Here is a 72,089-nt window from a genome sequence, read left to right on the forward strand (position 1 = left end):
CACCCAACATGTACATTTTAAAAGTTCCCCGTGTGTTTACACCTATGGTGCGGCATTTGGGAATACACGGCTGTGTGTTGTGTGCATTCACACTTTATACTGTTGTGCTGTACACCCGGTGATGTCATAGGGTGTGTCTGTGCGGCCATATCTGGGGATTATCTTCCGTGTTTTACCGTTGGCACTGCAACGCTGTTGCCTTTGGTGTTGCATTACTCTTGCCTGCAATGGAGTACCTTTCGACCTTCCCTTACTGTTTCTGCACGTTGCACCTACTATTTCTGGGCATGCATCCTGCAGAGCCCTGTCATGTGTAGTTTCTGGGACATGGCATATCATGCATTTTGTGTGCTGCCGCCGTTATGCTGCCTGTCTACTTGGCTCTGCTGTGTCAGGTCTTCACTCTTTGCAATCTGCTACCTCCCCTACATTCTTTGCATTCATATGCCTCCCCTATCCCGTTTTGCAGGTTTCTGCATGCAGAGTTGTCAGCTGCCGCCGATTGGCCTTCGTGGGTTGATTAGTGTTGATTGCTCATTACTACTCCAATTACACTGCTTCCGCATTTCCTCATATTCTCAACATCACCTTCCTGTTTCCGATGTTATTTGCGGGGCGAGCATCACATGACTGGGTTAAGGGAACGTAGTCATCCTTGTGCACATGCACCTCTGCGCGCATTGTGTGCTCTCAGCTCAACTATTTCCCCACACGCCGGTCCTGCAGCTGTGATGTGCAATGTACAGCCCAGGTTTGCTGAGCTCCAATATGCTTCCTCCTACAGTAGCACACCCCTCTGCAGGTGACATGTATTCCCTCTGAGCCACTCCTCGGTGTATTACCGCTGCACCATTTGGTACATCCTTACGCCGGCGGGTTTTTTGTGATTCAGTATTATCTGCCTCATTTGCATGGCATTGACTACTAATTCATAGTTACCACGCCGAACACTGCCGCGAGTCCTTGGCAACCCTTGCACCGTGGATGTGGCTTTCCATGCATACCATGGTGTACTGTGGCTGTGAAGCCACTGTGTATTACACTGCTGTTTTATGACATTGTCATATTATTTCATTGTTTAGCACCTTCCGCAGACATGTCCTGGGGTTCTGCTGTGAGTTTCTGTGGACATACCATTTATGTTACTATTTACATGTTGTGCATGTTTTCTTTTGACATTCTCTGTGTCTTTCGCCATTGGCATATGGCAACAGTGTGATACCTGACGTTGACAGCCTTCCGTTACTCCTATGTTATGTTTGGGTAAATATAAACCGTTTTTTTTTGGTTTACATTGCCGTGCCCTTATGCTACGCCTGCGCCACATCGTGGATCGCTATATGCCTTCATTTGCATGGTGCAACACTGCACATGGGGTGTTTAGCATACCTACACCGGAGGCGGCGCAGATCCAGCGCACGCCGGTAGTGCACGTGGGATTGGATCGTACCTGAATCGCTCGGCAACCATATTTGGCATTGTAACGCCTATGCTATGCGTCCGCCTGGCGCAACGTTCATGAATCCCGGGGAGAGTTTATAGTCATTTAGAAGAAAACTCAATTATGGTAATAGAACAAAAGTGCAATAAAAGAAAGTCATATGGAATAAAGGATCATTTCTTGTTAAATAATGTCATAGTGGAGAACTGTAAAAAAGTGGAAGAATCCAAGTATGACATGGATTGACTACAAAAAAGCATTTGATAGTAACCCACATTCATGAAAAAAAAAGAGTGCTTAAAATGTATAAGATACACCCTACACTGGTTGACTTCCGAACTTAGGAAGTCTTTTTATTCAGCATTGGATCATTGGCTGTTGTTTTCGTGTTTTTTGTGTTTTTGTGAATCTGTAAGGTTAGTCTGAAACTTGCCATTAATTTGAGGATTGTTTGCTGTTGGAACTGTTATGTGATTTCACTTTGCAGACATGTACTGGTTACATAAATTTCATGGTCTGACCAATTTGGTTTGGCTTTATAAACTGATAAAATAGATTTTTACAATGTGGGATTAAAACCTATGCATAAGATGTAAAACAATTTCTTCCGCAGCAGTGATTTAGCAGCTTTGCCACAGAGGATGTGCTTCTCAGACATTATCATGAAATATATATATATATATACACATATATATATATATATATATATATATATATATATATATATATATATATATATATATATATATATATATAAAATTACACATGACAGATTGAGAGGTTAACCATGTATGTGTGTGACCTGACAAGGTCCTGGTTTATACATTCATGTATGTATGAGTCTTATTGAAGTCTGAAGGTCATCCTAGGTGAGATAGCACAATTATAATTAGAGAAACATAGTAGTCTGTATACTCTCAGTCATACATATAATTCATATAGGCTGCACTGCTGTGCATACTTATTATTGTTATGTATACTTATGTTTAACTTTTTATGTGACATTTAATATAAGGTGAAATGGAAAAACAGTAAAAATATTTAGGATTTCCTTTATTAGAACCCAAGATGATATGCATTGCATGCCTACACTTACACCTGGAGCCACAGGACCAGTTCAATAACAGCTGATTATTTCTCTATTCATTATTAAATTCTGCATGTTAACTGCCACACAATGAGACTTACCATGTTTGCACAATGCCCAGCATACTTGATAGAATGTGTCAGTTTTGAAATTGTTGACTGTCTACTTCCTTATTGCAGGTGTTCTGGATCTGCAGGTGCTAGAGACCATTGTTAACCATCACACAACATCACTAAGTGGTTTGCAGGATGGAAAGGAAAAATGCAGCGATGTGTCCATTTGAAGCTGAGATTGTCTGCATCCTGTCTGCAGGTGTTCTGCCTGCTTCATGTTTAGGCCGTTACTCCAAATTTGCATGATGGTATGCATTGTGCAAACAAGGCAAGCAAAGTCAAACTTCTTTTAGTCTTGTGAGTAGTTTTTATTAGGTGTCATTCTTAAAAGACAAAGGTGGGACTTGAACCCTCATCTACAGTTCATATATGCTGTTTGGATCAATGTGTTTAGCAGATGTGCTACACACACAAGTGATTCACAGGTGTAGTTGAAGCATTGGTTATCAAAGAAATACATTGTATGACATTAATTGCATTTATCCATTTCTAGTGTCTGTGCTAAGCCTCACACCACCAAATATTGACATTAAAAATCTACAAAATTGGCAAAACTATAAAATATATGTTAGTGCACATGAAAGATTTTTACAAAAGTCTGAACTTGAACTCTTACACCAATGAACCTTCAATACATAGCAAGAGTGCATTATCTTTCTTTGCTACAGAAATAGGATTTCAGCAGGCAATGGAAATCATTGTGCATACAGGCAAGTGCATCATCATCATCATTCACGATATTAACCAGACATATGACACTTGTATACTTCTGATTTGTTTGTACATTTTTAGTAGATTCAGGCCTATGAGCACAGTGAAGATGCAGATGAGGCATGAACTTAACTCTGTGTATCAGATATAAACATAGTGCAAGCACTCCCACAGTGTCTTTTGCCTTGCTTGCTTGTATGCATAACGATTTTCATTGTCTGCTGCAAATATATTTATGTAGCAAACTTCCCTAAAGCTGACTTTAGGCTCCTAAAAACAGAGGTGGCTAACTTCTCGGCACCCATGCCAATGGAAAATAGCTGCATGACTGCTGAATCATACACCAATGCACTATATGAGCATGTACACAAATGCATGGACCTTGCCATACCAAATAGAACTAAGATGCTCTCCTACAAAAAAAAGGAAGCCAATCTGGTGGCCCACAGCCATTAATAAACTCTACAACAGAAGGAAGAAACTGTTGCAGAAAAAAAAAATAAAGACACAAGACTAGAAAACCTCCCTTATCAGTCTCAACAAAAGCTGAGATCCCTTATCAAATCCTCCAAAGCCAGCTATGAAGGCAGAATTGTGGCTGACAGCAAAAACAACCACAAAGCCTTCTATAGCTATATCCAAAACCTCAAAGGGAATACCCAGATTTGCTCTGAGTTATTGCACAATGGTGCCTACTATACTGAGCCAACAGATACAGCCAACATACTGGCCAACAGATTCAGTGCCAACTTTACCCCTCTGCCGCAATGGCCCTATCACAATACCCGACAAAGCCTGGTACCCACCATTTCTGTTTCACAGGTAAAAGCTGCATTGTCCAAAGCCAAGAATACAGCATCCATGGGACCTGATAACATCCCTGGCTGCATCCTACATGAGCTACAAAATGTATGTGTGTGCCTTGTTCAATCACAGCCTTACCTCAGGCTATGTCCCTAACAAATGGCACACTGCTACAGTCATCCTGCTTCATAAAGGAGAAGCAACTACAGACCCTGGGAACTATTGCCTCATTAGGTTGACAAGTCTGGTATGCAAAGCTATGGAGCGCATCATCATGGACCTGCTTAACAATGATATAGACAATCTCCAAACTCTTGACCCCGCACCGTTTGGTTTTGTTAAGGGGAGATCCTGCCTGCTGAACCTGGTTCACTTCTTTGAGGCAGTCACCAAGGCTGTGGCTAAGGGTAAGGCAATGCATACAGCCTACCTCGACCTGGCCAAGGCCTTTGATACCATTCCCCACTCAGGTATTATTGATAAACTCACCAAACTAGGCATCAATCCTTACCTCACTAGGTGGGTTGCAAAATGGCTCACAGACAGGACCCACAGAGTGAAAGTTGTAGATTCCAAGTCAGACTGTTGATCAGTCATGAATGAAGTCCCACAAGGCTCGGTCCTGGGCCCTCTCCTGATTAGCATAAACTTCAGAAAAGTCCAGGCCAATACAGAAGGACTTTGGCTGACCACGTTTGCTGATGACTGCAAGCTAGGAGTCATTTTCAATTCCTCAAGTTATGCAGGCATCCTACAAAATGGCCTCTCTGAGAGCAGTGATTGGTGTCAGAACCATGGCCTGAAGCTTAACACCAAAAAATGAGTTATCACCCCCTTTGGGAAAAACTCAATTCCCAAGAATTACCACCTTGATGGGAGCCCACTGAACACTGAAGGGGCCATAAGAGATCTGGGCACCCAGGTTGACAGCCACCTCACATTCGACCACCACATTGCCACTTTGGTCAGAAAATCCTTCTAGGTGGCACATTTTATAACCAAAAGTTTCGCATCCAGGAAGAAAGAGGTCATCATCCCTCTCTACTCATCCCTCATTAGACTAATTATAAAATATAATGCCCCGTTTATCATGTACCTGACCAGACACCTACAAAAGCTGGAGAGGCCACAAAAGTACCTCACAAAAAGGATCCTAGGCCTTAAACACGTGTCCTACATGGACAAACTCAAGAAACTTCAGCTGTTCTTCGTCTCTTATCATCTACTTAGAGATCTCTGCTTGACTTGCAAAGTCATATCTGACCCAACCCTACTTGAAATGCTACACCTAAAGAAATCCCAATCCCACATGCTCCAGAGATCACAACCTCATTACCACAATTAACAGAATATGCTGGAGGGACAGATTCATCTCCCAAAGACTGCCCATACTCTGGAATAAGCTTCCCATTCATGTCAAGCAGAGCACCTCACTGGCCTCTTCAAGAGAAATCTTGATGAGGGGATGGGTAACAGAAAGCTCACTCCAGGGATCATTCCAGTTGAACTATTGGATAGGGGCACTGTGAACTAACATTGGGTGACACGATACCTGGGAACTTTTTGGGGCTAGCCTTGTAAAGGCTCCAAGGCCATTAGACTAGTACACACCTATGAACCTATGTATTAATTTCAGATGTAGTACAATAAGTGATCACACAACCATTTATGACTATTGTTTGCAGAAATGTAGCTTTGTGTTATGTTTGTATGTTGTTCATTCTTCTGTTATCTGAGCAGTAATCTGAGACATGCAGTATGTAAGGCATTTTGTATCATTTTCCATAAAATGTGTGAGAATATTAAATGGCAATAAGATCCAGTTTTCAATAAATGCAGAGAAGGTTGGATGTTACTGAACAAAAACTGTGAAATGTGTCATGCTTACTTAAATTTAAAACATTGATACAATTACTTCTATACTTTGTAAGTCTAACATGTCTAACACATCCACTGGAGGAAAGGGGGTCTGAGATGTTGTTGTGTTTTCCTTCTCCCTATCATTAATCATTCACAGTTATAATCCATTAGCAACAAACACTGTGGGAGTGCCTGCACTATGTTTACATCTGATACACAGAGTTAAGAATTCAGGATTCAGCAATTCCAATGAATTTACACACCATTTGCATCTTCACCATGCTCACAGGCCTGAATTTACACCATAAAAAGGGAACCTGAATGTGAGAAGACTTTTTTATGTGGATAACACATAAGAAGATGGCTATTACTTTGAATTTATCTGCACATAAGACTACTGATCTTGATAAGGTATGATTGCATTTTTCAGTTATATACTGGATATGATCGCATGTCACTTAGAAAAATATTTTTATATATGCATTAGCAAATGCTTCTTTTATCTGTATGCACTTCTTAGATGTTTACAGATGGCATAAGCCTTTTTGGCAGGGCATTTTACTTTCTCAGATGCCCAGCCTTTTTAACTTTTATCACAAGTGTTAATGTTACAACTGTTTCTCTTTGTACTCTTCTATTGTTATTTCAGTGAAATGTAAATGTCCTATATTGTCAATGACACAGGGGTGATAGTATTCTAGGATGGTCCATAGACACCTCTAGGGGAATGCTGGCCACAGCTAGAAGTGACTGGCAATTGCATAAAAATGTTCTGTGGTAAAAGTGTATACATGTTTTTGGACAGTTTCTTTCATAGCACTTCTAACATTTCACCGATGTTTTATTCCTTTGCTTGCTATCAAAACATCATTTGTTTGTTCTTTTGTGGGTGGGGGAAGCCAAGTTCCATTTCATTGTTGGCACAAACAAAATTATTTATACAGAGGTTTGTTTTGCTATTGTTGCTCCCCTTGTTTTGGATCAGACCTTGCTCTGTGTGTGACTGTGATATGCTACAACCACATAAATCATTTTTATATTTGAATATCTTGAAAGTTTTATTTTTCATTTTGGTGGGTAATACTGAAAAACTACTTATGTGTTATATCTAAGAAGGACTTTTATTTATGTGATATTTATGTGTAATATCCTTTTTTGTGTTTTGTGTCACCCAGGACTTTGGCACCCAAGCATCCCAATCCCCACATACCCTACTTCAGTGACCCTGAGAATGATGTAATTATCCAAGCATTTAGGCAATATGGTGCCTTTCTGCTTGAGAGATGATGTGACAGTATATCTGGAAGAATGCAAATTTTGCAGCAGATGGTGAATGATGTAAACTCTGTTGGGCCACACAGCAGGATATATGATCAGCTGCATCATCATCTCATGAAGGGCAGCTGCAGTGAACCATGGACAGATGACTACTGCAGGGGGGTCTACAGAAACACCACTGACACCAAATGAAGAGTTACTGTCCACTGTCAGGTATCCAGAGAGCCCACTGGAAAGTGCACACCAGCATGTGATTGATGTTGGTGCCATTGTTTCAAGGAGCACAAGTATGCCCCAGGAGGAGCTTCCAGGTAGGCTAACCTATGTCAATTGTTAAATATTTCTTGTATAATAAAATATTGGCAGCAATACTTAAGTTTATAATTTTTTTTGGGGGGACTAGTTATAGATTGATACAGTTAACAACACATTCTGGTTCATTACACATGGGCTTGGGATGGATGCGTCATCCAAGTTTCTGTTAAATGTATTGTTTATGGACATAAAAAGGACCAAAATGTTTTCACTGTGTGTTACTGTAATTGTGATGATGGTGTTCTTTCATTTTGCTTATCTTCTTCCAAGAACATCCTCCCTAGAATGTGTGGAGTTATCTGTACATGGTAAGTCAAACATTTTTATTTCAGTACTGATAAGCAGTTCACAGAAATATTTATTTTATCTGTATGTGTGGTGTAGGTGTCAAGACCGTCTGTGTATTTGTCAGAAAAATATGTATTAATGTATGTGTTTAGTGCTTATTAGAAGCTAAAAGGGTTAACACATTTCATTCTATTTTATGTACAGCTTAGTTTTGTATAAAACTACAAGATGCTTTTCTAAAATGACAATATGATTTCTGAAACTGCAAGATGCTCTCTGACCTAGTATTTGCTAGCACAGCAAAATTCATGTTTATGCCTTTTGGAAATATACTGAGAAGCAGGTGATTATCTGCTAGGTCAGGAAAGTAATGAATAGAACAATACTGTTTTCTATAATGTTACTGAACTTGAATAATCAGCTCTGTTCATGTTATGAGAACATGCACAGCTGCAGAACAAAACAGATACAGTTAAACAAAGACTGCTTGAAGAAATTAACTATAATCTGTACTTGCTTTGAGCTCGAATTAGCCATAGTACCTTGAATGGTAACATTGCATAGTGAGAAGTTGTATCTGACAGGTGGTCATCAAGACCATGTTGTTTTTCTTAGGAAGCTTTTTCATAAACTTGATATGCCAGCAGAAAATCATGGGCAAACAGCTGCTATGAAATAATATTGAAAGAACTTGTGATTTGTTACGTCAGCTTGGTAGGCAATGTCTTGTAAGAAATGTATAGGAATGGCTTCACTTCCTGATTCTAGTTAGACAAACTCTGTATTAGCACGTTTTTGTCTCCTTGCTGCAAGATTAAAGTGCCTTAACCTGAACCTGCTGTGTATTGATCTTTTTGAAGTTGTTTTTTCCTTTGACAGATTGGTCCTTCGGACCGGAAACTCTCACTTCGTCTCAGGTCAGATGGGCCAGGTGGCATGATACCGTATGGGGAAGAAACCACATTGGTACTTCTGCGTTGAAAGACTTCCGACTGAATTGTCGTTCAAAAAAGGCCAGCCACTGTTCTGATCTGCGACTGGAGGATGAGTTATCACGCGAACCAGAGGCGGTCAATCACAGAGTCTCAGGTAAGGTGAGATTTACCTTTTTTTCTGTTTTAGATCAGGGACTTGATTTGTGTCATCTGTCAGATTTGTTTTGTACAAGTCAGGGATAGAAAGATTGCAGTCTTGTCACAGATCAGGGAAACAGAATAGGTAAGGCAGTCATTCTAGATAAACTGTGAAAAAGAGAAAAATCGTGGTACCACGTAAAATAAGAAGGGTTACTTAACAACTCAAAGGTTAAAATAAAATGGGAAATAAGTGCACAAAAAGATCCCAAGGTCCGCCATTAACTGAAGATGCAAAATATATGCAATTACAATGTGCCGACAATGTTAGGTACTATACAAAATGGGTTAATAAATATGAATTTGATGGCAAATTAGAAAAATCCTCACTTATTAAACTTGTCAAACAGCTTAAAACTGACACAAGAGGTCAGGTAAAAAAGCAACGTCAATTAGGCATTCCTCAGGCACACAGGTGGATTGAGGAAGCGAACCGTAGGGAACAAAATAGCAATAATTCAAAAGCAATGTTTCTAGATAAAGAGGATAATAACTTGGTAATAGCATCAGCCCCTCCGCTTCCTCCACTTCCCTTATCAGAATATGAAGCGGGTGGACAAGTTGGTCCACCTCCGCTATATCCGGCTTTCCCTGCGAAGTGAAAACCGTTTGTCAGAGATCCCATCGAGACTAGATCTCGAACACGTAACTTAAGAGGGGATATTGAATATCAAATAAATGAAAATTCATGAGCTATGAGTGAAGAAGAAATGTGCCCGCTCATAGAAGTACCAAATCCTCAGGCAGGACAGGAAGGGCAGGACCCAACTCTCCTAGTATATAGACCGTGGACACCGGAAGATATCCGGAAAGCCACAGAGGGAATTCCCCATCCAAAAGTTAATTTTAGAAAATTCCTAGAAGACATACAGGGCATGAGGTTAAGTAACCATTTAAATGGAGAAGAAGGAGAAAAAGTAGTCAGACAAATCGTAGGTCCAGATTGGCACATGATCAGTGGCAACTGGAATCCCCATGACGCAGAACACAAGCCACTCCCACATAGCAACGCAGAGCTGGATAACAGAGTGAAAGGTTTGACAGACCGAATCTCTGAGAAATGGAAGCCTAGGGCAGACTGGACTTGCATTAATCAATGCATCCAACAGGAAAGTGAAACTGTTGATAGATATTATGCTAGATTATTAGAATGTTTTAATAACCATTGTGGAATGCAGGTACCTGAAGACCAAACACATGATTCCCCATATGAGCAGCAGCTAAAGAATGCATTTTTGAAAGGCAGTATTGCACCCATTAGCAGCTTTATTACAAAGCACATGGTAGATCACAGTACAAGTAGATTACAGTCATTACTTGAATATGCAAGACACGCCAAAAAACATTTTAATAACAAAAAGAAAAAGAAAACCCAAGTATTTGCTGTAGAAGATGGAGCAGAAGTTTTTGTAGTACAGTCGGGAAAAAAGGGCAAGAAAAATGCCCAGGGAAACAAACAATCTGATAAACGTTCAGAAGAGTTTGAAGAAAGAAAGAAAGAAAAGGGTGAATGTTTTAAGTGCAGAAAAAAGGGACATTTAGCAAGGGATTGCAAGCAAAACAAGAAGGTAGCAATGGAAGATAAGGAGGGTGAGGACAGACTATATGATAGTCAAGAATCACTAGAAAGGAATGACCAAGAAAAGATAAATGCAAATGTGATAGAAGGAATAGAGCATGTGACAGAAGAAATAGAGGAAGTGCAGGAAATCACAGATAGTGAAGAAAGTGAAATTTTAGACTTAGCATTATTGAGCCTAGAGCTTTATTTAGCAGACATGAAACCGGAAGTTACACTTCTGGTAGAGGGAAGGGAAGTTAAATTTCTGTGTGACTTAGGGGCATCACGAACCCTGATACATCCTTCCAAACTACCAAAAAATTCAGAATCGTTTGATTACATATTAGTGAAAGTAGCTAATGGACAGCTGTATCGAGAGCCACTCTCCCATAACATAGCAAAAACTGACCCTGTTTCAGGGATGACCCAGAAAAGCAAAATTGTTGTTTCTGCAAAATGCCCAGTAACCCTTTTGGGCAGAGACCTTATGCAAATATTTGGCATAGCAGCAGTTCCGACTATGCAGGGTATGGAAGCACAGTGACAAATGGATACTTTTGTAGTGCGACTGGAGGGTGAAAGATTTTATTGGTACAGCCAGGACTTGGTCACGACTGGTCCAGGGGCAGTAACCGAAGAACTGATGAATGTAGCCATCAGTAAGTCCCCCTCCCTAGACACTGATAAACAGCATTTGTTGCACTGTACTCTATATTACTGTAGCACACCAGGACCTGATAAGGAATATGAGCAAGAACTGTTTAGAAACCATGCCAACAGATTAGTATTACGTAATCTGTACTGGGACACAGAAGGGAACAGTGTAGTTAGCTGTTCATTGCCCCAGGAAATCTTTGCACTTTATAAATCCAATCGATTACCTCATGTTAGTTTGACTAAAGACAAGAATGTGAAATGGGCAGACTTAGGAGAAAAAGTCACAAAGTGGGAAAAACAGAGTTAGAACTGTCAGAACAGGGAGTACAAAAGCAGAAGTTAAATTGGATAACACAGACACACCCAGCTGTACACTTGCAGTCAAGCGAGGACAGCTGAATAGCACTCTTACTAGAAGAGGAAGAAAAAGCCTTACGAGGCATACCAGAAACTCTCTGGTCAACAGGAAAATCAGATGTAGGACTTATTCGTACAGCAGGACCAGTTACTATCATGCCAAAATCAGCATTTAGACTGCAGAAGAGATAATATCCCTTAAGAAAAGATGCAGAAGAAGGAATCAAAACTATAATAGCAACTTTACTTAAGGAAGGAGTACTGATAGAATCTCCCAATTCACCATGTAACACACCCTTATTTCCTGGCAGGAAAGCAAATGGAGAATGGCGTATGGTCCAAGATTTACAAGCTGTAAATGACACAGTAATACCTAGAGCACCTATGGTGCCAGATCCACACACCCTGTTGAATGGTTTAAAGCCTCAACAGAAGTATTTTTCTGAGTAGATATTAGCAATGCATTCTTTTCAATACCGATACACCCTGACAGCCAACATTGGTTTGCATTTACATTTCAGGGGAAAAGGTGCACATATACGAGACTACCACAGGGATACTGTAAAAGCCCAACAATATTCGCACAAGAAATGGCAAGTAACTTGGTGGGATTTATCCCACCGAGAGACATCCAGATTTTACTTTATGTAGATGATATCCTGCTGGCAGCCCCCACCCAGCAAGAATGCAGAGAAGATACCATAGCATTACTACAATTTTTAGCCACTCAAGGACATAAAGTAAACAAAAACAAATTGCAGCTTTGGAAAAAGCAGGTTAAATACCTGGGATATGTGATATCCGAAGAAGGCAGAATATTAGATGAAGAGAGAAAAATAGCAATTTTACAAGCACCCATACCAACTACCAAGAAGGAAATGATGTCCTTCCTGGGTACAACTAATTTCTGTCGGAGTTGGATTCCGGACTATGCTTTGGAATCTGCTCCATTGACTGACTTGATATACAAGAAGCCTATAGCAGCACAAGATTTATTACAATGGACACCAGAAGCAGAGTCAGCTTTCTGTAGATTAAAGCAATTGATAGCGTCCTCATTACTTTTAGGATTACCAAACTATCATAAATGTTTTTTTCCAAACCGTAGATTGTAAGCAAGGTTATATGACATCAGTATTAACACAGCAACATGGGGACAAGCAATGTCCCATAGCTTACTATTCATCACAGCTGGACCCAGTGGTGCGATCCCTGCCCCACTGTGTACAAGCAGTAGTCGCAGCTGCAATAGCAGTGCAGGCTTCAGCCTCAGTAGTGTTGTTTCACCCTCTCACATTGAGAGTGCCTCATGCAGTCGCGATTATTTTACTGCAAGAAAAAGTAGCATATCTTTCTCCTGCTAGACATCTTTCCTGTATGACTATACTGTTGAGCCAACCTCATATGACAACTGAATGGTGTACAACTTTGAATCATTCTACCTTGCTCCCAACCCCTGCAGATGGCACACCATACAGCTGCCTGCAGGAGATTGAGCAAAAGACACTACCTAGAAAAGATCTTATGGATGTTTCCTTGGATGATGCGGAGGTGACATATTACGTGGACGGCTCATGCAAAAGGGGTCCCACAAGACAGAATCTAGTAGGATATGCAGTAGTTTCTGATACTGAGATTTTAGAAGCGAAATCTTTACCACACAATTTATCTGCACAAGCAGCAGAATTGATTGCCTTGACACGGGCATGTACCTTAGCAAAGGGTAAATGTGTAAATATTTTTACTGATAGCCAGTACGCTTTTTCTACTGTACAATTTTTTGCGCAACAGTGGAAGAATAGAGGAATAATAACATCTACTGGCAAACCGATTAATCATGCGCAGTTTATTTTGGATTTGTTAGAATCTATTCAGTTACCTCAGAAAGTAGCTATTTGTAAATGCGTAGCTCATACCAAGCAACAGGATAGGATTTCAAAAGGTAATGCGAGAGCTGATACAGCTGCAAAGCAGGCAGCTTCAACTTCAGAAGTATTTCTTTTGAGTGAGGAATTACAACTCTCTGAGATTTTAGATTTAGAAATGTTGAAAATATTGCAGACGCTTACTACGAATGTAGAAAAACAGAAATGGATAAAACGAGGAGCAATTCTTGAGAAAGGGCTGTACATCTCCAAATAAGGGAAACCAACATTGCCATCTAACTTGTTTAGATATGCAGCTTTGTTGAGCCATGGGCAGTGCCATGTCTCAACAGGGGGGATGGTACAGTTAGTGAATCGAGTGTTTACAACATATGGATTTATAAATTACACTAAAAAAATTTTGTGCGGCATGTCATGTTTGTAATAAACATCATGCACAAGAGGCGTTGAAGCCTAAGCAAGGGAGTTTCCCTACACCACCATATCTGTTCCATACTATTTGTATGGATTTCATAGAACTAAACAAATGCGAAAATAAGAAGTATTGTCTTGTCATTATAGATATGTTTTCCAAATGGGTGGAAGCTTTTCCAACTAAAAATCCAGATGCAGCTACTGTTGCGAAAATTCTTGTTAAAGAAATTATTCCTAGATTTGGCATACCAGAAAAGATCTATAGTGACAATGGCACACACTTTGTAAATCAAACTATACAACAGTTGAGGCGATATTTCGGAATTTCCTTGAAAAATCATTGCGCATACCACCCACAATCTGCAGGATTATTAGAGAGGCATAATGGAATTTTGAAAAATAAGCATAGGAAATTAATGAGTGAAATACAAAAGAACTGGGTGCACTGCCTGCCTCTGGCACTGTTGAGCATGAGAACCGTTCCAAATGCAAAAGGGTTAACTCCTTTTGAAATACTGTTTGGGAGGGCATATTCTATACCTCAGTGGAAACCTCTCATGCCTGCAGACCAGGAGGCTGACAGTTCACTTGCAGAATACATGAGATGACTTTTAAGTAATAAACAACTTTTGCAGTTAAATTCTGTTTCAGATAAAGAACAAACCAGACCATCGGAAGCAACAGTAGTCCCAGGCAAGTTGGTCTGGGTGAAAGTCATCAAGAGAAAAAATTGGACATCACCGAAGTGGGAAAGGCCGTACCAAGTGCTACTGTCAACACCCACTGCAGTCAAGATCGCAGAGCGAGTGTCCTGGATTCATTTGACACACTGCAAATTGGTGAAGAAATTTGAACTGGACAAAACCCTTGTTACTGTTACACAACAAGAACAAAATGACCAGATATAGAGAAAACAGGAATGCAGAACAACCCCAGAAGTATTGCATGATCATCCTGTTAACCATACTGATGACAACGATCTTTTTGCTGTGGCCTTTCCTTTTTCCAGCCACACAAGCTGAACCTAAGAAACGTGATGCATTGCTCAAAGACTGGCATCCGAACTTTAACACTTACCAAGCAATTAAATATGTGTATGCTGAAACTTTTAATGTTTCAAATTGCTGGATTTGCACAGCTATACCAACAGCAAACGGGGGATTATTAATGACTGCTGTCCCCCCAGGGGTCAATGAGACCTGGGAAAATTTGATTTTTGATACTACAACTGTAAAATCACAAGACAAAATAGCATTGTCCCTGCCTGTTACACAAAAGGGAATTGTGTCTTTTTACAAAAATGATACTGTTCAGGTAGGCTGGAGTAATTGTAATGTGACTGTTCTTTACAAATGTTATACCAAAGCTAATAATGCAGGTTATATTTGTGATACAAACTATGACTCATATCTTGAATCAATGCACAAAACAATTGATGAAATACAACGTAATCCTGTTCTTTTTAAACAACTATCTATTATTGATAATAAAATGTTTTGTGCAGGGCAAGTGTATATTAATACTAGAACTGTTATTTTGTTTGTGGGAAAAAAGCATACAAATGGTTATCTGAGAATTGGTCCGGCAGTTGTTTTTTGGGTTACCTGGTTACGGCCATACGACACACTGCAGTTTTGCCTCAGGAAAGAATTCGAAATATCAGAGAGGTCACCAAGAAAACTGGAAATCCAATCATGAGGCCTGAAAATCCAGTGGGATGAATCGAAGCAGGCTGGAGAAACCATAATTCCGTGAAAAACAAAGATAAACTGACACACATGGACATTGAGTGACACTATTATATCGTGGGCAGGTATAGCCCCTGCATATGGTGCAGGGAAATCGATTTGGGAGCTGAGAAAACTGTCCAAACTTCTCGAAGTAATGAGTAATGCAACTTTTTCTGCTCTTGAATTAGTAACTGATGAAGTGAACGCTATGAAAACTGTGGTGCTTCAAAACCGCATGGCTCTCGACTTCACCCTAGCAGCGAAAGGTGGTACGTGCGCTTTAATAAAAGAGGAGTGGTGTTCATATATTCCTGACAACCAGCATGAGATAAACGACCATCTTGAGGTGATTCAGCAAGTGTTGGTCATGACCATACCAGGCCCAAACCCACTGATGGACTTTTTCCAGAATTTGTTTGGGGGGGTGGGGTAGCATCCTAATGAACATCCTGATTGCCATTTGTGTGGGATTACTCCTATTAGGAGTGTGCATTTGTTGTGGTATTCCCTGCTTGAAAAGATTAATCAAAGATTTTATAGACATGTCAGTTTCTAAGACTTTGTATCAAAGTACTGAAATTGAAGAATTGTTGAAAAGTGAAACACTTTCATAAGTTTAAACAGAATGACTCTCTTAACTGCAAATCTTGAACAGAAGAGGTTAGGAGAAGAAGCAAACTGTTTATGCTTTTGAAAATAGAATAAAAAGTATTAACAGGGGGGAAATGTCAGAAAAATATGTATTAATGTATGTGTTTAGTGCTTATTAGAAGCTAAAAGGGTTAACACATTTCGTTCTATTTTATGTACAGCTTAGTTTTGTATGAAACTACAAGATGCTTTTCTAAAATGACAATATGCTTTCTGAAACTGCAAGATGCTCTCTAACCTAGTATTTGCTAGCACAACAAAATTCATGTTTATGCCTTTTGGAAATATACTGAGAAGCAGGTGATTATCTGCTAGGTCAGGAAATTAATGAATAGAACAATACTGTTTTCTATAATGTTACTGAACTTGAACAATCAGCTCTGTTCGTGTTATGAGAACACGCACAGCTGCAGAATAAAACAGATACAGTTAAACAAAGACTGCTTGAAGAAATTAACTATAATATGCACTTGCTTTGTGCTCGAATTAGCCATAGTACCTTGAATGGTAACATTGCATAGTGAGAAGCTGTATCTGACCGGTGGTCATCAAGGCCACATTGTTTTTCTTAGGAAGATTTTTCATAAACTTGATATGCCAGCAGAAAATCATGGACAAACAGCTGCTATGAAATAATATTGAAAGAACTTGTGATTTGTTATGTCAGCTTGGTAGGCAATGTCTTGTAAGAAATGTATAAGAATGGCTTCACTTCCTGATTCTAGTTAGACAAACTCTGTATTAGCACGTTTTTGTCTCCTTGCTGCAAGATTAAAGTGCCTTAACCTGAACCTACCGTGTATTGATCTTTTTGAAGTTGTTTTTTTTCCTTTGACAGTATTGCTCTGCCATTGGTGACAGTGGCAGCAGTGTTAGTTTGTTATCATATATTGAACTGTAGTAGTGTAGTTATTAATTTATTTCCAGTGTCTGTTGCTTATTACAACAGGTGATCCTGACAGTGGAAGTATAGGACTCTTATCACCTGATATCAAAGTATCAGCAGACTCTGATGATGATGATGATGATGATGAGCAGTTGGAGGGGAGGTTGACTCTACACTGAACTTGACATTCAGCCTTCCCCTATAATTCCATCAATCACACCAAGTAGGCCTACACAAACCCATTCCAGTGAGGCCTCAGATATTGGAGCGGTGGAGGGTGAGACACTTGATTAGGGTAGTGGGGATACTGTGGCTTTAGTGCCTTTTGACTCTGGCCATAGCCAAAGTGTGGGTGAGGTGAAACACACGAGGATTGTTAGGGGTGCTCAGAGGAGTTCTGCTCTCCATCCTCCACCTGAGCAGGTGTGTCTTTCTGTGCCACTTAGGGTAGGTTTGGGGCTGCATGGAGGTGCAGGTATATTCCAGTAGGGCCTCCAAGGGAAATGCTTAGAGTTGTAGATGTGGCACAGGCTGACATGTGTGATTGGCTCCACCATGGTGCTGATTCAATGGATCGGATGAATGATACAGTGGAATAGGTGGTGTCTGTGAAAGAATGTCCACTGGGAGGGGGACAACATCCATGTGGGGTAGGTCAGCTGCATCATCTGATATTAGCAAAAGTGGCCATGCCCGACCACTCTCCCATAATAGCACTACTTCCACTGCTCCATCACTGGTTGAGGTGTCCACACTCAGGCGTGCAGGGCATGGAGTTATAGTCTTGGGTACACTTGCAAGGAGAACTCATTAAGCAGACATCAGTCACATTCAGGTAGCAGCAGTGCATCTGACCATGGGTGTGGACATGCCAGTGCAACTCCTGGCAAAGTTAGTTTTCATGATCAGGTACAATGACAATGAGCTGCCACCTCTACCATGCAAGGCTCACACCTGTCTGACATATTAAGATGTAGAGCTATCACAGAACTTGGCTGTGTTCTTCCAGATACTCATACACCATTTTCACCTGGACTGTCCATACAGACACACACACAGACACACATAACAATTACATGGGTCAGTTGTGAGGCTTAAAGCTCATTCTGTCTCGGGGGCCATTTGATAATTTATCTGAATATCTGCCTGATTCTTTTTCTTACTCACATGCACTCACTTACCTTTTGTGTCAGCTTAGCCCCCCCCCACATACACACACACACACACACACACACACACACACACACACACACACACACACACACACACACACACACACACACACACCTCAAGCAAATGATGATAACTGTGCCATATCCCTCTTTTCCATCTTTTGGATTCACGCTATTTAGACGGCTCCCACCGTCTAAGTAATGCTCTAATAATGCAGCGAGTGAACCCGACTTGAACCTGGTAAAAATTTTAATATCAGAGCTTTCCACAAAGTTATAAAACCACAACGTTGAGCGCTTTCATCTGTAGATACAGACTTCTTCAGAACAAACTTTACATATAATACACTTCCTTTTAAAACCTTTTTGGCGCCAAAAATTCCATTACTTACATTTAAAGTGCCAATGCAACAATATTTCATTGTGTCATTACAAAATATAACATATAATATAAATACACAGTATCCATTCCAACATATCCTAAAATATAATTCCATTTTATAACAATCTATCTCATGTACATTATATTAAAACTATTAAATGTTACATAAAAATTGCATATTACTGATTAACATAAAAAAATCTAACAGCCTCTTTTCTTTAAACTGTTAAATAATTTATTTAGTTTACATCAACTGCAAAAAAGGTTTAATAGTAATATGGTCATTGATCCCGGGTTCCATTGTGGCATTTGTTAAACTCTGCCACATACTCTCTTTTACTTAAAAATACTTTATAATCACCACCCCGGGGATCTGTGTTTACTTGATCTAAAATAGCAAATTTAAATGCATGTGTTACTCCCCTATTACTAATATGCCTAAACAATGAGTTGTTCATATCTTTCACTCTAATTTTGTATAAATGATCATATATACGTTTCCTAAATTGTCTCTCAGTCTTACCTATGTAGAAGACAGTACATGACATACACTTAGCCAAATATATAATGTTTTTACTATTGCAGTTCCCAGCTCTAAATTTAACATATGTCTTATTTATATCACTCAGTCTACATCCTGTCTTTTCATTTATAGCAAAACACTGTTTGCAACATCCCCATTTCCTTGTAGTTTTAATAATATTCTGGATTTCATTAGTGTCCTTTCCTTTCTCCAAATGTCTCTTAATGTTCATACCCATTTTGTTTACAAACCTAGGTCTTTCACCTATTACATCCCTGACCTCTTCATCAACTAATAACATATTCCAGTGTCTACTAATAAAGTTTTTAATTTCATTTACATAGGGTGAATATGTTAGAACACACACTCTTGTCCGAGCTAATTTCTCAGATTTCTCCTTGTTGAGTGCAATGTCATTCATTTCAGTTCCCAGTATGGGTAGATATTTTTTACCCCATTGATTAATGACATATGTAGAGATATCACTTAATACTGACAATGGGTACCATCTGTTAAAAAACATAGTTCTAATAAAATTGATTTCTTTTTCCATTACTTCAAAATTAGAGGACATTCGGGTAGCTCTTATACACTGTCCTTTAAATATATTTTTTAACATTTGGCTGGGATGGTTACTTGTATATTCCAGATACCCATTGGAAAAGGTATCTTTCCTATATATATCAGACTGAAAACCCATATTAGTGTGTCTAATGTAAGTATCTAAATATGCTATCCCTTCAGTGCTAACATTATAGGTAAACTTCAAAAAATTACTAGTATGATTCAAGTATTCAATAAATTCATTAATGAGTTCAACCGGTCCATTCCATAAAATAAACATATTGTCCAGAATTCTGGTGTAATACAATATATATTTGTAATATTCACTGTTAAATAATTTAAGGTATAATTTAAGGTGTTGTTTTTGGTTTTACAAAATCTTGTGGATTCAGGGATACATAAATTTTGTGTCTGATGCTCAGGGTGCATAAATAACTTAGTGCTTAGTATATATGTGTTTGTGATGCTGTTTTGCTAATTGTGCTGCTTATAGGTTTTTCTAATGTGTACATGCTTCCCTTACTCTTACAGCAACAAAGCTGGACTAAGCCATGAATAAAAGTGGGACAAAGGCTAAACTATAGGAGGACATTTTATATATTTTGGTCTTAAAAAGTTAGACAGTTGATAGAATCAAACAGTATTTGCATCACTATTTTTAAGATTTTTCTGAGGGATATGAAGTCTGAAACTGAAATGTGTGTCATTAATTTCTCATTGGTGGGAGGTTGGCATAATGGTTAAGGTCAAAATAAAATACCACGAAGAGGCAACGTAACGAAAGTAAATAACTCAAAAAATAGCGTACATTAGTTTATTGTCCGCTTTCATCCGTAGACTTCATCAGAATAAAACATCCATCAATGGTCAAAGTATAAATAGCATCATCAATCAAGTGTTAATTAAACAATTAAAAAACTAAATAAAAGTTTAAAGGTACATGTCAGATAAAAAAGGAACTGATGTCAATGTGTTGATTAATAGACAATTCCCTGTACTTTAAAAAACATTTAACATTAATGGTATCATTTAAACCAGGGTGAACGTCAGAGTTTAATCTAATTTGCCAAAGGGTCTCACGCTGTTCAAGATGGTTCTTGAAATCCCCACCTCTAAAATCAAAATGAACAACTTCCAAGACAGAAAACAAAAACTTTTAAAATGTAGGACAAATAACTGAATGCTTAAATAAGGCATTAGTTTCATCTTTTTGCCTAATGGCATAAAGATGCTCTCTAATACTGTTTTTTAAATGTCTGCTGGTCATACTGACATAAAAGGCAGGACAGCTGGAACAAATACCAATGTAAACAACACCTTTGGTGTTGCAATTTACAAAACAGGGTACACCAATAGTTTTTTCATAGGTGTTAAGATTAATGTATGGACCCTCATAAATGTACCTACACATACTACACTGGTGACAACAATACATGCCTCTTTTGTCAGAAATGGTTGTAACAAGCTGGTTATCATTAAACTCTAATGCTTTCTTTAAGCTAAAACTATTCTTAGAAACAAAACATGGTTTGTTACACAAAACTTTAAACAAATCTAAATTACCCCTAATAATCCTCCAATTTTTGGTCAAAATTTGTTGAATACGTTGACTATCAACTGTCATGTCCAAAGCACAGACCAAATTATTGTCAACGTTATTGTTGGTATGAACCAAATCAGGACTTAAATTCTCATCAGTTGTATAGTTCAACAATGCTCTGTAATCAACTAAGCGTTTACTTATGATCTCTTTACTGGTTTTAATTAAATCAGACATTGGATACCCTCTGTCAGCAAACAAGTTAATAATAAACTCAAATTCACTGATTAAGTCGCATTCTTTGGAAGTCATTCGACTAGCTCTGATGAATTGTCCTCTAGGGATATTTTTGACAATATGCCTAGGATGATTGCTGGTATAGTGCAAGTAACTGTTAGTAAAAGTATTTTTACGATATATGCCACTATGAAATCTCATGTCATCAGTGTCCCACCAAAGAAGCACATCCAAAAAATTAACCTTTAATCCTACACAACTTAAAGTAAATTTCAAATAACTAGACAACATATTAATTTCAGAAAGAAAATAATCAACAGTGCTAGAATCACCTTCAATAATAAACAACAAATCATCAACAAAACGACAAAAGAAAGAAATGTTGAATTTATTACGTAACTGGGGCAAAAATTGATACTCCCACCAAGCTATAACCAAGTTGGCATAGGCAGGGGCTGCAGGAGAGCCCATAGCTACTCCTTTCTTTTGTTTATAAAAAATCTTATCAAAAAGAAAAAAATTATTATCTAAAACAATGTCCAAGAAACCACAGATGGTAGAAATAGCATTCTTGCTAAGCCCACAATTTTTCTTAGCTAAAAAGCACCGAACTGCTTCAACACCCTCACAGTGAGGGATGCAGGTATATAAAGATACCACATCGATGGTAAACATAACACACTTTTGAAAATCAAAAATTCCGTTCCGAGCGTATAACCTAAATTTGTCCAAAAAGTGCCAAGAATCTCTAACGTAAGAATCTTCTTTGACCAAACAAGGTCCCAAAATGGCATCAATGACAAGGGAAATACCCTCAGTAACTGAGTGAGGTGAAGAAACGATTGGCCTAAGTGGTGGATTGGTTAAACATTTGTGGGTCTTTGGTATTCCAAAGATAACACCTATTCTGGGTTGCTACACAGTACAAAAATCATAAACCTCATAACTAATGTAGCCAGACATAAGTGCATCATATAAATGTGAATAAATCAAACGTTGTTTGTACAAAATATGGTGAAGACTAATGATTTCATATTCTTCGGTGTTACCCAAAATGTCTAACATTTTACTTTTGTAAAGATCTTGTTCCATAATGACAATGTTGCCACCTTTATCGCTCTTTATAAATCTCAGGTCAACAGTCATTGACCTGAGTCTACGAAGAGCAATCCTTTCATCATTATTTAAATTAAAATAAACATTTGATTTACTATGTAGCATCTGTTTAATGTCCTCAATACATAATTCCTCGAACACCTTAATGGTGTGCTGTAACCAAGGAGAAAAACTAGAAGGCTTAATTAAACTCTTATTCATAGTAGGAATGTCATTCATTAAATAAAATACATTTAATTTCCATGTGTACTTTTTAATGTCAACTATGGTTTTACTAAAATCAGCTTTCACGCTAGGCACAAAATTTAAACCATATTTAAGAATTTTTAACTCAGTTTCAGAAAATTCATAATTGCTGAAGTTAATAATACAAAATTTATCATCTGCTTGATCTATGTTTCGTCCCCTGAAGAATTCGAAGCCAAAAAAGTTCGGCTTCTGGTGAGGACAGTTTGCTTGCTGTTCTGACCTCTTTTGTTGAAAAAAGCAGAAGTAGAAGATAAGGAACTGTTAGAAACAGTTTTAGAGTTAACATCAGCTTTCTTTTTGGTGTTAACAACTGTATCATTACCAGTGTCAACAGAAGAACAACTTTCACTTGCTCGTACATTGTTAATATTTACTGCAACATCAGAATCATGGGTAACAGTCAAACAGTCATTGCTGTCAGCAGCTGAAACAGAAGAAGTCTGTCGGTCAATAGCAATGTTGTTACCTAGGACAGAATGACCAACTGAACGAGGTTTAGAAACAACATTGCTGAAGGTCTTCCTGTTGTCAGTGTCCAAATTATACCTTTTGTTACCATTACCACGAAAATTATTGATGTTATAACCTTTGTGCAAAAAGTTGTCATAAGCGGTTTTGTTCTGATAAGCATTAATGTCCCGGCCCAGTTTTGATTGCTTTCGCCCTATAATCTCAGCAGAATGCTGCTCTAATTCTTCCCATACAGAATCTAAAACTTCGTTAGAAATATCATCCGAAGTCATATCTTTTAAGCTAGTTTCAACACTAATGATTTCTTCTCTCAAAAAACTCATTTTGGTGATGTTATTGTCAACAAGCAGTTTTAATAACCGCAAACCAGCGTCATTAAAAAAAGTAATCAAAACATTAAAAAATGGATCTTCTGCATAAACGCCATTAGGGCATTTAAAGAATCTGAGCCCCTTAGGGACTATACTTAATTCAATGCAATGCAGAAAATAACTGTTCTCTAAGTCTAGAGAACGGTATCGTTTTAAAAGTCTTACCAGTTGGTCTCGCTTTTTGTTCATGTCAACACTGCTCGCATTCCTACGATAACTCCCCAAACAACTAAAGGGGTTGTCCGAACTCTCAAAAAAGTGTTTTACTGAGTTAAAAAGTACACCGTTGCTGTTGGAATTGCACCGTCCGGTACGCGGTTTAGTTGGATGCTGTTGTTTAACGTCATCCACATTCTCCACGTTGGTGATGGTGTCCATCTCGTCGTAAATCTCTACTAGACTTGAGGCATTCACCACAGTACGTCCTTCATGTAGCAAAACATCTCGTTGGTAACCAGCTTCACGTTCAGTCACTTTGGTGACCAAAAACTTTAAAGAGTTTTGTATGTCAGTCAAAGTGTTCACCAGCAAATTACTGATATTGACGGTGCTAGTACTCTCTGTAGTTGGTGTGGAATGAATAGACAAACCGAGCAGAGGATCTTCAGGCACCTCAGCCATGGTATAATAGCAAATACAAACAAAAACAAAAAACAGATGCAAATAATAAATCAAAATAAAATACCACGAAGAGGCAACGTAACGAAAGTAAATAACTCAAAAAATAGCGTACATTAGTTTATTGTCCGCTTTCATCCGTAGACGTCATCAGAATAAAACATCCATCAATGGTCAAAGTATAAATAGCATCATCAATCAAGTGTTAATTAAACAATTAAAAAACTAAATAAAAGTTTAAAGGTACATGTCAGATAAAAAAGGAACTGATGTCAATGTGTTTATTAATAGACAATTCCCTGTACTTTAATAGACATTAATGCTCATCAGAACAAAACCGCTTATGACAACTTTTTGCACAAAGGTTATAACATCAATAATTTTCGTGGTAATAGTAACAAAGGGTATAATTTGGACACTGACAACAGGAAGACCTTCAGCAATGTTGTTTCTAAACCTTGTTCAGTTGGTCATTCTGCCCTAGGTAACAACATTGCTATTGACCGACAGACTTCTTCTGTTTCAGCTGCTGACAACAATGACTGTTACCCATGATTCTGATGATGCAGTAAATATTAACAATGTACGAGCAAGTGAAAGTTGTTCTTCTGTTGACACTGGTAATGATACAGTTGTTAACACCAAAAAGAAAGCTGATGTTAACTCTAAAACTGTTTCTAACAGTTCCTTATCTTCTACTTCTGCTTTTTTCAACAAAAGAGGTCAGAACAGCAAGCAAACTGTCCTCACCAGAAGCCGAACTTTTTTGGCTTCGAATTCTTCAAGGGACGAAACATAGATCAAGCAGATGATAAATTTTGTATTATTAACTTAAGCAATTATGAATTTTCTGAAACTGAGTTAAAAATTCTTAAATATGGTTTAAATTTTGTGCCTAGCGTGAAAGCTGAATTTAGTAAAACCCTAGTTGACATTAAAAAGTACACATGGAAATTAAACTTATTTTATTTAATGAATGACATTCCTTCTATGAATAAGAGTTTAATTAAGCCTTCTAGTTTTTCTCCTCAGTTACAGCACACCATTAAGGTGTTCGAGGAATTATGTATTGAGGACATTAAACAGATGCTACATAGTAAATCAAATGTTTATTTTAATTTAAATAATGATGAAAGGATTGTTTCAGAGACTCAGGTCAATGACTGTTGACCTGAGATTTATGAAGAGCGATAAAGGTGGTAACATTGTCATTATGGAACAAGATCTTTACAAAAGTAAAATGTTAGACATTTTGGGTAACACCGAAGAATATGAAATCATTAGTCTTCACCAGATTTTGTACAAACAACATTTGATTTATTCACATTTATATGATGCACTTATGTCTGGCTACATTAGTTATGAGGTTTATGATTTTTGTACTGTGCAGCAACCCAGAATAGGTGTTATCTTTGGAATACCAAAGACCCACAAATGTTTAACCAATCCACCACTTAGGCCAATCGTTTCTTCACCTCATTCAGTTACTGAGGGTATTTCCCTTGTCATTGATGCCATTTTGGGACCTTGTTTGGTCAAAGAAGATTCTTACGTTAGAGATTCTTGGCACTATTTGGACAAATTTAGGTTATACGCTCGGAATGGAATTTTTGATTTTCAAAAGTGTGTTATGTTTACCATCGATGTGGTATCTTTATATACCTGCATCCTTCACTGTGAGGGTGTTGAAGCAGTTCGGTGCTTTTTAGCTAAGAAAAATTGTGGGCTTAGCAAGAATGCTATTTCTACCATCTGTGGTTTCTTGGACATTGTTTTAGATAATAATTTTTTTCTTTTTGATAAGATTTTTTATAAACAAAAGAGAGGAGTAGCTATGAGCTCTCCTGCAGCCCCTGCCTATGCCAACTTGGTTATGGCTTGGTGGGAGTATCAATTTTGCCCCAGTTACGTAATAAATTCAACATTTCTTTCTTTTGTCGTTTTGTTGATGATTTGTTGTTTATTTTGAAGGTGATTCTAGCACTGTTGATTATTTTCTTTCTGAAATTAATATGTTGTCTAGTTATTTGAAATTTACTTTAAGTTGTGTAGCATTAAAGGTTAATTTTTTGGATGTGCTTCTTTGGTGGGACACTGATGACATGAGATTTCATAGTGGCATATATCGTAAAAATACTTTTACTAACAGTTACTTGCACTATACCAGCAATCATCCTAGGCATATTGTCAAAAATATCCCTAGAGGACAATTCATCAGAGCTAGTCAATGACTTCCAAAGAATGTGACTTAATCAGTGAATTTGAGTTTATTATTAACTTGTTTGCTGACAGAGGGTATCCAATGTCTGATTTAATTAAAACCAGAAAAGAGATCATAAGTAAACGCTTAGTTGATTACAGAGCGTTGTTGAACTATACAACTGATGAGAATTTAAGTCCTGATTTGGTTCATACCAACAATAACGTTGACAATAATTTGGTCTGTGCTTTGGACATGACAGTTGATAGTCAACGTATTCAACAAATTTTGACCATAAATTGGAGGATTATTAGGGGTAATTTAGATTTGTTTAAAGTTTTGTGTAACAAACCGTGTTTTGTTTCTAAGAATAGTTTTAGCTTAAAGAAAGCATTAGAGTTTAATGATAACCAGCTTGTTACAACCATTTCTGACAAAAGAGGCATGTATTGTTGTCACCAGTGTAGTATGTGTAGGTACATTTATGAGGGTCCATACATTAATCTTAACACCTATGAAAAACTATTGGTGTACCCTGTTTTGTAAATTGCAACACCAAAGGTGTTGTTTACATTGGTATTTGTTCCAGCTGTCCTGCCTTTTATGTCGGTATGACCAGCAGACATTTAAAAACCCTTATTAGAGAGCATCTTTATGCCATTAGGCAAAAAGATGAAACTAATGCCTTATTTAAGCATTCAGTTATTTGTCCTACATTTAAAAAGTTTTTGTTTTCTGTCTTGGAAGTTGTTCATTTTGATTTTAGAGGTGGGGATTTCAAGAACCATCTTGAACAGCGTGAGACCCTTTTGCAAATTAGATTAAACTCTGACGTTCACCCTGGTTTAAATGATACCATTAATGTTAAATGTTTTTTAAAGTACAGGGAATTGTCTATTAATAAACACATTGACATCAGTTCCTTTTTTATCTGACATGTACCTTTAAACTTTTATTTAGTTTTTTAATTGTTTAATTAACACTTGATTGATGATGCTATTTATACTTTGACCATTGATGGATGTTTTATTCTGATGAAGTCTACGGATGAAAGCGGACAATAAACTAATGTACACTATTTTTTGAGTTATTTACTTTCGTTACATTGCCTCTTCGTGGTATTTTATTTTGATTTATAATGGTTAAGGTGTTTACCTTAAAAACACGAGGTACATGGCTTGATTCTCACATGGGGTAATTGGCTAGGCGTAAAATGGCCTACGAGGGCAGTTAGCCTAGTACGAACCTATGAACTCTCTCTTTAATGATTTTCCAGTACAAAGGCCAAAATAAGGACACTGTGACAATCAGTACTTTTGAGAGTTATGAATCTAACAGCTGTCTTGAGTATTCTAGTAACCATCTGAGAAAACTAATGTGAAACATCTTTAAAGGGCAGTGTATAAGGGCAGCGAGAATGACATCCTTGTATTTGGACATGATAGATGAAATTGAATATATAATTTCCCTATTTAGAGAACGGGGATATCCGAGGCACATGTTGGATGATGTAAAGAAGTACATCATAAATGAATGGGGTAAAGAATACTCACCAATTTTAGGAAAAGAATTCGTTAAGAACATATCCATATGTTTTAATGATACTGACATAAACTATCAAAGAGCATGTATACTGGAATACACCCCCTATGTGAATCAAGTAAAGCAGATATTAACCAGTAACTGGAACATTCTTATGGCAGATAATAAAATTAGGAAAATAGTAGGTGAATCACCTTCATTTGTCTACAAAATAGGCTGTAATATTAAGAGACATTTGGAGCAGGGTAATATCAGTAGGGAACATGTGGACATATTACACACACAAGGAGATGTGATAACTGTAGACAATGTCATGCATTTTTAGAAGAAGTAGGTGTCACTTTAGAGAATGTTAATAGAACTAAAATTACATTTAGGCAAGGGAACTGTAACTCTAAGTTTGTAATATACATGGCAAAGTGCATGGAATGTCCCAGTTACTATATAGGGAAAACTGAGAGGGCTCTTAATCTATGACCATTTATATAATATAAGAAGGAAGGACAGTGACAATGCCTTATAGACATGTGGAAAAAAAGTGGGGATACACATTTTTTTTAAGTTTGCTATATTGGAACAAGTTAGGTCAGGTCCCCAAGGGAGTAATTTTAAGGCAATATTGGGACATAGGGAGGTCAAGTGGCAATTATTAACTGATGCTTCTAACTTACCTGGTCTAAATAACTACATCTCCATTAAACCCATTTTACAGGTGACAGAAACCTGGTTCAAGGCTCCTGAGAGCACCCCAGCACTATCAGGTTTTTACCTCATATCATGCCCGCCCCAAACTGGACAATACCAAGAAAGGAGGTGTATCCATATTCATCAAGGACTCTCTACACCTCAAGACTGGTTGCAACGCACGATGCATCGGAGACCATCCAGGTGCAATTAACTATAGGCAAGACTGCTCTGCAAATTGTAGCATGTTACAGGCCACCCTCACAAACTCAGGAACTCCCCACATGGCCTTCCTGAAACACTAGAGGGGATAAATGTATACCAAACACCATCATACCTAGGGTGACTTCAACTGGCCCTAATATAGACTGGGAACACCACTCAAGCCCAAACACCCTAGCCCAAAAAGTTCCTGGAATTCATAAACTCAAATGCCATGGAACAACTATTAGTTACCATCCCCAATAAGAGGAGATAACATACTTGACCTCATCATCACTCAACATGGGAGCACAATGTTCAACACCAGAAGTATACCCCCACTGGTGAGATCAGATCACAAACTAATCTCGCTTGGAGGTCCTCATCCCACCCCACCTGGAAATAAAAAGACCACCGGGTAAAGAACTTCTCGAAAAGTCGACTTCACACTTCTAAAGACTAGTGTGGTCTCCCTTTAAGGCCCCCCGAGCCAAAGGAACAGTACACACATGCCACTGAATCACTTACAAATGCCTTCTTTGGAATACCAAAGACCCACAAATGTTTAACCAATCCACCACTTAGGCCAATCGTTTCTTCACCTCATTCAGTTACTGAGGGTATTTCCCTTGTCATTGATGCCATTTTGGGACCTTGTTTGGTCAAAGAAGATTCTTATGTTAGAGATTCTTGGCACTATTTGGACAAATTTAGGTTATACGCTCGGAATGGAATTTTTGATTTTCAAAAGTGTGTTATGTTTACCATCGATGTGGTATCTTTATATACCTGCATCCTTCACTGTGAGGGTGTTGAAGCAGTTCGGTGCTTTTTAGCTAAGAAAAATTGTGGGCTTAGCAAGAATGCTATTTCTACCATCTGTGGTTTCTTGGACATTGTTTTAGATAATAATTTTTTTCTTTTTGATAAGATTTTTTATAAACAAAAGAGAGGAGTAGCTATGAGCTCTCCTGCAGCCCCTGCCTATGCCAACTTGGTTATGGCTTGGTGGGAGTATCAATTTTTGCCCCAGTTACGTAATAAATTCAACATTTCTTTCTTTTGTCGTTTTGTTGATGATTTGTTGTTTATTTTTGAAGGTGATTCTAGCACTGTTGATTATTTTCTTTCTGAAATTAATATGTTGTCTAGTTATTTGAAATTTACTTTAAGTTGTGTAGCATTAAAGGTTAATTTTTTGGATGTGCTTCTTTGGTGGGACACTGATGACATGAGATTTCATAGTGGCATATATCGTAAAAATACTTTTACTAACAGTTACTTGCACTATACCAGCAATCATCCTAGGCATATTGTCAAAAATATCCCTAGAGGACAATTCATCAGAGCTAGTCGAATGACTTCCAAAGAATGTGACTTAATCAGTGAATTTGAGTTTATTATTAACTTGTTTGCTGACAGAGGGTATCCAATGTCTGATTTAATTAAAACCAGAAAAGAGATCATAAGTAAACGCTTAGTTGATTACAGAGCGTTGTTGAACTATACAACTGATGAGAATTTAAGTCCTGATTTGGTTCATACCAACAATAACGTTGACAATAATTTGGTCTGTGCTTTGGACATGACAGTTGATAGTCAACGATTCAACAAATTTTGACCATAAATTGGAGGATTATTAGGGGTAATTTAGATTTGTTTAAAGTTTTGTGTAACAAACCGTGTTTTGTTTCTAAGAATAGTTTTAGCTTAAAGAAAGCATTAGAGTTTAATGATAACCAGCTTGTTACAACCATTTCTGACAAAAAGAGGCATGTATTGTTGTCACCAGTGTAGTATGTGTAGGTACATTTATGAGGGTCCATACATTAATCTTTTAACACCTATGAAAAACTATTGGTGTACCCTGTTTTGTAAATTGCAACACCAAAGGTGTTGTTTACATTGGTATTTGTTCCAGCTGTCCTGCCTTTTATGTCGGTATGACCAGCAGACATTTAAAAACCCTTATTAGAGAGCATCTTTATGCCATTAGGCAAAAAGATGAAACTAATGCCTTATTTAAGCATTCAGTTATTTGTCCTACATTTAAAAAGTTTTTGTTTTCTGTCTTGGAAGTTGTTCATTTTGATTTTAGAGGTGGGGATTTCAAGAACCATCTTGAACAGCGTGAGACCCTTTTGCAAATTAGATTAAACTCTGACGTTCACCCTGGTTTAAATGATACCATTAATGTTAAATGTTTTTTAAAGTACAGGGAATTGTCTATTAATAAACACATTGACATCAGTTCCTTTTTTATCTGACATGTACCTTTAAACTTTTATTTAGTTTTTTAATTGTTTAATTAACACTTGATTGATGATGCTATTTATACTTTGACCATTGATGGATGTTTTATTCTGATGAAGTCTACGGATGAAAGCGGACAATAAACTAATGTACACTATTTTTTGAGTTATTTACTTTCGTTACGTTGCCTCTTCGTGGTATTTTATTTTGATTTATAATGGTTAAGGTGTTTACCTTAAAAACACGAGGTACATGGCTTGATTCTCACATGGGGTAATTGGCTAGGCGTAAAATGGCCTACGAGGGCAGTTAGCCTAGTACGAACCTATGAACTCTCTCTTTAATGATTTTTCAGTACAAAGGCCAAAATAAGGACACTGTGACAATCAGTACTTTTGAGAGTTATGAATCTAACAGCTGTCTTGAGTATTCTAGTAACCATCTGAGAAAACTAATGTGAAACATCTTTAAAGGGCAGTGTATAAGGGCAGCGAGAATGACATCCTTGTATTTGGACATGATAGATGAAATTGAATATATAATTTCCCTATTTAGAGAACGGGGATATCCGAGGCACATGTTGGATGATGTAAAGAAGTACATCATAAATGAATGGGGTAAAGAATACTCACCAATTTTAGGAAAAGAATTCGTTAAGAACATATCCATATGTTTTAATGATACTGACATAAACTATCAAAGAGCATGTATACTGGAATACACCCCCTATGTGAATCAAGTAAAGCAGATATTAACCAGTAACTGGAACATTCTTATGGCAGATAATAAAATTAGGAAAATAGTAGGTGAATCACCTTCATTTGTCTACAAAATAGGCTGTAATATTAAGAGACATTTGGAGCAGGGTAATATCAGTAGGGGAACATGTGGACATATTACACACACAAGGAGATGTGATAACTGTAGACAATGTCATGCATTTTTAGAAGAAGTAGGTGTCACTTTAGAGAATGTTAATAGAACTAAAATTACATTTAGGCAAGGGAACTGTAACTCTAAGTTTGTAATATACATGGCAAAGTGCATGGAATGTCCCAGTTACTATATAGGGAAAACTGAGAGGGCTCTTAATCTATGACCATTTATATAATATAAGAAGGAAGGACAGTGACAATGCCTTATATAGACATGTGGAAAAAAAGTGGGGATACACATTTTTTTTAAGTTTGCTATATTGGAACAAGTTAGGTCAGGTCCCCAAGGGAGTAATTTTAAGGCAATATTGGGACATAGGGGAGGTCAAGTGGCAATTATTAACTGATGCTTCTAACTTACCTGGTCTAAATAACTACATCTCCATTAAACCCATTTTACAGGTTTAGCTATAGGCATTTATGCTGATTTTGTCAGTGTTTGCTCCAAAGAATATATTATGAGACAACCTTATATGTCATATTGTATTTTACTTATATGAACATGGCTTTTCTATTGCATCTCTTATGCATTTGGTTAGTATATTTAGTAGAACATTATCATTAACACATGTACATATGATTTGTATAGTCAGTGCCTAATTTCTACTTCATTTTATTTGTTTTTTATTCTATTACAGTACTGTTTATATGAAATATGGGTAGGTTCACTTTAAATGGAGTAAATATTTTATTAATAGTCTTCTTGGTGCCAAAGTGAAGGGTATTTAAATGATTAATTAAACATAGTATGTATTCTGATGAAGTCCACGTTCCAGTTAATGAAAGCGTTAAATCACTGTGAAATAAAAATGTGGATTTTAGTTTCGCCTTTGTGATTCTTCTTGGTGGATTTCATTTACTTTACGTGTTTATTTGCTGTATTTTCTTCAGTTATGAATCTGTGAATCTTTGATATCTGAGGCCTATTACTTGATAGAGGACACACGTATTCACATAAGTCACTGCTGCCACATGTTGAAGTCATTGCTGTAAAACTCAACCACCTTTCACTTATTTACATTATCAAGTAACAGTATGCAAGGATATGCCATTCATTTGTATTATTACACATTTTTTTTAATATTCCAGGTTCAATACTTACCTTTTAAATCTGGCAATTGCTACAGTTTTGTTCAGGGCTCACTTGCCTGATGCTAGAAGTACACAGCCATTACATGGGTAGATAAGGTTTGAGAGCATTACCTGCCATCAGTGTTACTGCATGTATGTTCATTGGATGAAGGTTTTAGCCCCCGAGATGGTGAATGACTGTGCTATGTATTGCCCCTTAGCCAATGCAAGGCATATTGATAATGCCTACTTCTGTCTACACCCACAGCTGCTGCTGGTTCCCCCTCTGACTCCTCACCTTCATCTGGCTCTTGACTTTTCCAGTAGTGGTGGGATGTTTGCTGCTTCCCTTTGCTAATCCTGCTAAAGCTGTTTTCTCAGAATTATGTTGTGAAGCATGGCACAGACAATGAAGATTTCAGTACATGTATGTGGCTTCCCCAGATGTATCTAGGCACCAGAAACATGACTTCAGCAACCCAAACACAAGCTCTATTATATTTCTTGTTTGCGTTTGTGCCTATTTATAGAGTCCTTCAGTTGATGTGTGCACATTTCTGATAGATGTCATCAGCCATTGTTCCAGTGCATAACATGCATCCTCAGTAAATGACCCTGTGGGATATCACCCCTAGTAAGCATCTCATACAGTTGGGAGTTGTGCCAGATATGTGAGTCGTGGTAACTGCCTGGGTTGCCAGGTCACAAATTCAAGATAATTCCTTTAGTGTGGCACATGACTTTGCAGTTAATGGTTTGGAAGCCCTTTCTTTTTATGTATACCCCTCCCTGTTCCCCAGATGGTGCTTTGATTTTTGTATGTGTATAGTCTATGGCACCCAGTACTTTAGGGTAGTGTGCTATAATCTAGAACTCCTGCATATTTGTGGCCCTGTCCTCTGTTGTAAGGGGAAAATGTATATAGTCACTGGCATGTTGGAGCATAGAATTCAGGAATTTATGGAAGATCCTAGATGCTGATGCCTGTGACATCCCCAACATGTCCTCTGTTGGTCTCTCAAAGGTTTCTGCACTTAAAATTCTAAGTGCTACACATAGCTTTGTCTCCACCAGTATTGGTTCTCCTTGGTTTGCCCTTGGTCTGAGTTGAGGACAACAGAGGTTGCAGAGTTCCTATAGTGTGTCTCTATCCACCCAGCAGTGTTCTACAATTTCCACTTCATGCAGATTGTGATAAGTTAAACAGGATCTAAAAACCCTTCTCCTTCTTGACCATGGTCTATTAGCAGCAGCAGCAGCAGCAGCAACATAAACTTCAGTCTGTTGCACATACACACAAATTAAAGCAACAACAGCTACTAACATTCTTTCTGTGTAGACTCCTTTCCGTGGCTGTATTCCAATAGATTTTAGAATTCACATGGAAAACTAGCACTGAGTCTACACAGTTGCTTTATAGCTTGTTTAATAGCTCCTCCATCTTGGATTGGTTGATTAGTCTACAGTTCAGCTGCTTATGTGGTAATTAGCATACCACTGTGTTTAATGTGTTTAAACAGTATGTAGAGCCATACAAAGCCACTTACTGAATCTAAAATGGTACACTATCATGTGTGTGTCATGGCATGATGCACACACAGTCTTAGCAGATTGTGAAGTCTTTATTGAATTAAGAACATATGTTTATTTATTTTTTATTAAGAAACTATTTCTTCAAATATTTAAACCATCAAAAACAGCATGGAATTGTTTATATTTTATCAAAAGAGTAATAAGAAAACATAAAAATAAACATAATGAATAATAGTAAGACCCATATCAGTTCTAGTGACATAAGGTATAAAAGCAGTAAAAAGGTAAGAACAGAAATATTCCTTCACTCCCCCCCCACCCCAATATTTTTACATATTCTCTTTTGTTATTTGATAGAGTGCAATCTTACACAGGTATTCTAATTTTTGCATGTTCCACTGGGGGTGGTTGGTACCAGACTACCCAAAGGAAGCTGAGTGCTTGTCCTATGGGCCTACAATTTCCTTAGGCTTGGGTACAGAGAGGTAAGCATTAAGAAATTGCATTCATTCCATCTTCTAACCTAATATAGTACTATAATGAAAAGAAAACACTTTTCCCCATCATTTTTATGTGTTTTCACCATGGAGATCATGTTAAATATACATAACCAACTTTTCAATAGTTTATAAATTCCTGCAACAAATCTGTGACTCTAGCATTGGAAATGGTTTTCCATCCTCTTTCTAGAATGGCTTTAGGAACATAAGCAAGGGTCAGCCTGAACTGATTATCCTCCTCAGCCCAACATTCAGTTTCTCCTCCTATTCCCAATCCCACAAGTTTCCATGTCCATAGAATCTTTTTATCAACATATCTTCCCAGAGCTTTTGAGACTGCCTCCATCTAACCTATGCTCTTTCACATTTCTAGATGTTTTCTCTTTAGGTAAGATTCCAGCTCAAGGAGGCTCCTTCTTGTTTAAAAAATCCAGCATTTTGTTGCTAATGTTTATACAATTTATATAATTTAGTTTGAGTGAGGTACCATTGATTCAGGACACACATATACTGATCCCAAATAATCAGCCTTTGTCCTAGTGTGTGTGTTTAGCCTCACATTTGTTGCCTTTGGGTATTCATTAAATAAAAGCAAACCTTTCAAGCACTCTGCTTTTGGCAGTGCTCCTATTTTAAGCTTGGTTATCATCTCTACTCCTCTGCACCAATCCATCCTTTCACTGCTCCAACTTCTGCTCTTTCATTGGTTTAGTTGTAGAGCCAAAGAGAGAAATTCTTGTCAAATTCAAAGCAGATTCATATGAGAAGCAGTAGAGAAACAGGAATCTCATGGTTTCTTGACCAACATTGATTTTTACAAGGAACCAAGAAGATATAATGCTTAACTGCACTTCCCTCAAAGTGATCTTGTTGCAATAGATGTGTTGCTCTTGGTTAGCTTGCTATATTGAGCCTGTAGCCTGCTGCCATTCCTTTTCTGAGGCTGCTTCCATATGTTCTGTGCCATCCTGGTGATGAAATAAAAGAGATGGAAGAGATCCATCTTCTTCAGAGATTTCTGAGTTTGTATCCAGGATTAGCAATTTTATGAGCATGCAATTGGTTGCCTCTGTCTACTGGTGGGGTGCACTGCTTGAAGTCTGAGTGAACTGTAGCATACATATTTGAAGTGCTGCCTGCTTTTCATTGGGTAAGATACCTGTGAACTAGCCAGATTTTCGTAATATGCCCAGGATTCTGTCTCATATTTTGGTCTGTTTCTCTTAATATTTGTGGGCTTCTGGTTGATTAGTAAAGACTGCAATCAATAAATAGTCGCAGACCTTTGAGTTTCAGACTTAATATTCTTCAGAAAATGGATACTAATGCAAAACCTGTTATTTTGGCAACTTTCAACATTTATTAGAGCAATATTTAAAATATGTTCCTTTTTCTCCCATTATTTTTAGCTTTGTCCAAAAATCGTATGCTATGAGGTTGAGAGGTATGATGCATGTTGCAAGTTACAGGAACACCCCCCCACACACTCTCTGTGTATGTATGTATGTATATATATATATATATATATATATATATATATATATATATATATATATATGGATCACCTTTAAAACCTCAAACCGCTTTGTTCAAACACTAATGACCGAAACGAAAAGACCGAAAACATAAAACGCCGACAACTCAAAACACCGAAAACCATTACACCAACACACTACACGTAAACAACACAGTACACTACATAACATATGCACTATCCCTAACCCAAACCCTAACCCTAAGGTCCGACACTACCGCACACTTACCCTACCTGCACCCTAACCCTAACTCACTTAACCCACCTAACCCACAGTCCTCACCATCGCACACACACCCTACCTGCACCCTAACCCTAACTCACTTAACCCACCCCTAACCCACAGTCCCTCACTATTGCACACTTACCTGTCTGCTCCCTAACACTAAATCCCTCACTCGATCGCACACTTACCGAGTCCCTAACCCACAGTTCCTCACCCTCACACACACCCTACCTGCACCCTAACCCTAACTCACTTAACCCACCCCTAACCCACAGTCCCTCACCATCGCACACACACCCTACCTGCACCCTAACCCTAACTCACTTAACCCACCCCTAACCCACAGTCCCTCACTATCGCACACTTACCTGTCCGCTCCCTAACACTAAATCCCTCACTCGATCGCACACTTACCGAGTCCGTCCTTTTCGGTCATCTGCGTTTTCGGTATTCTCGTCCCGTCGGATTCCGTTTCGGGCAAACGCGATTTCGAGATTTTAAAGGTGACATATATATATATATATATATATATATATATATATATATATATATATATATAAACCTTTGTATGTGGATGAAAGACGTGATAAACAAATTAGTGCTAACATTACAGGTGAGCATTGTTATATTACTCTACCTCATTTTTCTTTCTCTGTAAGATACATCTATAGGAATTGTTATATGTCCTTTCTTGTCCATGCATATTAATTTCCTTTAATCTGGTTTATACCATTTTTTGCACTCCTTACATAATCATTGTTGCTGCTCTCTGAATTTTCTTTACTCTTTTGTGTCTTTGGGTAGATAGAGTCTCTAGAACTGTATATGTATTCTGGACTGAACCTAATCAATATGATTTATAACTGCACTGTACTGTACTGTGCCATAAATGTTTGTTTCCTGCTGGAGTAGCTGAACTCTGCATCCTTGTTGCTCTTCTCCTGTCTTGTTGCACCATTCAGCACATGTTCTTAACTAAAATTGCATTTGTTTTGTTGTAATGAGTCCTGTCTCATCAGAAATGTTCCAGAATACTGACCCTGTGTAATTATTGCCTTGACCCGTTTTTATACTCATTATTGTCATCTCATAAACCTTGCTTTCTTTTAATGCCTCTGTGACACAGCAAGCCCATTTATCTGGAATTTTGTAAATAATAATATGTATATTTGTGAATATTAATATGATTTATATGCTTGTCTTACAAATGTAAGAGAACTATATGTTATGTGCATATTAAACTACTGGAATAGAAGTGTGTGTAAAGTACTGAGCTAAAATGTAACCACAGTGTACCTTACTGAAAAAGAACAGAAATTGATATAAACTATATCCCTGTGCAAATGTATGTTTTAATAATAGGAGCTGGAACATACAGAGTTAACTTGCAAAACTTCAAGAAAATAAGTGAATTGTTTTACGATTGTGTTATCTCAGTTTCAGTGCAGCAAGCAGACACATTGTCTACAGCTATAGGTTTTTCCAATTGTCTGGAAACAGAAATAATTACTAGGTTTCAAAGGTAAAAGTGTTTAATTGTTTTACGACTTCCAGTTCTAGGAAAACATCTGAGAGATATGCATTTTTCACAGAGAAATGTTACATTTTGTTAAATTTCTTTTAGCCTGAGAACTGAAGGCAGGTGACAAAGAGTCAAGTTTGATGCCATCCCAGCAGTAATATTCATTATTAATTTAAGAACTCTCTCAGAGAGAAAGTCTTGGAACTAGCAAGAACATCCACTCATCTGCATTTGCCTTGCTCTGTAAGTAAGTTATTTAGGGCATAGTATCTTTTAGATACAGATAGGAATATAGTAAAGATTAGTTAAGATATTTTCTGTATTTATTTGAGACTGCCCTGCAATGTTGATTTAAGATATTTCCTGTGATTCTGAACTCTGTAGTTACTGTGTTGTTTGAGTATTGTCTTGTTCTTTTATTATTTATTATTAAATACTGTATATTTAAACCTATCTTTGTTGATATTTGTGAGACATATTTAACTCTAAGGGTACTTGCATATGTATTTGGTGACACCATACAGGCCACTCCTAAATAGCCTTGAAAGCCTTGGTAACACTTACCATTTGGATAATAGTAACATTACACAGTAGGATTGGGCACCCTTTGTAATTGCCTTAGAGTAGCTGATAAGTAGTGGTTGGTGGTAGTGATAACTACCTTATAGTCTGGGCAGGAGGGGGCATAGCTAGTAAACCTGTGCCAGCCTTACCCAGTAGTGTCTATTTGTCTGTATATAAATCAAATCTAAAAGTGTGTGTGTGTGTGTGTGTGTGTGTGTGTGTGTGTGTGTGTGTGTGTGTGTGTGTGTGTGTGTGTGTGTGTGTGTGTGTGTGTGTGTGTGTGTGTGTGTGTGTGTGTGTGTGTGTGTGTGTATGTGTGTTAGCTACTTGGGCTGGGACACAAAGCACTGGTTGGACAGAGAAGGTGCTGGAGGTCTTGGTTTCACCACTCGGCTGAGATCTTAACCCTATAGCTGTTCCAGTGGGGAGTCTTATTGGGGATCTGGAGAAAGGGGGAGAAACCAGCCGCAGACTGACTGTGATCTCTGTGTGCTCTTAAGGGAAATTTTAATTTACTGTGTGTGTACTTGTCATCCTTTCAATGTGTACATCCCTCACTGGTGCTAGTGGTGAGTTTTGAGGCTTCTTGATTACTGGGCCAGTGCAGGGGTGTCACATCCTCTATCTCTTCTTTTTCTGCTGAGTTGCAGAGATTAACTAATACTCAAGTTGTTTTATTTCTTTACTTTGTTTCTCCATTTTTTTTTCAGAGAAGATGGTCAATGAAAAGGTGACATTGTTTCAATACATTCAGGCTTCAGTGAGAGCCAAATGTCTAGAACATTAGTGGTTGACACTTCAAAGCATGGCTACAAATGTGAGATTTATGATATTTCTGTAGCAAGATTAAAACTAGTTTATCAGAGAATTTTCCTTGCTCTGAGTTACAGAAACCTGAAAGCTACCATGTAAATTTAGCCAGGAGTGTTTGCTAAGTGTCAATCACTTGCTGATCCCACTTCTGTCATGGAGTCAGCAATACTGAAAGTGGTGCAGTTGCAATAGACTTTCTGCAGTAGGTGCATGTTAGTGAAAAATGATAAGGGATCAAAAAACTTTACTGTATAATTTGGGGGATGAAGTATGAGCACTCAATTACTATGGCTAAAAGCAACTTTGCAGTTCTTCCTTAAGGAATATATTTCTCAAATTGATATGTTGTTTAGTGAGACATCTTTGAATCTCTGTCTGTGCCCCCAGAAGCTTCTCTTACCTAATAATTCAATCAGTCTCTGTGTGGCAGTGATGAATTAAGCTGAGTGTGACATAGCCTGATAACTGTAGAAGTGTAGTACTGTTTACTATAAAACCATAATAACATGTCACATGTTCTTACTAGTGGTTATTGATAATAAAGGAACTTTTAATTACTTCGCACATTTTATACTGCATGACAATGTGCATGTATAACTTGCTGCATTGTAATAGAGACACATTTTTAGACACAGCTTTTGTATGCGTCTATCGGTTAACACCTGAAGATCCTAATTGTATAGGCTATATTTGCTGAAATGGCAGATTTACACATTCATGTTTCTACCCCTAAGGGATATGAATTTATGCATAGGCAAATTTTGAGTGCTATGATTTTTGACCCAATGGTGTAATTTTTGATGATGCCCTACTTTCATTTTGAGAGCTGAGAGGCTGAGCAATATGAATAAAGGGGTTTCTGGCTCCTAGGCATCGAGACATTTCACTGTGGTATATTTGGTTGGGAACACATAGGTGACATTCAGCTGCAGAGAAATATGTCTGTTGTGAATTCCCTGTGGGAAAAGAAAAGCACATACTGCCATGCCCACAGCTTTAATAACCAAGTGTGTGGGGGCAGAAAAAATAATGAATGCTTGCCTCAGTGTACAGTACATGCTTAAGTAACTACAACATGTAGAAGTGTGCTATACCATGGAGGAAATCTTGCATGTTACTGTAGTCACATTTATACTTTAGTATGTATTTTGAGTAATGTTTCCTAGACACTGTGAAGGGGGTAGTGGTCCACACACACCAATTGTAAAGGCACTGCCCATTGTACACTGTATTTGTACTGCCACTGACATGCTCACTGGCCAGCCTGCTGCTGATGCCTGCCATACTGCCTGCTGTTTAGTGTTGCCTTGAGGGCCATGGACATCATTTTCCCCCTGTGCATCTGGTTATTGAAGTTGTGGGCATGGCATCACATTTTCTCTTTGCCCACAGGGAATTTGCAACACCTATATTTCTCTGCAGCTCAATGTCACTTCAGCCATGTGTCCCCAACCAAATGTACCACAGGGAAATGTATTGCTGCTTAGGAACATTTACCCAAGTAAAGGGCTTCATCTCTTTCTCAAATATGTTGCAGTCTAAGTAAGGCAGACTTTCCCTCAACTCCATTGAGTCTGTATATATCAAACTATCTCTTCACCTTCTGATACTCCTCCATTTCTTAACAGTACAAATATTGCATTTCTATATTTGCTCTTAGTATAGCAATCAAAATTGATGATGCAACTTTCTAATGTGTCAGCTGTTGGTTGTCAAGTCTTTATTAAATTTCAGTTACTTGTTCTCTAAATCTAAGGGTTTTAAATTACAGTCTAGTATACCTTTGGTCTCCAGTTTGGGTCATCATAATTTGATTCCAACTATCAATGACTGTGTATTCCCAAATCTCTGTATCCTACTATAGGCTGGTTTTAACACTTTCAGGCAAATGCCAGGTATTAGATACCCCTCCATCACCCTCCTCCAGTCTAAATACTTCAGATTCTGCTAGCTCTGATCCATAGTCATCCAGCCATTCTGTCCAGATAGAAGAGTGAGATTTTCCTTCAGGGTGGATGCAGTGACACGTACCCTTCACTACCGCCTTGATTCTTTCATACTGTGTCAGATTGTAAGCCTGCACAAGAGTTGGCATATGTATTAATCCCTAGCCTCTTAGCTCTTTTGGAGCATATATTATGATCACTGGACTCTTGTTACCTTTGATTTGGTTTATATAAGATCTATAACTTGCTGGATTTTCCTTACTCCTGGGTGTTTCTATAACATAGGTATATCATCCATAGATGAAGAACTTGAGGGGTGATCATTATATTAGTTGTGATAATTCTCATTGTCAGTGTTTTGACTTTGTTGTACTCTTTTTTAAAAGTTGTGGTTATCCTTCTTTTAAGATTGTCTGTGTTCTGTACAATTCACCCTCTGTAAGTGCTGGACACTTCTAAATCCAGATATGTAGTTACTTCCACTTCATCAATTGCCCAGCAGTTTCCTTTGCTTGATCCTTCATTTCTGTAACTTGTGCTGCTTTCCTTAAATTGCATTTTAATCTTGACACCCTGGAAAATCCTGCAAAGATATCTAATAACTTGGGATAATATTAGCTGGGGACTTAAATTTACCAGAAACAGACTGAATAATTTTGATTCTACAATGTTAGTAAGGAAATTATTCACAGCATATATTCAGGAACAACAATTTGTTCAGATTGTAAAAAAAAAACTACCAGGGGACAGAACATACTAGACATTGTTTGTGTTCCCAAAGAAATTACTGTAAGTTCAAGTCAAGTTTTACCACGATTGATGTGCAGTGATCATGCAGTTATAAAAGTTTATTTGCTGCTAGATAATTCTGCCAAACTGAAATCTAAATCAATGCACAGAAGGTTAATTACAGACTATATGGAAACAAAACAGTCACTATGTAAAACTAATTGGAGTGAGGTGTTCAGTGGAAAAACTGCACATGGAATGCGGAAAGTTTTGAAAGAGAAATTGTTTGAATGCAAAAAATGAAAACAATAGCATCAGGATCTAGGCATGCAACATCAGGGGGGTATATTTCCATAAGAACAAGATATCTGATTAAGGTGAGAGACAAAAAATATAAGAAATGGAAGAGAGGTCGAACTACAACTTTGCAAACTGAAATGAACAAGCTGGACAAATAGATTAAGCAAAGTGTGAGACAAGATCAAGAAAAATATGAAGAAATTTTATATAAAGATATTGATCATAATAGGAAAGCTTTTTATAAATACACAAGATGTGGAAGGAATAAAGACACACAAATTCATAAACTGTGTGCAGATTCTAAAATTTATTGTCAGACACAACAGATTATTTGTAGATATATTTACAAAATCTTATCCAAAACAGTTTGGCTCCACAAATGGGGTGGTAAGGTGTCCTAGTGACATCCAGGTAACCCTAGATACTGGAGTCAAATTAGATTATATTGAAAAAGAACTGCACAAACTAGATCCAAACAAAGCACAGGGAGGAAACAGAATTAGTAACAATGACCTGAGAACGTCAGCAAGAACTTATAGTACCATTATATCTATTATTCACTAGGTCATATAAATATGTGGAGATTCCCCAAGATTGGAGACATTTGCTTATTAAACCTGTTTCTAAGGGAAAAGGGAGTAGGACAAACACAGAGTCATATAGACCCTTATGTCTACTTTCATATTGTGGAAAAATAATGGAGAAGGTAACATTGGATAAGTTATTGTCAGAACTGGAAAGGTTGGGACTTGAAACCATATATGAGCATGCATATGTTCAAAACAGATCTATTACTACCTGTAACGTGATGTTTTATAACAATATAGTAACAGCTATGAGTGAAAAATTGTGCTGTGATGTAATTTATATAGATTTAACTTTAGCATTTGACAGGGTCATATACAAAATACTGATCTGTAAACTAGAACAACTAGGTATTGATGTACTCTTGATAAGATGAATAGCTGTATGGCTTACAAATAGGACATGGCAAGTATCATACAGAAACTGGACAGGTGAAATCCTTTGTTACAGTCAGGGTGTCCCACAGGGCTCTGTTCTAGGCCCTTACTTGTTTAGATTGTATCTTTCAGACCTAACGTTTTCATCTGAGGTGTTCTACAGTCTATATGCAGATGACCTGAAATTGGGTAACCTGATTACATGTGTTACAGATAAGGTATGTCTGCAAAATAAATTGACTAAATTGACCATTTGGGCACAGGAGAATAATATGCTGATAAATATATCAAAAAACTAAGCATATGAGATTTGGTAGGCATAAACTGAAAAGTGAATATTTAATACAGCCCACAGTGATTGAAACTGTAGACTCATTTAAGGGCCTGGGTATATGGGTAGATTCAGCTATGAGTTTTTTCTAATCATATCAACAAATTGTTAAATGATAGTTACAGACCTAAAGGTTGTATAAAAAGATTTATAAAATCTAGGAAATCAAAAATAATGAAAGCATTGTTTGTTAGTTACATTAGACCCTAACTTAAGTATGGAATAACAATATGAAAACTCTATAAGAAAACAAGCATGAGTAAATTGAAAATAGCACAATGGAAATATACCAAGGGTATCCATGGAGGTGAAAATTTAAGTTATTATGAAAGACTAAAATATATGAGCTTGTACAGTGTCTCTTAAAGGTATCTAAGAGGAGATCTTATTCAGGTATACAGGGCATTTAGTGACAACTCCCTCTGGGAATGTTTAGGGTTGACAAAAAGTAATAGAGAATCATCAGACAACCTATGTAGGAGATTCTGCCAACGACTTATAAACTATACATGGAAATTGATGCCGACAGAGTTTATAGTCATTTAGAAGAAAACTCAATTATGGCAGTAGAACAAATGGGCAATAAAAGAAAGTTATATGGAACAAAGGATCATTTGTTGTTAAAGTTATAGTGGATAACTGTAAGAAGGGGGAAGAATCTAAGTTTGGCATGGATTGACTACAAAAAAGCATTTGATAGTATCCCACATTCATGGATAAAAGAGTGCTTAAAAATGTATAAAATACACCCTACACTGATCGACTACATTACAATAACCATCAAACAGTGGCAGACCACTTTGCAATTAAGCCATGATAAAGGACAGATTATTATCCCAGGGATAAGAATTCAAAGAGGGATATTCCAGGGTGACTCTCTGTCACCGCTGCTTTTCTGCCTTGCCATTAATCCAGTAAACTGTTTACTTAACAGCATAGGCCATGGCTACAATTTGGCTTCTAGAAAACAACAATGTCTAATGACTTCTCATCTTCTCTTTGTCAATGATTTAAAACTGTATAGCTCATCAGATTAGGAATTGTAAGCACAGCTGCAGGTTGTCAAAACTTTTTCAGATGACATTGGAGTGTCATTTGGTCTTGATAAATGTGCAAAAGCAACCTTTAAAAAAGGAAAACTGCAGCACCATGAAAACAACAGTTTGGGGCAAGAATGTGATATAAAAGAACTTGACAAGAGGGAGTGTATAAATACTTGGCAACTGATGAAGGATCAGCAATAAAACATGAACAAATGTCAATAAAGCTCAGTAAGGAGTATTTTAGTAGACTTAAATTAATCCTGAAAACCGCACTGACATCTAGGAACAAGATCCAAGCCATAAATCAATTTGCTCTTTCTGTCCTAACTTAAAGTTTTGGCATTATTGACTGGCCTCAAACAGTGTTAGATAGACTGGAAATTAAAACAAGAAGGTGCTTCATGCTCACCAAATGATTTATAAAAATCAGTGTATACCAAGATCACTCGCGATGGTGGTGCTGCGGTAGCATTATCGCCTCACAGTAAGACGCAGTCTGGTTCGATTCTCAGCTAGAGCGTCTTCTGCATGGAGATATGCGTGAATGGGCATACCTTCGTTGAAGGTTGTGCATCAGGGCTGGTAACTCGGCACGTAAAACTCAACTACCAATCATTAGCGGACCGGAGTTCCACTGTGGCGACCCCTAACCAGGAAAAGCTGAAAGACACACACACACACACACACACACACACACACACACACACACACACACACACACACACACACACAGTGTATACCAAGATTATATATTCCCTTTTCCAAAGGAGGGATGGGCCTCCTTGAAATTGATTACATGTATAGATCTGCAATCGTGGGACTCAACACATATCTGCTGACCTCACAGGATCCAAATGTAGTGAAAATTCTGAAACATGAGGATAATAAATCTAAGATGACATCTCTGCTTAATTTAGCAAAAGCATATAGACGTCAAGCGGGAATGGAAATTAAACCAGAAGTAGATAAAAACTAGGCAGCAACTAAATGTGCTAAAAAACAAAAGAAAGAATATAAGGTGAAGGACCAGATGAGAAGGCAAGAAAATAGTTGCAAATATAGAAAACTTCTGGAAGAGCCTCATGTTGATCAAGAACAAACACAGGAATGGTTAAGGAGAGGTGAATTCACATCAAGAAATGAAAGGTTAATATTGGCAACCCAAGATAGTGGGCTACATACACGCTGGTTTACAAAGTCCATTGACTATGTGGGAGAAAGAGACATATGTAGGTTTTTTAAACCGAATTGGAAACAGTCACACACCTTGTTGCTGGTTGCGATGCACTAATGGCAGAGGGACTGTATACTGAAAGGCATAATAATGTGGCGAGACTGTTACACTGGAGATTGTGCCAACATTATGGTTCTGAAGTGGCTGAAAAACACTGGAAACATGAGCCACAAAGAATCATAGAAAATGATGAAGGTTATATCACATGGGATCACCCAATACCAACAGTTCAAAAGATAGATACTAGAAAACCAGATATGGTGGTCCAAGAAAAGAAGACAAAAGTAGCATTGATCATTGAAATCGGCACACCTAATGACTACAGTGTCTTGCGTACAGAGAGACACAAAGTCATAAAATACCTTGATCTCAGGCAGAAATGAGAGCCATGTGGAAGAAAGATACCCAGACAGTTCCAATACTACTAGGAACAACTGGTCTTATAAAAATAATTTACAATCGTATTTAGATATGTTATCAATTTGTGTAACACCATATGAATTGCAGAAGGAGTCACTACTGGGCACATTGCGGGTGCTGCGAAGAGCACTTTTGGCTAACCTCAAAGAGGGAAACAATACTAATTTCATGAACTTTAATCATACTTTGACTTAAGAATGGGGTCCATTCCTGTCATGGTATTAGGATCCCAAAAGACTTGGAGAAATTAAAAACGAGAGATTCTATAGGAATGAGAAGTGTACTAACTGGTTCTCTGACAGAGTAGCTGATGCATGGAACAGACTACCAAATTACATTAAAGCAAGTACTAGTTTAGATATTTTTAAGAACAGTCTGGATACTTATTATGGGAACAAGTGTTTTGGCATATTCAACAAAAAATGAAAAGTCCTCCAGCAATTAACTACACCAGCAATAAATGAACTGAAACAGCAAAAGTAGCAAAATCTGGTGCAGAAACAAGGCAGGTTAAAATAACAACTCCAAATATTCAAACTGTTAGTTAACAATTTGACTATTTGGAGTTTTTATTTTAACCTGCCTTGTTTCTACACCAAATTTTGCTACTTTTGCTATTTCGGTTATTTTAGTATATTGTCAAGTTAGAAAGGCATCGATGCCCATGCTTGAAATATTTGCATGCATGTTTGTATGTATGTAAGTGCATTAATGTTTCCTGCTAGTAAAATGCAGGCAACTACCAACATATAAAATCAAGATCAACAGCCTTCCAATGTAAATTGCTGTCATAATTTATGCCTTACTTTGCTAATGTGAAGAGTCCATGGGGTAACAGGTATCCTTGTCTAGTTTCCCTCTTTATACTCCCTTGTTGTGACACAGCCCCAGTGACCAGTACATCAAATTTAAAATGGTTGTATAAAGCATTCATCCTCGGTCTACTTCCAGGGCCTAATCTTGTTTAAATACCACAAACAAAAAGGCTAGCTGACTGAGTCAAGAGTTTTAGCATATCAAGAAACAATATGCACACCTGAATTTTGACCTGATATGCTTTTTGTAAACTGGACACAGTGATGCAGTTATGGATAGACTATCACCTTGCGTGAAACCTCCCTGTGCTTGGTCAATGAAATGTGGTAATATCCTATATAGTCTGGAGACAATAATTTTAGTCCCATTCCCTCCAAGCTACATGCTCTAGGGACCTAAACCTTGTCACCACAATAAACAGGACATGCTGGAGGGATAGATTCTAGTCCCAGTGACTTCCTATACTCTGGAACAAGCTACCCATCTATGTCAAACAAAGTTCTTCATTAGCACTCTTCAAGAAAAATCTTGATGAGTGGATGGGAAGTAGGAAATACAACCCAGGGATCACTTCTGTGTCTCTGCTCGACAGTGGCACAGGAAAATAACTTTCTTGGGTGGTGTAAGCTATGGTACCTTGCTGGCTAGGCTTACATAGGCCCTTGGGCGATAGCCTAGTACCTACCTATGAACCTATGAACATTTTAACATCTGTGTTTAGATAGGACACCTGTCTATAATTAGTCATATGTAAAAGTGCCTGCTTTCTCCTCAGGAATTACTGTGATTATTGCAAACTGCATGTAAGAGGGATAGATTCTCGTACTTCTATGGTACTGTTATATGAGTTTATTACGTTTTTTATAGCCTTATATTATACCCCCACTTGTAAAACACATTAGCTAGTCTGTATGGACATAGTGTCTTAACGTTTTTTAGTGTTTTTATTATAGAATAAAATTTAAGGTGAGTGAAATCTTTCTGCCCGATTCAATAAACCTCATGTAGGGTTTACATAGACCATACACAGAGTGTGCGATGGCACTTCTAAGCTAGGTTTTGAGGCTTGCAATGGTATTGCTGGCCATGAAACTTTGTAAATCAACATGGATATGAATTCCATGTAAAGGAGAGCACACATGGTCTGTGGATTTCTAAGGAATGCCACAATGATCACCAGGGCTGTACGCATAACTTTCCCAACTCTTAGAGCAAGAAATATGGACAAAATATACCTCTCAACCTCTTAGAGTAAGAAATCTGAACAAACCTGACTGAATGGAGGGACAAAGGCTGAAAATTTTGGACAGATTTTAAATACTGCTCGTATAAACTTTAGAACGTTGGTAGAATAACAGGATTTGTCTTAGCATGCATTTTTCTGATGGGTATAAAGTCTCAAACATAAAGGTATATCTTTATTTGGTGACTTCAGTCCTCAGATCATCCCGGTAATTTGCCAGAAATTCATAAATTTTATGGAACAGATAGAAAATATGAGGCAAAAATCTGGACATTCTGCAAACATCTGGACAGTTGAGAGGTATGGCTGCACAACCAGCTGTCATTTTGTTAGTGCAACATATCTGCACAGAGGTCAACTTAATGAGAGTATGAATAAACAACAATGGGAACATATTTGACATAGATGTCACATAGGAATGTGTTTGAATGTAACACTGTCAATCTCTTAGAGCAAGAAATGTGGGCAGACCCATAAAATGGGGGGACAAAGGGCCAGAAATAGGGACATATTGTTAATATTCTATGTCCAGACTTATGAAATTGATAGAATATATAGATTATACATTAGCATGAACTTACTGAAGAGCATGAAGTTTGGAACTCAAGTGCCAGTCATCAGTTACTGACTGCACTTTGCAATGATTTGCCAGGAAAACAACATGCTATGAGTAAAAGATTGCAAATATGAGACAACAACTTGAAATTATGCACAGATTAGGACAGTTCAGAGGTATGCACCCAAACATCACAGCACTTTAAACATCATCCCAGTGATATGGCAGAAAGCCACATATTTGATAAGGAAAACATCTAGACATCCTGGGAATATCTGGACAGTTGAGACATGTGAATATGAAGTATATGGTCCAAACACAGTGCAGGGCAGTGTGCCTACAGTGCAGAATATTGTGATATCCCATTCCTGGCATTCTGTGCTGAAGCCGTGTTAATGATCTGTAACAGGACATGGAACTGCCATGTAAAATTATCACTCAGGGGAAGTGTATGCACTGAATGGGGACACAGAGATGAATTGTAGGAATGAACACAGGGAATGGGTACAGGTGAAATTCCCACATGTACAGCAAAGGAGGGCATATCAATGGAAGATGGTTGAAGCAGTAACACCAAGCACATATCTATATGGTACAGTATGGACTGTACAGTGAAATGTGTTGCTGTGACTGTTACACAAGATGACATAACAATGGGGAGGTTGTGAATGTGAGATAAGCATCCTTCTTTGAATAATAAAGAGGACATCTATCAGGGATCTGACATACAATTAAGATATTGGGAAGCTGTGCAAACTGATATACCTTAATATGAATGTGCTCTCAGCAGAGGTCTCCAGCAGGGTAGCCATGGGTAAAGGATCATGGCAAACATTACAAAAAACAGACAGGACATTTGTGATATGGAGTGATAAAAGATGAGCCTGCATGCAAACTGAAGAACTAGTATGATACATCCACACTCTGTGATGGTAATCATGCACATTGTCCTGGTACAGTAACATCTGCAGGTGTTAGAAGGGACACTGCTATACCTGTATGTGAGTGTATGGGCACTAAATGCTAGTTGTTTTGTGTGCATGGAATATATCTATGGCACAATTCGCACTGTCACAAATGATATCCATGCCATTAATGTTGTCAAACACCTATACATGCAGTGCGTGCATAAGTTGAACAGGTAGCACATATGCATCTTGTGTAACAACTTGATGGTATTCCACACCATCAGACAGTCATGTATATTTCCCAGAAAGAGTACCTAGATATGGGCAATACTCTGTGTGAGAGTGCACTGTGACAATTGTGGTACACTTCAATTACACATCACTGGAACATGTGTAGGGAGGTACATGGAGAAGGGTGCATTGTGGTCAGTTATTTGTGGGATGAAGGGTGGGAACCATGACGTTAGTATGCCCTTTGATGTGCATACCTTTTGCATACCCAGTACTTGTGTTACAGTCAAGGGAGTAGTCATCACTATCACCACATGCTGGTGGATGTACCACTTACCCTCTACACAGGTCACATACCTATTGGTCTGATTATAGGGTGTGATGTTCATATTATACTTGAGTGTTATGTCCATTTCCTGATGAAACACATCCCTCCATGTGTCTCATCAATGCAGGTGTTATCATGGCTGTGGCAGCTGTCTTTAGTATGTGATAATACTATGTGTATCATGCTAATATCACAGTTGTAGTCAATGATTGCTTACAAGCTGTAGTCCTTCAGGCAGCTGTTTGGACACAGCATGTGTATGTCATATGTGATGTCCATCACTTAATAAGGGGCAGGCAAGGGCCTAGCAGACAGCCCTAATGTACTGCCCTGATCATTGGACCTGAGATATATGTCATGTCACACATTTCAGTATAGTAAGATGGCATGTATGTCATATACTGGTCTAACCATTTGGTGATATAGCTGTTTATGGCCACATGTGACAGTGCTGACTGAATACCATAGTGTGACTTTTTATTAAATGCCTTCACCTGTTCAAGTTCCACAAGGTGATACTGTTGTCATCATGCATGCCCTCGATGACCTCTTTGAGGACATCTGTCAGGTGTAACAGACCTGATGTAGCATGCACAACTCACACAGGTATGTTGTATACACTTGGAATTTTGTTAGTATACATGTAGAAGAATTCCATGATGACATGCTTGTCTTCCTCACAGTCGAGGAGAGTCAGGATGTCATACTGCTGTCCCCCTAATGCAGGGGGATGCATGTTGATATATGCACTTGTACAGGAACCTAGGCAGTGTGGATAGTATGTTGAACTGTGTATTCCTCTGTATCAGGATGGCGTATGTGCTGGGTCATGCCATAGTTGATCTGTGATGTTGTCACAGCAATTGATTCCATGTGATAGGTCTGGAGTAAGGTAAGACAGTAAACACTGCCTGTTGTGATCTGGCCTAGAGTTTTGATGCATTCACACATGCAGGTATCATTGAGAAACCCCCAAAGCTGGGAATTAAACCTTACATCAGATGATGGGTAAACAACTGCCTCATGGACAGAACACATCATGTGACAGTTGGTGACTCAACCTGTAGCAGTAGAGCTGTCACCATTGACAAATGCCTGGGATCTGTGTTTGGCCTTTTACTGTTTGAATTGTACTTGCTATCAGTTCAGGCTAAAGTATATGGCCTTTGGCTTGCCAAGTTTGCTGATTCTTACATATTGTGTGCAATTATTGAGTCTACCATGGTGATAACATAGTACAGGAGGAGGTAATGCACACAACTGAATGGTGAAAAAACATGATCTACAAATAAATGCAGAGATGTGTGCTTGTAATGTTGTCCATCTGAAAAGTGCAGTTCCATGTTAATCACAGCATTACCAACAGTCCTGCTATGCAGAAACCCAGCGATGCAACCACTGAGAACACACTTAGATAGCAGTCTGAACTTTGACCAACAAGTGGCCACACTGCAATTGAAAGCCTATGTTGTACATATCATAACTCAAACCATTATATTGACATCTTAGGATTGTATGACAGCACTGTAGTCAACGTTCAATACAGCACTAATAGAGTATAATGATCTTTTTCACATGTACCTTACCAGACATATGTAGCAGCTGGAGAGACCACAGGGCTTTCTCAGCAAGATAATATGGGGCCTACACGCCATGCCATGATGTATGTCAATAGATTAAAAGGTATGTCACTGTAAACTTTATTGTATAGAATAAAGTGACTTCTTCCTGGCCACCAGGCCAGTCTCTGACCCTTCCCTGGTGGGAGTACTGCATATCTAAAAATGTAATATATCTGATAACATCTCTAGTGTCTGTTCAGGACAAGATGGCAGCGTCCCACATTCTGGTGTAAAATGGTCACTGTAATGTCGAACAACACCTCATACACACTCAGTTAACTGCAGTGAGAATAGAACCCCTACCTATCTAAGGTACACAGACTACAGAACACAGTACTTTACACAAGTACCACAGCTCAAGTCTGACTTAGAGTGTGTCAGACAACACTTTATAGCTGATGACATCAGCAGTATCTGGTGGGGAGAATATGGTAATAACAGTGTTCCACATACTGGTGTAAAAGGCTCTCTGTACTGTCAAGCATGAGCACCCCCCTCTTGGGTAATAACAATCTTCAACATGCTGGTGTACAATGCTGTCTGTAATGTCAAGCGCAAGCAAAAACACTGCCTCAGCATGAAATTGATGTGTATTCATGTGCAAGTATTAAAATACTGGAAATCCATGCAATTGGAGAAGTAAAACTTCTGCTCTTCTCTATAGACATACATATAGCCAACAGTATCTAAATACACAGGGTACAGAACACAGTACTTAACTCAAGCACCACAGCACAAGTCTGATTTACATAAGAATGCAGATGAACATGTAATAGATGACATCAGCAGGCCATGTGGAGGACAATAGGTTGTGAGGCCTGTATAGGCACATAGTTTCATAGGTTCAAATGAGGTTGCTAGCCTAATAGCACTAAGGTCAATAGAAGCCTGGCTACGTAAAAACACAAGTACACTTATTGAGCATAGCTGGATGGTTGTTTTTAGCAGAGTGTGTTTGTAAGCAGAACTAGCTGGCCCTGTCCATGAGGGACACAGATGCCAGCTCAGAGGTAACTATATAATCACAGTCAAGGTTGCAATTAAACAGGGTCATTGAGGAGCACTGTTTCACATGCAGAAGGAGCCTATTACAGCCTCTGGGGTGGCCCCTTTGTCACTCATAGACAGGTCCATTTGTTACTGCTCACAAAATCACTCTGCTAACAATGAACATCTAAATATGCTTAATAAGAGTACTTGTGTTTTTACACAACTTGGTTTCTATTGTCTCATGTAGAGTGATAATCATGTACTCCTAAATTTTACCAATACAATATGTGAAAGATGCAATTATACAATGAATCTAGAATAAATGTTCTTTCTCTTGGGTAACAATGAACCAGATATCAAACAGGTTGTCATCTCATGCACTTCACCTCCTCAACAAGCCAAATGTAAACACATAAACCCACATGCACAGAGGTACTCATTAGAAGCTTAGAAAAAGAGCAGAGACCTCACAAATGCAGACCTGCACACATGGCATTCCCCTACATAACCCACTACACATAGAAACAGACATATCTGTGTCTGACCCATTAATCCCTTAAGGCAAAACACCTCAAAACCAATGTCTTGGTCATAGTCTAATCCATAGTGAGACAAACAGATGTCCCCTCACCAGATTGTACAAGGGTCAGCTGCCTGTCAGGTGCCAAGATCCACATAGTCATGCATGTACTCAAGTCTCTCAACAACAACAACAGTTACACCTCTGTCATAGTCCATGTTGGAGTAAATGACTTGAGACATACCTCATTGGACTATATGAATATTGTTATGACTAACCTCTCATATTATGTGTCCCAGACAGCTGTAGCCCTAAGTAGCATTCTGCCTTCACCCAGGGTGATGCCTCAAAACAGGCAAAAGAGTTACTGACTTCAACAGTTGGCTTAGCTATTGGTGTCACTCCACAGGGATCCAGTAGTTGTCAGGCTGGGATGATATGGTCAACAAATCATGCTTCTTTGGCAGGGATGGTCTTCATCTGTCACCTCTTGCCTTTTGGTTACTGGCCAAGGTACTTACCTCCTCCATAGTGACTTTTTTAGGCAATGTCATCAGAACAAACTTCCTAATGTAAAATTATCCTCATAGATAGGTTCATAGATTAGTACTAGACTAACTGCCCTTACGAGCCATTTTAAGCCTAGCTAATTAGCCCTTGTGAGACTCAAATCCTGCACCTTGTGTTTGCAAGGCAAACACCTTAACCATTAGGCCACCCTCCCAAACCTCAAAATACAAACTCAAGGTTATGTTGCTTAATGCTAAGAATCTAAGTCAGAAACTACACTCAATTAAGTCACTTCTTACTTGGGAAGATGTTGATGTTTGTGCAGTCACAAAGACATGATTTAGGACTGCAAAGAGTACTCTGGCTTGAAAAGCTATAATGTCTTCCAAACATTCAGGCTACAAAATGAACATGAAGCAAAGGAGGAGGTTTTTCCATCTTCATGAAAGACAAGTACATCAAAAGACTTGTTAAGCAGTATGAATCCCAAGAGTTACTACAAGTCCAACAAACTGTAGGAGAACCCACCTACACATTGTTGTTAGCTACAGGTCCACCAGCATGAACCAGGAAAACCACATGCCTTCTTGGATCTACTTCATTCACTCATAATACAGCCAAATACCCTAGGCAAGGGTAACTTTAACTATCCTTCCATCAATTGGGATACATATACAAGGTCAAACACACTTGCCTTAAGGTTTCTGCACTTTGTAATCATGAATGCTCTGGAACAGTTAGTCTGCACCCCCTCAATGGACTTGAATGTCCTTGACCTAGTAATCACTGACATGGGAGATCACTGCACCACCTCATGTGTGAGATCTTCCCCTGGTAAGGTCTGACCATAAATCAGTCAAGTTCAATGTATCAATCATTCCTGACCCCCCCATCCAAAAGGTGAGAAAATCTCTGCAAAGCAAACTGCAGTCTCCTAAGTGATGGCATATATAGTTTCAAACCTATTGCCACTACTGACATTAAAGAATCATATATCAAGGTGTACACATATGCCCTGTATAAACAGCTTTACAAGTGTATAGACTTAGCTATACTAGAAGGGATCAAAACCTGCTCATGAAAAAAAAACTACCCCGGTGGACATCTGGTGTAAATATATAATACAGCATGAGAAAAAAACTGATGTCCAGGAATTAGAGGGAACAGCCTCAGCAGAAGAACACCCTCCATAGCTTGAACAATTTATTTATTTAACATGTGTTTACTGAGAAAGTCCAACTTGGAATGAGACAATTTTCAGCAGAGGCCTGGGGAGAAATGCTGCAGATACATGTCTTTGTGATGTGGGAGGAAACCACAGCACCCAAAGGAAACCCACACAAATGCATGGACAACATGCAGACTCCATGCAGAAGGCAGCCAAGTCAAGACTCAAACTGGAGAACTACTTGCTGTGAGGCAACAATGCAAACTGTTGCATCACTGCACCATCCTATCGCTGCACCACTGCACTGTCCTCACAAGCAAATGAGACATCTTGTAAAGTCCTCTAAAGCTAATTATGCAACTCTCTTAGCATCCATAGCTAAGGACGATCACAAGGCATTCTTTAGCTATGTCTGTAATGTAAAAGAGAAGGCCTGGCTTTGCAACAAACACAGAGGGGATGGTACCACTCATACTGAACCTGAGAAAATAGCCAACCTGGTAGCAGCCAAGTTTAGCAACAATTTAACACCATTGTTGCCACCAGTCATACCACCCAGCATACCCACCAGCACTTAGCTACCTATTATCTCCAAATAACTAGTCAGAACCAAACTCATCAATGCCAAAAATACAGCCTGTATGGGACCAGATAACATTCTAGGCTGCTTACTGAGCAGTCTAAAGCACGAGTTAGCAAACCACTAGGTACTCTCTTCAACCAGATTCTAAGTTCTGGCTTTGTCCTGGAAGAGGGGAAAACAGCAACTGTAACAGCCTTGCACAGAGGGGCTCCCTTAACTGACCCAGGGAAATATACACCCATAAGCCTGACCAGCACTGTCTGTAAAACAATGGAGAGAATCATCTCAGACCTTATCAACAAGGACATTAGTGACCTTCAAACTCTTCACCTGACCCACTTTGACTTCATCAAGGAAAAATCATGCCTGTTAAACCTAGTGGAATTCTTTAAGACTGCTGCCAAAGCCCCGGATGAAGGCAAATCAGTACATACTGCCTAGTTCGACTTGCCAAAGATCTTTGACACAATTCCCACTGAAGCATCATTGTGGAACTCACCCACCTGGTTATCCCATACATCATTAGATGAGTAGCAAACTGACTCATCAACAGAACACATATAGTCATAGGTGGGGATTCCACCTCTACCAGCAGACCTGTTATCAGTGGTGTCCCACAAGGGTTTGTGCTGGTCCACCTCCTGTTTGGAAAGTATTTCTTAGAAAATCAGATGAAAAAAGATGGCCTGTGGCTCAACACATTTGCTGAGGTCTGCAAACTGGGCACAATCATTGAATCCATAAATGTCAACATACTAAGAAAATGTGCTTACATATATAAATGATTGTTGCCAAAGTCACAGACTTAAAGTTAACCCAAAATAATGCACTATTATCCCTTTCAGCAAAGGAGAAGTGTCTGTAAATTGCACTATTAATAATACCCTCCTTATGTTCTAACCCAGTGGTGATAGATTTGGGAATGAAAGTTGATGGCAACCTCACCTTTGATCACCATGTCTCCACAGTGGTAATGAGGGCCCTTTATGTTGCACACCTCATAAGTGACGGCATCACATCCAAGACTAAGGATATTATAACTCCACTGTACTCAGCCCTCATCAGACCAATAATAGAGTACAATGCTTCATTTTGCACATACATCACTAGTCACCTGCAGCAGCTTGAGAGACCTCAGAGGTTTCTCACTAAGAAAATCCAGAGACTTCCCAGACATTACCTATGTGGACAGACTGAAGGCTCTGTCACTGTATTCTGTATCATATAGACTGCTGAGAGGCGACTTATGGCTGGCCTACAGAGCAGTCTCAAACCCTGGCTTAATATAAATGCTGCACCTCCACAAATCACATGGAACAAGACTCACTTACTCTAGGGGATCTTAACCTAGCCTACAATATCAACAATACATGCTGGAGAGACAGCTATGTCTCCCAGAGATTACAACTCCCATGGAACAAACTCACAATTCACATGAAACTGAGCTCATCAATGGCTATTTAATGTAACTGGGATAACATAGCTTGGAAAGAGTAATTTTCCTCTGGGGGTTTCATCTATGTCACTGTTAGCCAGGGTCAACCAGTGCTGATCATGGATTCACAAATATGGACTACATATCTTGGTCTATTAGTGTACAATGGTAGAACTTGACTATGCTTGACAAGACCATAGGACCATTAGCCTAGTAACCTCCTATAGACCTATGAACCTAGGGCCATTATGGTAGTATTCTCATATGAACCTATGAAGCTATAAACTTATGCAGGCCTGCCAACATCTTGTCACACACATGGGCTGCTGATGTCATGTACTATAAGTTCAACTACAGGCTTACAAAAGTGAGACTTGCACTGTGGCACTTGCATTATGAAATGTGTCCTGTAGTCTATGTACTTATATAGGTAGAGGTTCTATTCTCACTGCAGTCAACTGTGTGTGCTTTTGCTTGACATTACAGAGAGACTTTTAATGAAGCATGTAGAAGACCCTTATTACCATATTCTCAATGGACACTACTGATGTTATCAGCTATATCAGATGTCTGGATATGTGGTCATCCCACTAGGGCATGGTCAGACACTAGCCTGGAGGTCAAGCAGACATCACCTCATCCTATGCCAGGCAGATGACAGTGGCATGAATTTTAGTCTAGCCATATACATCATACCATGGATTATTTGCCATGTGTTATCTTCCTGAGAAAGACCTGTGGTCTCTCCATCTGCTGCATGTCTGTAGAGGTACATGCAAAAGAGAGCATTATACTGTATTACTGTTCTGATGAGGTTTGACTACAGTGCTGTCATACAATCTAAGACCTGAATTTGATGGCATGGCTTATGATGTGCCCTATACATTTGTCCTGGCAGATCATTAAAGAGAGAAGTTAGAAAGTAATGATATACATTGCAGTTTCTAACATCAACACCCTTACAAGTGCATTCACTATAATGTTGTGAAATACTGATGCTGTCAACCTTTTTAACTTTCAAAGGCCAATATAAGTCAAACGTACAATGACGAGTTTAACAACACAAATGCAGATATACTAAGCACTAAGATAGCTATGCATGCTAAGCATCAGACATAGCTTTTGTATCCCTGAATCCAAAAGATAGAAAACACGGGTAAGGTACAGTTATCATAATTTGCACAGGGTGTTGTTGGGGAGGTGTACAAGAAACCTAGGCTGACATAGAAAGTCAGTAAGTGTGTGTGAGTAGGAAGGAGAAGAAGGCAGACATTGGAATAAAGGAACAAATGCCCAGTGAGACAAACTGAGTAACTGTTGTTTGTATGTCTGTAGGGGTCCTCCTGTTGAGTTTGGAGTCTGTGTGCCTGCATAAACACAGCCAATATCTGTGCCAGCTCTGTGTCTTGGTCTGTTGTACAGGAGTGAGCCATGCACAGTAGAAGTGGCAGCTCATAGCTGTCATCCCTGACCGTGAGAACTGGCTCTGCCAGGAGTTGCACTAGCATGTCTATGCCCATGGTCAGATACAGTGCTGCTACCTGAACTTGACTAATGTTTGCGGAACAAAGTCCCTACACAGGAATGCCCAGGACCATGACCCTATGGCCTGCCAATTCTGGGTGTGGACAGCAGACTTACTGACAGAGCAGTGGAACTACTCCCACTATGGGAACATGATCGGTCAGTGCCATGTTGGCTAACAGCAGATAATGTGGCTGACCTATGCCCATGAGGATGCTGTTCCCCTCCCAGCAGATGTTTCATGACAGACATGGTTCATTCCATGATGGACACCCCTCAGTTCATCACAAACACTCCTTGTTCCAATGTGTCATGCATCCAATCCAGTGAATCGGCAACATGGTGGAGTCAGTCACGCATGTCAGACTGTGCCACATCCACAACCTTCAGCATTTGTTTGGAGCACCTATGGGAATATGCCTGTGCCTCCATGATGGCCCGAAACATAAGTTGAGTGGTTTGGGAGGTGACACCTGCACCAGGTGTAGGAGGGACAGCGAGGCCCCTCCAAGTATCCCTATCAATCCTCCTGTGTGGCACCTCACCTTCACTTTGGCTACAGACAGACTTAATAGGCACTGAAGTCACAGTAGCCACACTTCCCTGATCAATGTTCTTACTCTCCACCTGCCTAATTTCTGTGGGTTCAATTGACTGGGTAGGCATAGGCCTACTGGCTGTATCCGATGGGAATGTAGGGGATGGCTGTATGTCAACCTCTGTGTCAAAATCAAACTCTGCATAGCTTAGCACTACTTACATAAAAATATTTGGTGTACCATCTCCAAAGGACATACAACGCTGTACTCTAGACAGTCCAGGAAGAAGTTAAGCAAGAGGTAAGGGCAGCATCATCACAATCAACAGTAACACAGGGGATAATATAGTTACTCTGTATATGTGCATTAACAGTACTTTGAACAAGAACGTGGCTGATAATGAGCATAGAAGAAGTTATCAGGGACCTGGGGACCCAGGTTGATAGTAGTCTGTCATTCGACACCCATGTAGCTAAAGTAGTTAGGAAGACCTTCTACATCAGACCAATGATTGAGTACAATGCCCAATGTATCTGACCCGACACTTGCAGCAGCTGGAGAGCCACAAAAGCACAAAAGTTCCTCACCAAAAGGATAAAGGGTCTCAAACATCTGTCCTATGCTGCCAGATTTGATGAATATGCTTCACCTCAAAAATCTAGATCCACCTCGCTGGCCTTGTTCAGAAAATCTGACCACCAATGATGGAGATCGCAGATATACCCCAGGGATTACCTCAGTGTCACTGCTCAACAGAGGCACAGCAAAGAACCTATGAACCTATAATTCCAAACTAAGCTTATAACTGTAGCAATCTTCAATTCCCCCACCCCAAAACAAGACATGTTGATACAGAATTAACTTATTCATTTCAGTTCTTTTACTATACAACAGTATTCAATTGCTGAGATATCAAAGCTTATCTGGAGACTCCTTCTGGGATGTGATTGCTGTCTTGGAAAGTCTTCCATCCACATCCAGGACACGCTGTACTACACTTTCCTGGGAGCTGTCTCTATCTCTCAGATTGGCTAGGAACTCTTCATTAGGGGTTAGTGGTGGTTCCTTAGGAGGCTCTCCCCAGCTAACTATTTGGTCATGGAATACTTCAGCTGTTTGCCTTCTTGCAGATGCTATCATGTCAGTGGCCCTGTGGTGCCCCTCTTCATATGTTCCACCATGGCCACTGACATCATGAAAAATCTGCTTCTGTATTCACATCCTGTGGGATACATCTCCAGTCCCTCTTCCATGAGAAAAGCACCATGTTGCCAAAACCCATCAGCTATGACTTGATTTTCAGCATCATTGAAGGGGAGTGACATGTGGATTGTCATGCCTGAGTGACCTACTTGTAGATGTCCTAAAAGACAAGAGAAGCATAATACACAAAAGTATCACATAACTAAAAAATAACTCTTTCCAGATAAAGCAGAAAATGTAACCAGTCAGTATTACCCACTGGTGAAACATAAAACAGTCTAGAGATGTAAAATACTGACAACAGGCAGGATGCAAAACAAGGGAAGCAGTAAGAGCAACATATACTTGTTTGTGCCATAACAGTAAGTCACCTTTGCTCCCCCCAAAAGAACAGTCCATTTTTGTTTGTGCCATAACAGTAACTCATCCATGGCCCCCATCCACAAAAGAATAGAAAATAACCTATTCTGCTGCACACTGCACTGTTGGAGATGCTGGGTAAGCAAACTGGAGTAACAAGGGAAATGATTTTTTTTAGCTATGAAACAGAATCAGAATTGACTAGACATAGTAAGGCCTTGCTGAGTCTATTTATGATGGCTACCAAAAAGCAGTTTCTAGAAAATGAAAATCAAAATCTAAACCAACATTATGAGAAGTAATGAAGATAGTATTAAGAGATAAAACAACAGGAACTGGGATCTTTAGAAAAGGGTAGGAGCAAATTACATAGAAAGAAATGGAAAATGTGGGATAAATACATGCAGACGAAGAACGAGGTGGAAAAGAAGGCAAGATTTGAACGAGCTATGTAATGGCTGACTGACAATGACTGGATGTGTTAAAAGTGATATAAGAACCTCTTTGAAATGCTAAAAGTGCTATCAAAGGAGCTGACCTGACACATTTGTACATATTTATCACACAGCATTCCATTTTCATTTATTGTCAATCATGTGTACCTCTGAAATGGCTTGACAAACTGGCCCATTTCATCATTACACTTCTAACTAATGCATACAGATAAAAGTGCAAAAACCTTTGCTTCACACTATTCTTAAATACATTTTAGCATTTGCAGTATGTTGGTGACAAAACAGGAGCATACCTGCTGAAGTTCAATACTGCTCTGTACAGATATATGTTTTCTGAAGAAAAAAGCATTTTTGTAGTCTTCCAAACATATAAAACTCTCCTGACCATCAGTCTGGCTAGCTGCATATTTGTCTTTTTATAATAATGTAGCTTATTAATGGATTGTATCTGTCTTTGTCTGTGTTTCATAGATGCAAATTACAGCATAAGCAGCTGAACTGCATGTTAATTAACCAATCCAACACTGTGGAGCTATTCAACACGCTATAAAGCATCCATGTAGACTCCATGTTGGCATTTGCCTGCAGATATTAAAACTTTTGGAGTACAGGCATGGAAAGTCTACACAGACAGAATATTAGAGGTTGCTGCTGCTTTAATCCATTTGTATGTGGTAGAGGCTGAATCCAGTGCTACTGCTGCTGCCAATAGGCCTAGGCTGAGAAGAAAAAGAGTTTGCAGGCCACATTTATCTTATTACAACCTACATGATGTGGAAATTGTAGAGAGCTTTAGGGTGGCCAGGGACACACTACAGGAACTCTGTGACTCTGCCACACTCAACTCAGAGCCAGAGTCACCTGAGGGGAATCCATCTCAGTGGAAACTAAGGTAGATTTAATCTTGAGAATATTAACTACAAGTACCTTTCAGAGGCCAACAGGGGACATGCTGGGGCTGTCACAGGCATCAGAATCCTGGATCCTCCACCGATTCCTGAATGCTATACTCCAACATGCCAGTGAACACATATATTTTCCCCGTAGTTCTGAGGAAAGAACCAGAAACATGCAACTATTCTACCAGGTAATGCACTTCCCTTCAGTACTGGGTGCACAGATTACACTCATGTAGAAATGAAGGCATCACCTAGGAAACAAGGTAGGTCCTACATTAACAGAAAGGGCTACCACTCTATTAATTGCTAAATCATGTGTAATGCCAAAGAATCATTGTGAACTTGTGTGTTGGCAACCTTGGCAGTTATCACAACTTACATATCTGGCACCCTTGTAACAGCACCAGATATTTGCGGGAGGGGATATCCCACAGGGCCATCTACTGAAGGATGCAAGCTATATACTGGAACCGTGGCTGATGACACCCATCATTATGCACACACACCCATGAAAGAATGTCAAAATAAGATACCCGTTCAGACCAGAAATGCCATAGAGCATGTGTTTGGCCTGCTGAAGTCATGTTTTCTGTGCCTAGATGCATATGGGGAAGCCCTGCAGTACAATCCATGGACATGTACAGAAATCTTCAAATCTTCACAGTATGTGCTGTGCTACACAACATAATCCTGAGGAAACAGCTGCAGCAGGATCATCAAATAGAAGGGGCATACATCACACCACCACTGCCAAGGTTGCCACAGCCACAAACAGATGAGGAGTCAGAGGGGAAACCACCAGCTGCTCCTGTGGGTGTAGGCAGACATAGACTTGCTCAGTATGCCCTTGCATTGGCTAAGTGACAAATCATTACACACTCACCCACCACCTAGGAGCCTAAAACCTTCCTCCTACTCACATAGATATAGTAACATTGATGCCAGAAAACTCAAACAACCTTTACCTCCCCATGTATTGCCTGTGTACTGCTTGCATCAGACAGAGATAACCCTGGACTAACACTATGGCAACTGCTGCATTTACAAAGTAAGTCCTGAACCTGGAGTGTGCTGTTTAATAATATTATGGCATATCCCTGTATTGCATCACTTGTTACAGTAAGCAAGTAAAAGGTGGGAGATTTGTACAAACATTACCATAACATGTGACAGCAGAGACTTATTGGACTTATATGGGTCCATTAGTAGGTAGCAGGCCTCAGGCATCAAATATTCACACAGTCATAGCTCTCAAATGTACTGATGATCACTGCATGCCTTCAGTTTAGCACCATACATTTGTACAAGAAAATCATTGAAGAGAGAAATTAGAAAAGAATGATACACATTGCAGTTTCTGACTTCACAACCCTCACAAAATCAAACAACAGGCATTATGCAAAACAAGGACAGTAACAAGTTCAGCATATCCTTCTTTGTGCCATAACAGTAACTCACTTTTGCCCCCCCAACAGAACAGTTGTATCGTTGTATGTGCCATAACAGTAACTCACTTTTGCTTCCCCCCAAAAGCACAGGCTGTGCTTGTTTGTGTCATTTAACCTTCAATCACTTGTTGGCAAATGCATATCATGTTATTGCCAGTTAATATCCTCACATATATTAAGGCCAATGATATAGCATGCCTTACAGACCACATGTCTCAGAGTACTGGTCAGATAACTGATGAATGCCAGGAAACACAGAGCTGTATATTTGCAAACAATAATTATAACAGGTTGTGAGATCACTATGTCCATTTATAATAAAAAATAGGTTCATAGATTAGTACTAGGCTAACTGCCCTTTTAAGCCATTTTAAGCCTAGCCAGTTAATCCATGTGAGAATCAAACTCTGCACCTTGTGTCTGTAAGGCAGATATCTTGCCTATTATGCCAATCCTGCAAATTATACCAACTTCCCTCTGGTGGTTTATAGTTTGATATCAGTGTCCATTCTGACTAATACTGATATAAATTCAGTGTCCATTCTGTTGCAGTTGGTTGTGTGATGAATGACTTCAGTTCTTTGTTGCAAAGCTGTTTGTATGACAAAGAGGGATAAGGCACCCATCCTGTTTTCTGAAGGTGCATTAGAGTGAGAGTCGAAATCCAGACCCATGATGACATATCTCATGTGTACTAACATTTTCTACTGTGTATGTGATATATTGCTTTTCCTCATTTCACTATTTCTCCCTTTTTATTCTTTTCTTTTATACCAAATAATGCAAAAAAAAAAAAAAAAACTGACAAAGAAAACACTATTTGCAAACAAATGAAGAGGAAGTTATATATTAATGAAGCAAAACCTGTGAATTGTGCACTGCTGACTTGCATTTCCAACCTTGATAATTTTACATGTAACACTTTGTAAGTGTAACCTGATACACCCACCTGATGATGCAAGCAATCACAGTTGCCATCCATAAACACAAATACCGAGGGATTACCTACACAATGTGAACATCCCTACATGGATCCAACTTTTTGTGATTCAGCAATTCTAATAAGTTCAGACCTCATTTGCATCTTTACCATGCTGACAAGCCTGAATATGCATGGTTAGCAACTGTGTCGCTAGGGAAACTGAAAGGGAGCCAAATGTTGAACACAGAAAGGAGGGCATTACATTTACAAATGTTCCTATTTTGAGCTTTTGTCCCCATTTATTTTAAGCTTATCCAGATACCTTGATCTAGCATACCTCTCAAATGTACAGATTTTTGCAGAATGTCCAATTTATGCCTCATATTTCTGGTCTTTTCCTCATAAATATGTGTTGTTTGATAAATTACTTAGATGATCTAAAGACATGGTGAAAAAACACTGTGCACACTTTATTGATTCCTCCTCTAGGTTTTGTCAGTTTACATGGGTTGCAATACAGTTGACTACATGAAATTGCATCTTAAAGGTTAAATTCAATTTCCTTGGGGAAAACAACTAAAAGGTAAGTTTGAAAAAAATAGAAATTTACAGAAACAGAGATAGGGCTAGATACGTAGAAGAAGACACAAAAAGAATAAGAGTAAAAAGAGATAAAGGACAAAGGGAAGCAGTTGAGACACTGCATGCATTTGTACAATTTTAAGACTTTAAAGAATTTATCCATTATCCCTATAGCATTTATTAACATCTTCCTTGAACAGATGCTTAGAAAGGAGCTACTTCAACTTGGTAAGAGGATCTTGATGCCTTGTTTCACCTAGTAGATTGCTCCATAGAACTAGGCCTGTTTTTCAAAAGACTCTTTCACTTATGGCTGTTTTGACAAGGGGGACAGCTTAAGTTCTTAATTTAGGAAAGACAAAATGAAAATAATCAAGTACAGTATCAGAGGCATAACTGAGATGACTTCTAACAAGTTATTCCTGAAGGAACACCAGAAGATAGTTTAAGTGTAAAAGATGTCTGACAAAGAAAAAAGTGAATGGACAGAGCGACAGAGGAGTCAGGAATGAAATAGAATTGCTAAAGTTGGAACAGGTTCACCCAAGAGAAGAAGAAAAGGAATAAAACAGCAAAACCAAAAAAATTGATGACGACATGAGAGGCAATAGAAAGATGATTGTTACAAAGACTACACCATATACTGAGTTATACTGGGAAGAATATCAAGTGGAAAGAAGAAACAAAAACAATAAAACTACATCAATGAGTGCAGACAATATCACAGGATGCATCCTAAATAGCATGAAACATGACCTATCAGGGCCTCTAGAATTGCTATTTAACTGTAGCCTCCAAACAAGTTTCGTACCTCATGAATGGAGAAAGGCAACAGCCATCTCTCTGCACAAAGGTGGTCTATCTAAAGACCCTGTAAACTACAGACCCATAACTTTCACTAGTCTTATATGTAAAGCCATGGAAAGAATTATCTTGGAGATGATCAACAGAGATATAGTAAACCTCCAGCACTGGAACCAACCCAGTTTGGTTTTGTCAAGGGCAGATTATGCCTACTCAACCAGGTGGACTTCTTTGAGAAGGTCATTAAAGCAATGGATGAGGGCAAAATCATTCACACTGCCTACCATGACCTGTGCAAGGCATTTGACACTATACCTCACCGCCTCACACACAGGACTCAGGAAGTTAGAACTGGGGAGTCTACCTCTACAGAGAGGCCAGTCACAAGTGGATTCCCTGGGGGATCAGTCCTTGGATCGCTCCTTTTTGGCATTTACGTCTCAGTAGTCAAGACCAATGTCAGTGGTCTCTGGCTGACTACATTTGCAGATGATTGCAAATTAGGAGCTGTCATTGAATCTCACACTGACACAAATGTTCTCCTAGAAGGGCTAAAAAGACAAACAACTGGTGTCAGAGCCATGGACTAAAACTAAATGCCAAGAAATGTAAAATAGTATCCTTTTGGAAGCCATCCATCCATGGTAACTATCATATTGACAACACACCCCTTAGAGTTGACCCAGTAGCCAGGGACTTAGGGACATATATTGATAGTAATCTAGCCTTTGACCATCATGTGTGTACAGTAATGAGGAAATCATTCTATGTTGCACAACTTATAAACAAAGGTATGGCATCTAAGTCAAAGGAAGTCATTGTTCCACTGCATTTGGCATTCATCAGACCTATCATTGAGTACAATGTACCCTTTGGTAGTTATCTAACCAGACATATCCAACAACTGGAATGTTCACAGAGATTCCTCACTAAAAGAATACAGGGTGTAAGTAAAAATGTCCTATGCAGACTGCCTCAGGCCCTATCCTTGTATTCTGTCTCCTACAGGTTTTTGAGGGGAGATCTATGCCTGGCATACAGGGCATTGTCATACCCCACTCTGATGGGCCTCCTGCATATCCACAAAGCAAACAGCACCAGAATTACCCATTCTAAAGACTTAAACCTTGCCTGTGATATAAATAAGACCTGCTGAAGAGATAGGTATGTACCCCAGAGACTACCACGTCTATAGAACAGGCTCCTCATCAATGTGAAGCAGGGTTCCTCCATAACCCAATTCAAGTGCAACTTGGATAATTAGACGGGAAACCAGAAATGTATCCCTGGTTTGGCACCTATGTCTCTAATGAACACAGGTAACCTGTAAATGCTTCATCTCCCAGGCCCATGCTTACACTTATCAAGGATATCACAACTTGTCAGAGATTTGGGATGCATGGCTAGGCTTAAAAAGGCCCTTGTGGTCATTAGCCTAGTAAATACCTATGAATCTATAAGAAAAGATAACTATAGAAAATGACAAAATAAAGGGGACATTGGAAGTGGTGGTCTAGAGATATTTAAGTCAGGAGATGAAGAAAATTAATTGAGAGAGCCAGGAGTTATGAGGAAAGAGAAAGAAGGAGAAGATGGGCCAAAGAATGGGAGGAAACATGGACATTTCTAAAGAAACCAAAACACTGAACAAAATATTTTACAGAATCAGAAAGCAAATATAAAAACATAGACTACACCAGTAGTTGATGAAAATGAGATTTCTTTGTTACACAGATAGCTAGCTTTCAGAAAATCCTATCCTTTCTTAGGTTGTATTTTACACTGAGAAAATCATAGTTTACATAACATAATTTCATCAATTAACCTTATTAAAAGCATTACTTAGCGCTCATCAAAAGACCAATTACAATATCTTCACACAAGATTTCTAATTTGTTATAAGATATAATTGTGTGCAAATTGATTATAAACTAGTTAATATTAATGCCATTTATAATTGCCTTTATTTCTTAAATATGACTTTAATGATAATGTATCTTTTAAGCAAGTTATTGCCAGTTATTATAATGCTCTTATACAAGTCATGTTACTTGCAATGAAGACAATCTAGAAATTGTAAGTACTTTACCTTCTAAAATTGTCCCAAGGGAGTCATACACAATTAACACTACCTGTTTCAAGAACAACTTACTTGAAGAAGTGCTCTTACAATAGTAGCCTTTCATCCAGAAAAGCACCTGATCCTGATGGTTTCTCAATTAGTTTAAATAAAAAACTTCATCAGAGAGATTATGCAACCTGTAACACTTTTATTTGAGTCTGTGAATACCCTAGGCACATTACATACATCAAGTCAGATTGGAGCTATTCTTTTATTCTTAAAAACTGCTAAGCATAGTTTGGACATAGGAAGTTATTGTTCTATCAATCTTATAAACTCAAATGATGATTTTTGCAAATGTTGGTCAGTACAGCCTGAGATGCTTGTACCACATCTGCTATATTCATCAGAATAAGGTTTTATAAAGGGTATGCAGGAAGGCCCACTCCTGATTAATTTATAGCTAAATGTAATGCATTTTGGTAGGGATAATAGACCCACAATCACAGCATTTAGCTTAGATCTCCAAATAGCTTTTTAAAGCTTATCCCGTGAGTTTTTATGGCTGTGTCAAATACTATTTAATAGTCTTCAGGCATATTTAATGGTAAATGGAATTAAATATCTTATATCTGACCTTCACCAGTTTACATGAAAAGAATGTTGCTAGCTTCACTTCTGTTCATGATTTCATCTGAAACAATGCTCTGCTCCATGAAACAACATTTTGCATGAGCAAGCACCAGAAACACTGCAAGTTGTTTTCTTTTATTTTTCTTTTTCCATATTTATTTTTGTTATCCAAAATATATTACAGTATATAACAATACAAACAATCATGAAAATTGTCAAATACAAAGTAATATTTGTTTCAACATGCAATCAGGTCGTATTTCTACTAAGTCACATAGAATAGAACACATTTACTATTTATTTCAAATTTTAACAGGAAAACACATAGAATTATTCTAACTGCATGGTGTAGTAAACTCCAACATACTATATACAATATTTACAGCAGATGCAACAGCAGCTAAAGGGAAGAAGCATGAGGGACATGTTACTGTATTTGATTCATCCTTAATTTGCTTGTCTAAGCTTCTTTGATTTGTACTTTACTTCGTATAGGGGAATTTTGTATACAATGTGATGATTTGAGTCTTTCAATAATATTCATTCTTTTAGAATGTGGTTCAGAAGGATGCAAGTTGTTTTCTAATTTTTGAAAGGTTTGCAGATGATGCAATAGTGTGGTTAAAATATCTGGGACAAAATCTGGATCTGATTTTTGAAGCACTTTATTTATTTATTTTTATTTATTTTATTTTACATTTGATGACCGGGCTAGTCTAGCTGGAGATATTTCCATTTTCAGTAGAGGCCCGGGGAGAAAAGCTCCAAAGAGAATACAATAAAGAAAAACATCATTGTGTTTCAAAGAAAGTTTGTAAGAGACAAAAACTAACAACTCTACAGTTCCTTATTATTACTAAGTGAGTTAGTTACTAACTCACACAGTTACAGTCCAAAAAAAAACTTATACAAACATAAAATACTAAGTATGATAAAGATATTAAATGAAATAATTATTACCACACACAGTTAAAGTCCAAAAACATTATATAAAGTTAAAAATACTTTGTATGATATCGATACAGGTAGGAAGTAAGAGAAAAGATTGCTAAGAATAAGGGAAATTAGAAGTGATTAGTTATGGAAAGGAGAGCAAGTAAGACAGTCAACAAGCAAAGAAGTAATTAGGAAGACAAGTGGGAGTAGAAGAAGAAAGCCAAGTGGAGGATGGAGTCATGGAGTCAACAAGAAGTAGGAGGTAGTTATCATGTAGAGTATAAGTAGTGGAAAGTTAATCAGGTTTGCTACAGGAGCACAGCCAGTGGTTTTGGAAGTGCAGTTTAATGTTTTGTTTGAAAAGAGGCAATGGTGTAATCTTTGTTATGTTGCTAGGTAATAAATTCCATTTTGTACCTACTGAATTGGTAAAAAGGGAGTCACCAGCAGTGTTATTTGATTTTATAGAACTAGCCAATAGTTTACTAGAGGAGCGGAGAGAGTTAAGATTGTTATAGGGGATTATGAGTTGAGAGAGTATAGGGGTGTTCATTGGTTGGTACAGAATTTTATGGGCAATAGTGAGTTGTTGGATTGCAAGATAGTTTTGAAACTCTGGCCAGCCTAGTGGTTTCAGGTTGAGACAGTGATGTGTTCTGTAGGGGTTTCCTGTAGCGAAGCGAGCAATGTTATTGTAGCAGGTAGCCAATTTGGTAAGGTTGTTTTTCTTGAGGTTGGTGAAAATGGGAGAAGCATAGAGAAGAGTGGAAAGAAGATGGGAGTGAGCAATCCTAGTTCTAGAGGAAGGTGTTAGAAATGGTCTAATACGATATAAGGATCCTATTTTCCTATTGACAAGTTTTATGGAGCTGTTAATATGTTGGTTGAAAGAGAGATTATTATCAATTATAATACCTAACAGTTTAATGGTAGAGTCGGGAGAGATGACAGTGGCATTGTTAGAGGAGATGGTGAAGTTGAAAGGGGGGGTCCTGGAAGTGGGGGTAAAGAGGAGGAGTTTAGTTTTTTTAGCATTTAGTAAGAGGAATCGACTAGAGAACCATGTTTCGACGGTATTAAAGACTTTTTGAGTATGAGATCTAAGTTCTGAGGTGGAAGATGCTGAGCAGATGAGTGTAGAATCATCGGCATATTGAATGGAAGTATCTTGAGGGATTATAGTTTGGAGATCATTAATGAAGAGGGAAAAGAGAAGTGGGCCAAGAATAGAGCCTTGAGGAACTCCGATAGAAACAGGTAAAAGAGAAGAAATGTGGTTATTCCAGAGAACTGCTTGTTTTCTGTTAGTGAGATAAGAAGTAAACCATCTAATGGCAGGGATATCAAAATATAGGGATTCAAGAGTATTGATTAATAAAGAGTGGTTAACCATATCGAATGCTTTGGATAGGTCAATGAAGATGGCAGAAGAGAGTAGGTTGTTGTTACGGTTCAGATTAATAGTGTCTACAAAGGAAAGGAGGGCAGTATAAGTACTATGATATGGTCTGAAGCCATGTTGACAGTTAGCTATAATGTTGTGGAGAGAGAGGTGTTGTACAAGCTGATGGTGTATACATTTCTCCATAATTTTGGCCAGAGGAGAGAGGAGAGCAATAGGTCTATAGTTAGAGTAGTCTATGGAGTTACCACCTTTATGGAGTGGGATAATGTGAGAGAACTTCCATATATCTGGGATGATTCCTTCTTTGATTGTCCTATTTATGAGAATAGAAAAAGGATATGTGATAGCCTTGGCAGCTTTTTGTAGAAAGAGTGAAGGTAACTTGTCAGCAGAGGGGGTACAAGGTTTTAGTTTGAGAAGGAGTCTGTGTATGTAAGATGTAGAGATAG

The sequence above is a fragment of the Protopterus annectens genome, chromosome 10.part0 (genome assembly GCF_019279795.1).
Source record: "Protopterus annectens isolate FY-2018-M chromosome 10.part0, PAN1.0, whole genome shotgun sequence".
In the NCBI taxonomy this organism is placed as follows: domain Eukaryota; kingdom Metazoa; phylum Chordata; order Ceratodontiformes; family Protopteridae; genus Protopterus; species Protopterus annectens.